The sequence below is a fragment of the Callorhinus ursinus genome, unplaced genomic scaffold (assembly GCF_003265705.2).
Source record: "Callorhinus ursinus isolate GAN/ISIS: 27379988/994484 unplaced genomic scaffold, GSC_fseal_2.0 scaffold51, whole genome shotgun sequence".
Classification (NCBI taxonomy): Eukaryota; Metazoa; Chordata; class Mammalia; order Carnivora; family Otariidae; genus Callorhinus; species Callorhinus ursinus.
The window spans coordinates 7,317,902-7,388,158 of NW_027397113.1; the positions used below are offsets into that span (position 1 = coordinate 7,317,902).

Genomic DNA, 70,257 nt, shown 5'->3' on the forward strand with positions numbered 1-70,257 from the left:
AAAATCTAAAGGTCAGCGTCTTCCCCCATTAAGCTTACCCCAATGTCAGCTAGTTCCCCCAATGCGCTTACAGTGTGCAAACAGGTCTACTGTGGAGTAACAAGGGAGGGAGAAGTGTTCAAAGCAAAATGAATTCAAGATGGGAGAGGAGCAAGATGGCAGAGGAGTAGGAGACCTAAATTTCGTCTGGTCCCAGGAATTCAGCTAGATAGGGATCAAACCATTCTGAACACCTACAAACTCAACAGGAGATCAAAGAAAAGAATAGCAGCAACTCTCTGAACAGAAAAACAACCACTTTCTGGAAGGTAGGACGTGAGGAGAAGTGAATCCCAGGCGATATATGGGAAGATAGACCAAGGTGGGGAGGGAGCCTCCATCAGCCACTACCGGCAAGTGATAGAGCAACGGAGTACAAAATTGGAACTTTTAGAAGTCTGTCCACTGAGGGATGTCACTCCAGTGGCTAAGTGGGGGGTGGAATCCTCACTGGGACAAAAATCTACTGTGTGGCTCTTTCTCCACAGAAATACTGGGGGTGCCTCAGGGCGGCAGAGCTCCCAGGTATCAGAGCGGGGAAGCTGGCTGCAGAGACGGAGCCAAGGAATGGGCTCTTAGCTCAGGGTGGCCATAAACCATGATCCATGGCACAGTTGGGCCACTGGTCTTCCAGCAGGGACCCCAAAAGTGGCAGATCCGGACAGACTCCCCTTCCTCCCCTGGGAGGAGTGGTGCAGGAGCGCACCGCAGGGATGTGCTGGGTTTGGAGACTCCACATGGGGTCATGTGCCAGAGACAGAAACGCTCAGTCACAGGCCGGGTGAGCACGGAGTGCGGCCAGAGACCAGGGAGACGGGAGTGATTGACTGCTTTTCTCTGGGGGTGCACTGAGGAATGGGGCCCCGAGTTTTTGGATCCTGAGGGGCAGAGATTGGGAGGCCACCATTTCACTCTCATCCTCCAAAGCTGTAAGGAAAGCTTTCAGGGAACAAAAGTTCCCTAGAGCAAACCTGAGCAGATGACTTAGGCCGGCCCAGCCAGGGCGGGGCAATTCCACCTCCAGCAAAGACATTTGAGAACCACTGTGACAGGCCCCTCCCCCAGAAGATCAGCAAGAACAGCCAGCCAAGACCAAGTTTATTGACTGATCAATGAGAACGGCAGAACTCCAGCACTAGGGGAATACAGCACATAGAATTCATGCCTTTTTCCCCATGATCCTTTAGTCTTTCAAATTTAATTTTTTAAAATTTTCTTTATTTTTTCTTTTTCTGTTTCTTTTTTAAAAAATTTTCTTCTTTTTCCTTTTTCAACCAACATCTTATCAATTCCTTTTTAAAAATATTTTTAATTTTCATTTTTGTAGTCATATTCTATCCCTTCATCATATTTACCCTTATTTTTGTATATATATAAGTTTTTCTATCTTTAAAATTTTGGGAGGCAGTTTCTTCTAACAGACCAAAATACACCCAAAATCTACCGTGTGGCTCTGTTCTATTCACCAGCCTGATCATATTCTTTTTTTTTTTCTTTTCCCCTGTTTTTGGGTCTCTCCTGATTTGTTTAGTGTATATTTTTCTGTGGTTGTTTTTACCCTGGTGGATTTTGTTTTCTCATTTATCTATTCTTCTCAAACAGAAACAGAAAACAAAACAGAAAAACTCACCTTAAAAAAAAGAACAAAAGGCAGTACCGACTGCCAGGGACCTAATCAATACAGATAATTAGTAAGATATTGGAACTAGAGTTCACAATGATGATTATAAAGATACTAGCCGGGCTTGAACAAAGCATAGAAGATACTAGAGAATCCCCCTTTCTGGAGAAATAAAATCTAACCAAGTTGAAATAAAAAAGACTATTATTGAGGTGCAATAAAAAATGGAGGCTCTATTTCTCAAGAAACAAGAAAGGTCTCAAATACACAACCTAACCCTATACTTAAAGGAGCTGGAGAAAGAACAACAAATAAAGCCAAAACCCAACAAGAGAAGAGAAATAATAAAGATCAGAGCAGAAATCAATGAAATAGAAACCAAAAGAACAGTAAAACAGATCAAAGAAACTAGGAGCTGGTTCTTTGAAAGAATTAATACCAATAAACCCCTGGCCACACGTATCAAAAAAAAAAAAAAGAGAGAAAGGACACAAATAAATAAAATCATGAATGAAAGAGGAGAGATCACAACCAACACCAGAAAAATACAAACAATTATAAGAACATATTATGAACAATTATATGCGAGCAAATTAGACAACCTGGAAGAAATGGATGCATTCCTAGAGACGTATAAACTATCAGAACTGAACCAGGAAGAGATAGAAAACCTGAACAGACCCATAAACCAGCAAGGAAATTGAAGCAGTCATCAAAAATCTCCCAACAAATAAGAGTCCAGGGCCAGATGGCTTCCCAGGGGAATTCTACCAAACATTTAAAGAAGAATTAATACCTATTCTTCTGAAACTGTTCCAAAAAATAGAAATGGAAGGAAAACGTCCAAGCTCATTTTATGAGGCCAGCATTACCTGGATCCCAAAACCAGACAAAGACCCCATCAAAAAGGAGAATTACAGACCAATATCCCTGATGAACAAGGATGCAAAAATTCTCACCAAAATCCGAGCCAATAGGATCCAACAGTACATTGAAAGGATAATTCACCATGACCAAGTGGGATTTATTCCTGGGCTGCAAGGATGGTTCAACATCCACAAATCAATCAATGTGATACACCACGTTAATAAAAGAAAGGACAAGAACCATATGATCCTCTCAATAGTTGCAGAAAAAGCATTTGACAATGAACAGCATCCTTTCTTGATTAAAACTCTTCACAGTGTAGGGATAGAGGATACATACCTCAATATCATAAAAGCCATCTATGAAAAACCCACAGCAAATATCATTCTCGATCCCCTAAGGTCAGGAACATGGCAGGGATGTCCACATCACCACTGCTTTTCAACATAGTACTAGAAGTCCTAACTTCAGCAATCAGACAACAAAAAGAAATAAAAGGCATCCAAATTGGCAAAGAAGTCAAACTCTCACTCTTTGCAGATGATATGATATTTATGTGGAAAACCCAAAAGACTCCATCCCAAAACTGCTAAAACTCATACAGGAATTCAGTCAAGTGGCAGGATATAAAATCAATGCACAGAAATCAGTTGCATTTCTATACACCAACAACAAGACAGAAGAGAGAGAAATTAAGGAGTCTATCCCGTTTACAATTGCACCGAAAACCATAAAACACCTAGGAATAAATCTAACCAAAGAGGGAAAGAATCTGTACTCAGAAAACTATAAAATACTCATGAAACAAATTGAGGAAGACACAAAGAAATGGAAATACGTTCCATGTTCATGGATTGGAAGAACAAATATTGTGAAAATGTCTATGCTACCTAGAGCAATCTACACATTTAATGCAATCCCTATCAAAATGCCATCAACTTTTTTCACAGAACTGGAACAAATAATCCTAAAATTTGTATGGAACCAGAAAAGATCCCGAATAGCCAGAGGAATGTTGAAAAAGAAAAGCAAAGCTGGCGGCATCACAATTCCAGACTTCATGCTCATTACAAAGCTGTAATCATCAAGACAGTATGGCACTGGCACAAAAACAGACACCATAGATCAATGGAACAGAATAGAGAGCCCAGAAATGGACCTTCAACTCTATGGTCAACTAATCTTCGACAAAGCAGGAAAGAACAGCCAATGGAAAAAACACAGTCTCTTCAACAAATGGTGTTGGGAAAATTGGACAGCCACATGCAGAAGAATGAAACTGGACCATTTCCTGACACCACACACAAAAATAGACTCAAAATGGATGAAAGACCTCAACGTGAGACATGAATCCATCAAAATCCTTGAGGAGAACACAGGCAGCAACCTTTTCAACCTCAGCCACAGCAACTTCTTCCTAGAAACATCGCCAAAGGCAAAAGAAGCAAGGGCAAAAATGAACTTCATCAAGATAAAAAACTTTTGCACAGCAAAGGAAACAGTCGACAAAACCAAAAGACAACCGACAGAATGGGAGAAAATATTTGCAAATATTGTAGGGCTAGTATCCAAAATCTATAAAGAACTTATCAAACTCAACACCCAAAGAACAAATAATCCAATCAAGAAATGGGCAGAAGACATGAACAGACATTTCTGCAAAGACATCCAAATGGCCAACAGACACATGAAAAAGTGCTCAACACCAGTCTGCATCAGGGAAATACAAATCAAAACCAAAATGAGATATCACCTCACACCAGTCAGAATGGCTAAAATTAACAACTCAGGAAACGACAGATGTTGGTGGGGTTGTGGAGAAAGTGGAACCCTCCTACACTGTTGGTGGGAATGCAAGCTGGTGCAGCCACTCTGGAAAACTGTATGGAGTTTCCTCAAAAAGTTGAAAATAGAGCTACCCTATGACTCAGCAATTGCACTACTGGGTATTTACTCCAAAGATACAAATGTAGTGATCCGAAGGGGCACGTGCACCCCAATGTTTATAGTAGCAATGTCCATAGTAGCCAAACTATGGAAAGAGCTAAGGTGTCCATCAATGGATAAAGAAGATGTGGTATATATAATGGAATATTATGCAGCCATCAAAAAGTGAAATCTTGACATTTGCAACAACATGGATGGAACTGGAGGGTATTATGCTAAGCGAAATAAGTCAATCAGAGAAGACAGAGAAGAGATCATATGATCTCACTGATAGGATGAATTTGAGAAACAAGACAAAAGGATCATCGGGGAAGGGAGGGAAAAATGAAACAAGACGAAACCAGAGAGGGAGACAAACCATAAGAGACTCTTAATCTCAGGAAACAAACTAAGGGTTGCTGGAGTGGTGGGGGGTGGGAAGGATGGGGTGGCTGGGTGATGGATATTGGGGAGGGTATGTGCTATGGTGAACGTTGTGAAGTGTAAGACTGATGAATCACGGACCTGTACCCCTAAAACAAATAATACATTATATGTTAATTTAAAAAAATGAATTTAAGATGGAGTTAGTCCTGCTACAGTTTCAAAGCCCCTGGAGGCCATCCCCCTTGGTCTGCTGTGGCTGCAACCAGCTCGAGGGCCGCATTTTCACCTGGCAATGTCCAAAAGCAGTGAAGGATGATGCTTCTCATCACTTGTGTCTCTCACTCTTTTTTTTTTAAAGATTTATTTATTATTTGATTGAGAGAGAGTGCATGCCTGTGAGTGAGCATCGGGGGGAGGGGCAGAAGAAGAGGAAGACAGAGTCCCAAGGCGACTCTGTGCTGAGCTTGGAGCCTGTCTTGGGGCTCGATATCATGACCCTGAGATCAGGACCTGAGCCGAAACCAAGAGTCGGAGGCCCAACCAATTGCACCACCTATTACTTGTCTCTTGGTTTCTGGGAATTAAAGCTTTCCTATCATCCCCTGACTGTCTCACTCCCACCCTTCACTGCCTGGAACTGGGTCACCTTTCTTCTCCTAAACCAATCAAGGGCTTCCTGTCAGGCTCAGACCACTCCTAGTACATCACCTGGATCTGTGGAGGGGGTCCTGCCACCCCTTGAACAGCAGGGCTCTGTGAGCCTGGGAGAAGGCCAGCGACCATGTGTGGTGGGGGTGGGGATGGGGAGATGGCCATTGGCTAGGCCACCAACAGATAAGATGCACTTACCTACTTCTTATCCGCTGTCACAACAGCTTTATTATAAGGCTACAAAGAGGCTGGAGTTGGTTTTCAGACAATCAGACTGGTTCCCTACTGGGTCTGGCAGGAAAAGCAGGGGCAATTGACTCAGTGGCTGGCAGAGAATGCAGCAGGCTTGCCTCTGTGAGCAGAGCCCCTATCAGAATGAGCCTATGCTTGGGGGGCTCAGGAAGGGCATCAACTCTACCAACATCATCCCCTGGCTCCAACTTCTTTGGACCAGAGCACAGTCCAAGGTCTATTGGCTCCTTTGACCTTGGCCCCAGGCCAGCACTACCCACCTGCTTCCAAGTGAGTTTTATTACTAAAAGGAGCCTAAGAGTCTGGAGGGGACAAAGGATGTCCTAAGATGGGCCACCTTAGCATGAAGATTATTTTTCAGTTAAAGGCAATCAGATTCAGCAGTAGATTCAAGAAGAGCTCTTTACCTCTCCCACAAATGCCTAAAAGAATTTATTAGGAGTTCTGCTCCAGGAAGAGAGCTATCACCATAGATAAGTACATTATACTATGAAATAGGTATGGAAAACAGGGAGGAACCTAGCAAGGCCTGTTTGATCAATGTCCTCTATGTCCCATCGTCTCTGCGTGGTCTAGTAAATAATTTGTTTACCAAACATTTACTTTTTCATCTTCCGATGAAGTGCATGTCTTCTTTCAGTCCCAGACCCCTCCCCCTTAGTTCAGACTGACATATATACCTCATTTTGCCTGTCTTTGGAATTTCCATGTCTGTGTGGATTCCCCATATGTACAAAGTTAAATTTGATTTTCTCCTGTTAATCTGTCTCATCTCAATTTAATTCTTTTTTTTTAGTATAAAAGGGGGGCCAAATTATATTATTATTTTAAAATTTGATTAAAACCAATTTTGTTGGCATTAAAATTAGAGGTATTATAAATTTGAATGGATAAACCAAAAACCAGAAATTAAGTTTGGTAAAAATGGGAATAGGAGTTTTCCAGTAATTACAGATTAGAAGGCAGAAATCAATTTAGAGAAACACAGACAAACCCCATGTTTACAATGATTGTGCCACAGATTTAAACTTCAGTAGTGCATTAGTAAACTGTTCACATTTAGATCTTCACCTTGAGATTAGATAGCTGTTTAAAAAAATCCCAGTACCTTGTGCAAATAAATTGGTCTTCCATGTGCCTTAGCACACTTAAAATTTCTCCATTGTATATATACAAAACACCTACCATTTGGTAGGGCAAAATACATAACTTTCATAACAAAACTATAATGTACCTCTCAAGTATGAACAATATACACATAATACATGGTATACAGTATTTACAAAATAAAAAATATAATACAAGTTGTTTATAATTTTTTAAACTCACTTTTGCACTTGTATGTTACAAGGCAAATTTCCATTTCTGTACCAATTTTTTTTTCAAGATTCCAGGGATTTTGGAAAAACTTACAGACATACTGCAATCTGAGATCTAAGTTTGAACTTTTAGGAGCGTTTTTAAGTGTACTGCCATCAGCTCCCTATTTTGGTTGGAATTTTCAATAGTGCTTCCCATCCAGTGACTAGGAGGCTTTGGAAGAACACTAGGAGAAGGTGGATCACTAAACTATGCCCCAGCGTAATTTTCCTTTTGGTTCATTTCAGTTAGAAATGCTGATTTCTTCAAATGCATATTTTTAGTGTTCTCAGTATTTTTAAAAGGCTTTTTTTCCTGCTTCTGGATTAAATCAGATGAAACAGAATCCTGCCAAAAGTTATTTTCATTTCTTTTTGCTGAGGTGATCTTGGTTAGTGGTAAGTTATATTTGCTTTTCTGTCTGTTTATCTTTGGTTGTTCACACAAGTGTATACCATGAACAAGCTGGCCGTGGGGAATGGCAATTTTCTCCGATTTTCCCATCTTTGATTTTTTTTTTTTTTTAAGATTTTATTTATTTTTCAACAGAGAGAGAGAGAGACAGCGAGAGAGGGAACACAAGCAGGGGGCGCGGGAGAGGGAGAAGCAGGCTTCCCGCTGAGCAGGGAGCCCGATGCGGGACTCGATCCCAGGAGCTTGGGATCAGGACCTGGGCCGAAGGCAGACGCTTAACGACTGAGCCACCCAGGCGCCCCCCATCTTTGATTTTAAAACCTCTCTTCTGAACTAGGGTTGGCCCGGGGCCGCTGGCGGCCGCTAGCCAGAGAAAGGGCTCGCTTCCTCAGTTTGGGTTGCGGCCGCAGGACCCGGGGCCAAATTGGCCGCCTGGTCCGGGACTTCCTGCGCTCCCCTCGGGCCCGTCGCGGGGCTCTGCCCGCCCTCGAGGCTCGGCCGGTGCTGCTGGTACTGATGGAAGCGGCTGGGGAGCTGCCCTGCCGGGCTGGCCCGCACCCTCTTCTTTCGCCGCTTCTTTGGCGCTGCCCGAGGGGTGCCTCCCGCCGTAGCTAGACTACGGTTGGACAGAGGTGCAGAGGCGCGAGGCTGTGGGGTCAGACAGGGACCGTCTCCCCCTAGGAAGTGAGGGAGGAAAAGGGTGGGGGGGCAGTGCCTGGGGATCCGGGATTCGGGGTAAAGGCGGAGGGGCCGTGGTCACCATCGGGAGGGCCCCGAAGTAACGGCGGGCGGAAAAGCCCAGGGGCGCAAGGCGGCCACCCAGGACAAGGGGCTCCCGCTGCGGGACGGAGACGACGGTCATAGCTCTAGGAGGAAAGTGGCTCAGCAAGAAGAAAAGGAGGAAGTGAAGCCAGCGATCACAGGGCGGTGGCTGCTGCTGCTAAGAGAGCCCGAGTGGAGCGCGGACCACGGTTCCGGCGGTGGCGGCGCAGCAACCTTAATTCTTTTTTTTTTAAAGGTGTATTTACTTATTTGGGGGGGGCAAGGGGTGAGACAGATGGAGTAGGAGAGAGAGTCTTAAGCAGATTCCAAGATGAGCAGGGAGCCCCACAGGGCTCGAGATCACGACCTGAGCTGAAATGAAGAGTCGGACACTTAACCCACTGAACCCCTCACGTGTCCCTCAATTTAATTCTTAGTCCAGCTAGAAGGACCTTGGAAGGGTAGAGGACATTCTTCCTTCCTGACAAGTCATGACCATTCACCTCCCTGCATTGAGGTCATATTCAAATCGGAAAAAGAAAAAAAAAGATAAGTGGCAAGCAAGGTCTTCTCTCTTTCAGGAAGTGTCACTTTGGGCAACTGCCTCCCTTGGCTAGTCTCAGTTACCTCCCCTTTAAGACTGAGGACTTCACTGTGGTCAGGCTAGAGGCGTGAGTCTGTGGACCTGGAGCCTCAGAAGGATGGTGACTCTGGTCATGGCTGGCCCAGCTGGAGTCCCCTCTGCCATCGGACTTCTGTTTCTGAGGCCTGTCTTCAGGTGCAAAGTGGTTAGGTGGATTCTGCAGCCAAGATCTGACCCCCTCAGCTGTTCATCTTGTGGCTCCCCATCTGGGGCGGGACTCTGGGACTCTGGCCCAAGATATGTGTCACTTAAAAAACACGTGAGTGGCTCTTCTTTGCAAGCAAGCAATATAGGTAGGAGGTGTGTCCCTGGAAACAGACCCCTGCTTTCAATATGGGTGATGTGATCCCACAGTGGCAAATGGAAACCAGTAGCATTTAAACACTGGAGGTAAGGTAGTTGAGGTTCCCTGAGGCACAAAAAGGCTGGACTGTAAATAAAAATTGTTTGCCCATAGGCATCTTTGGTGGCAGGGAGGTGGTCAGTCAGTCCCTAGAACAGAAAACAGATGAGGAGCCAACTCATTCTTACTGGAGTTACATAGCTGAGAATTCTTTATGTTGATGTTCAGAAGCCTGATGAGGACTTACAGCTTCTTACTCAATAGCCAGACCTGAGTCAGATCACAGCCCAGATCTCCTTGAGTAAAGCAGACACCAACTTACTTTGAAGAAAAGCCCTATGAAAACATCACAAGTATGTCCTGTAAATCTTCCTCCCAATTTTACCCCCAGGGGATCTGTGGCAGGTATCAGGAAACTGTGACTGGAGAGGAAAATGTCTAGAATTTTCAGAGATTCAAAACAATATTGGCTTAAAGCTAACGAAATGCCTGGATTATTAGATCTAGCAGACTACCAGGTTTATAAGTGGAATTTTCCATCGTAGAATGCACTTGGTGGGGGCTGCAAACCCATCCTGTGTATCTTATGTTTTTTTCACTTATTCGTCAAGACGTAGTTGGGAGGAATGTACCCAACACTTGGCAGAACCCCTTATGTTGTCTCTGATCCTTTGATCCTTTCTTATGCAGAAAGAGCCAAAGGAAAGCAAATGGAATTTCCTGAATAAGAAAGGAAGCCAAAAGCAATATTGCACCCGGGAAACAAATGCTAGGTGCCTGGCTGTTTCCCCAGTATGATTCACTACACAGCAAGCTCCCCCCCCCCCCCCCGTGGATACATGTGCTAACAGAATCTAAATCCCTGCTTGCACCCAGGGAGGAATGTCAGTTTTTAGACTCTAAGTTGGGAATTTCGGGGAGTACCAGGTTCGAGTAGCTCCTCTGCTATAAACAGCTATGAAATGACACTTTCCAGACCTCACTTTGGGGCGGGGGATCCAAAAGAGAGCTTGAAAAATCCACATTGGGGTCCTCTGGGGTCTTTGGCTGAATAACGAGCTGTACCTGCGCAAAGCAAGACTTCACGAGAACCAGCAAAGAACAGATACAAGGGAAGAAGAGCCCCTTGGGAGGAGCCAACTGAGCAGTTCCCATAGCTCACAGGGCTGGGCCATATTCAGACTTGCTTGGCCTCAATTCCAGAAGGAGTCCATCTGATTGGTTCTAATGTAGCTCCTGACTGTAGGTACTTTTCCGCTGAACACTTTTTTTGTCCAGAGCCCTGGCCGACACCATTGTTTTCTCAAATAGTCACCTACTTGTACTTCCTAGTTTTCTTACTGCTAGAATCCAGATTTGGTCTGGGCAACCAAAATGGTCCCTTCCCTCAGATAGTGATGATGACTATCAATAGCCAGCTGCCTGAAAGTTTTCTGGGAAAGATTTTACTCCCTGATAAGAAGAAAGACCCATGATAAATAACCTTCTGTTCTGCCTTTGGACATGGTCATGTGAGAATGTGACATATGGAGCTGCTGCAGCCATTTTGCCCCCATGAGGGCTGATACCACACTGGGTGTGGGGTAGTGGGGACAGGAGGCCAGGGAGGCTGATCAAGAGGCTGTGGGGGTCATGGAGGCAGGGACGGGGGCTGCCCTGAACCAAGTCGGAGGGTGGGAAATGGATGAGGAGGAAAATTCAGGGGAAACTTCAAGAGTTAGCATTGACTGGACTTTGTGGCTGAACACAGATGGCAGGGGTGGAGGTAGAGGTGGGTTCGAGGGAAGGGGCGTGTGAGGGAGATGGTGGATTTAGGATGGCCCTCTTTTGGGATTGGGTAGCCTGGAATGAGGGGTTGGAGTGCGGGATGTCATTCTCCAGATCAGGAACACGGAAGAGGAACAGAAAAGGCATTGATCCTTGCAGCTGGGCTGTTTTCGGTCGAACAGACAACCAGGAACGGGGTGTGGAAGGCAGGGCCATGGGGCTACTAGTGGGAGATGTGGGCAGAGGAAAGACCCAGCTCAGCTTTTTCACACAAGTGACGTTGAGCAAATCACCACTGTCCCGGAGCCCAGATTCCTGCCTCTGAATAAGGCAGGATAATGCTTCTTCCTTGAGATCTTGCTCCCTGGCCAAGCTGGCTGCCAGGACATCAGCCAAGACAGAAAGGCATCCTGAGGCCAGGAGAGGATCTAAGGAGGGGCCTCGACATGGTCATGGACACCATGAGCAGGGGGTGCTGGCTTGTGGTCAGTCTGCAAGGAGGGAAGGGGCTCAGCATGGACTTCCCAATATTGTCTTGGCCAGCCATGGTGCTGGGACATGTTGGAAAGATGCTGGGACATATGGTGTCATGACAACATGCGTGCAGAAACATGACCACACAGGAACATGAGTGTGACCACACATCTGAATGAACGTGTACTTCCGGGACACCCCCTCCTTTTCCACGACTCGGGGGTGGGAGAGCGCGTTGTTTTTCCCAGACTCCAGTGTCTGACATCTGCACAAAGGGAGCCCTCTGAGAGGGACAGAGGGGCCGGGCATCCCTCATGCGACAAGCGCTAACACCTCACTGCTCTCCCCATGCACCGATGGAGCAGACCAAATGCCAGACCCGGAGACCTCCTTGAGACTTTTCGGAGTGACTATGAGCACGGGGCCATCCACATGGGAGATGGGAACGTGGGCCCTGCAAGCGGGGAAATATCTTCTGTTTAAACATCAGCCCTTGGGTTTAGACATATGAGCGTGGGCCTACTGACTCATAATGCAGTGTTCTTGCCTATTGAGCACCTTGGATTCTTTGGAAATAAAAGACTCTGGACCTTTATTCTTTATAGGATGGCAGGCATTTGTTGTACATCAATTGAACTGCATTTTTTTTTTTTTTTTGGCAGCCCTCGCATGGGTCCCAAACAGAACTTGTTTGCAAAACGGTCCGCACAGTGTCAGCCTGGCTCCACAGAGAGAGTGGGCCCTTCAGAATTTGTGAGTCCTGCTTCTGACTCCTGGCACCACAGAGACTCCCCCCGGAGTCGAGAGTGTGTCTATCTGTGATTCCCAGTAAGTTCTTCACATCCTAAAGCAACCGGGTAGACAACGCCCCCCCTCCCCACTACCACACAGGCCCGGTGTGTGGATGGGGTTATCAGTTCTGTGAAGGAGAAGATCGTTGAACGGAGGGCGTCCACCCATCTGGAAAGCGATGGTGAGTACTTCATCACCCATCTGAGATACGGGCCCCACAGGTGAGATGCTTTGGGTGTGAGACTGCAACTCCTTGCTCGTGCTGGGGAAGGGGGCGCTGGCAACATGGGGGTGCAGCATAGTATCTCTCACATTTCCAGCAAGAGCCACCATTCATTGAGTTCCAACTCAGTACGAGGCATTTTAAGTAATTTTGACTCATAAACTCACCACCATCCCGCTGGGTTGATGTAACTGCCCATAACTTTCCACGAGAACATGCTGAATTGGCCCAAAGCCGTGACGTCTAAGCTCATGGAGCAGTGGGATTTGACCTCAGGCTGTATGCTTCAGGAGCCATGTTCAGGGGGATAGTCAGCGGAGAGCCCCGAGAGCCTGCACTGACCAGGAGACAGGGAGAGCTGGTTCTGACTTTGGCAACCCCAGCTCAGCTCTGCGACCTCTGATAAGTTCCTGGGCCAGTCTGCCTGGCTTTCTCCCTATCTTGTCTACATCACAGGGTTTTTACAGGAATGAAATGTGTGGGAAAGTGATGGAAAATGGACAGGGCTTCTCACATATGAGCCTCACAGCCCTGTGGGGTGATCAGAGCAATGACCTACCATCCTTCTTCTACACCGGAGAGAGCTGAAGCTCAGAGAGGTCCCGGGGTCTACCTGAGGCTCATGAGCATAGGTCCTATCACCTCGAGTCTGGCACTTTCTCCCCTCTTCCTCCTGCTCTTGGTTTTTGTTTTTTTTTTTTCCTGCTCTTGGTTTGTACTAGGGTCTTGCCTCCCTAATTTGGGGTGTCCCCACCTTCTCTGGCATTGCTACTTTATTGTCCCCTCTACCCCACCCTCCCATAGCCTGGGTCCCATCCCTTAAGCCTGGCTCTCAGCGGTCTGGTCACTAGTCCCTATCAAGGGCTGTGCTGGCCCTGCCTGAGGCGTCTTCTTTCCTGGAGCAATTTCGTATGTCAAAGGGTATGGAAATTTCCAGACTCTTCAAGGCCTGAAATAGTTATTCTCAATCCTGGCTGCATGTCAGAATCTCCTGGGAGCTCTTAAAATATTCTGATGCACAGGCCCCACACTCAGACATTCTGATTTCATGGCTCTGGGGTGGGGACCAGGAATGAGCATGTTTTAAGAACTCCCCAGAAATCTGGAATGTGCAGTCAGAGAGTGGTTGCAGGTAGAAGTAGGTGATCTTACTTTGAAAGTGTTTGTGTCCAGGAGATTGCTTTCGAATGTATTTCAACTTCAACTTCACTTTTAATAGAGTGTCTTTAATATATAAGTAATGAAAACAAGGTTCTTTCTCTAATCATTTCATACACTAATTAATTGAACTAGTTCTGAATGGCTATCATGTTCTTACTTTCCACAGACTAATCTTTTTTTTAAAGTTTTTATTTATTTAAGTAATCTCTACACCCAATGTGGGGCTCAAACTCATGACCCCAAGATCAAGAGTTGTATGCTCTTCTGAGTGAGCCAGCTAGGCGCCCCTCCGGACTAGTCTTTTTTTATAAGTTGAGTTTATTGAGGTTGCTAAAAAAGGACCACAGTGGTGTCACTTAGAGTTCCCAAACTGGGGCTTAATACCCAATTTAATTGCAGTTTCTTTCTTCCTTCCTTCCTTTTTCTTTCTCTCTTTTTTTCTAAGATTTTATTTATTTATTTGAGAGAGAGAGAGAGAGAGCATGAATGGGGGGAGGGGCAAAGGGAGAAACAGGCTCCCCACCGAGCAGGGAGCCCAACTCGGGACTTGATCTCAGGACCCCGGGATCATGACCTGAGTCGAAGGCAGATGTTTAACCAACTGAGCCACCCAAACGCCCCTAAATTTTTTTAAAGGATAATGCAGAATGAAAGAATCCAGATTAAATAGGTCAGATACTATATGTTCCATTTATATAACATTTTCTAAAAGACAAAATGTAGAAATGGAAAACAGATCCTCTGGTTGCTGGGGTTAGGGACGGGGTGGAAGAGGTATATTACAGAGCAGTGACACAAGAGTTTTTTGGAGTGATGGGGCTGTTATATGTCCTGATGGTGGTGGTAGTGGTTACACAAATCCACATATATATTAAAACTCAGAATTTCACTCATTCCTAAAAGTCAATTTTATTAATATTATTATTAATAATAATGTTATTATTAATAATAAACTCACTAGAAGTATAAAATGCAGTTTAAAACTTCCAAACCACTATAACAGGAAAAAAAAGGTGGGGAGGGTAATAAAGATTTCATCAGTCACTAGCAAGCAAGAAAGCTGAAAATATAGGGGGAAAAACTAGCCCTGGAAGTGGAAAACACAAAGTAAGATGGTATAAATAGATCCACACGTACTAGGAATCACAGCGGATGAACCATGGCCAGGCATGTGGCCATCCTGCTGGAGCACAATTCCAGCCTTCCCTGCACCCAGCGTGGCCCCGTGACCCACTGCTTGTGGAGGAGATGGGCATGTACACAGGGTATGCCAAGCCCAGGCTGGGGCTTCTGAAAGCAGGTGGGCCTTAACCACATTCTCTAGTTACTTCCTCAGTGACCGAAACCTAGGGATGGTAGCGCCAAGACTCAGCCACGCAGATGATGCCGATGCCCTGGGAATGTGGGCGCTGTGGCTGGGACCCTTCTGAAGGTCCACGGGGAGCAGAGCTGCACCACTGACCGGGGACCATTTTCTCCAGAACTGTTAGATGAGAAGGAAATGCATGTCTCAATTCTTTTTTTTTTTTTTTTAAGATTTTATTTATTTATTTGACAGAGAAAGACACAGCGAAAGAGGGAACACAAGCAGGGGGAGCAGGAGAGGGAGAAGCAGGCTTCCCGCAGAGCAGCGAGCCCGATGCGGGGCTGGATCCCAGGACCCTGGGATCATGACCCGAGCCGAAGGCAGACGCCCAATGACTAAGCCACCCAGGCGCCCCCCCCCTTTTTTTTTTGCGTGTCTCAATTCTTTAAGCCACTGTATTCTTTTTTTTTTTAAGATTTGTTTTTATTTATTTAAGAGAGAGCATGGGGGGGGCAGAGGGAGAGGAAGAGAGAATCTCAAGCAGACTCCCTGCTGAGCACAGAGCCTGACACGGGGCTCCATTTCATGACCTTGAGATTCTGACCTGAGCTGAAATCAGGAGTCGCATGCTTAACCAACAGAGCCCCCCAGGCGCCCCTCAGCCATTGGACCTTTGAGTGTCCTTGTTAGGCTGCTCTACCTGCCCCCTGTCTGGGTCCTGCCGGAGGATGGAGCAAAGTCCCAGGCTCCTGGTGGAGGGAGCCACGGAGTTTGGGGAGCCTTCTCGCTCTGGTGCCTTCCCTCTGCTGTGGGGCCCAAAGTCCCTGCAGACTCAGGTGATGGTGACAGGCACGCGGTTCAAGGCAGGGAGGAGAGTGGAGCCACACCGAGGGCCACCGGCCATGGGCGGGCCCTTCCCTTCCCCTGCGGGGTCCCTGGCTCACTCCTCAGTAGTGGACACAGTAGAGCTGGACGCTGCCACTGATCCGGAGCTCCCGCAGCCGCTCCAGGGCCTGCTGGTGCAGGCTGGTGGCTCCCAGGCCCAGGCCGTTGAGCGCCAGCTTCAGCCCGCCCTCCTGGCACAGGAGCAGCACCTGGGAAAGGACGGGCCGGGCCTGCAGGCTTCCGGACAAACAGATCCTCCACCGCCCGCCTGACGTCCCCACCCAGCGAGCCCTCCACTCAGAGGTCACAAAGACCGGAACCATGGGGCACCCAGTGGTGGGAAAGAACAGGACTGGGTGCCCAGCTTGTCACCAGACCGCTGTGACCTTCCATAAGGGTCATCCCAGCCCTGGGCCTCAGTTTCACCATCTGTGCCATTGCATTCCCCCAAGCACTGGTTCTCAACCCTGGCTGCACTTTGGAGTCACGGGGAGGGGAGAGGGGTGTTTGTTTGTTTGTTTGTTTGTTTTTTAAATAACCAGGGTCTGCTCTGATTAATTAAATCTGTGTTTTGGGAATGGGCTCGCTGGCAGCCACCCGGAGGTTTGAGAGCCGTGGTGTGGATGTCTGCTCCTGCTGGTAGGCCCTGGCTTCCCAGCCCCACATCCTCTGCCTCCCCACCCTCAGGACGCACATGTCTCCCCATGGGAGTGCAGCTCTGTGCCCCGCCCCGGAGGGACCAGGCCACGTGGCTCTGACTGACCTCGAAGAATCGTTGAGGGTAGAAGAGGAAGGGGGCGGAGATCAGCTTCTTGCGCCCCCAGGGCGAGATCCAGGACAGAGTTCTGTCTGCAAAGGAAGCCCTGAGCGTCACAAGCACGTGGGCGGCCTCATCCCGCAGGCTCAGTGTGAAGCTGCGAGAAGGGGCGGGAGAAGGGGCTCCCTGACTCCTCTGAGCCACGGCTGCTGGACCCTGCACACAGGGATGGATGTGGGAGAGCAGCTGGAAGATTCGGCAGCTCAGAGGGGTGGGAACACCTGAGCGAGTCTCAGGCACACCTGAGACTAATCCCCGCGTTGCCACCCGCAGGCTGGAGGACCCTGGGGGAGCAAATGACCTTGCCAGAGACTTGAGAAGAGGAGAATTACATTAGTAGTGGCTAACATTTATTGGGGGCTATATGCTAGGTATTGTCTTCAGTGTTTTGCAAATCACGTGCGGGTTAGAGACAGGCTGCCCGGCTTCAACCCTGCTCTGCTGCTTTCTAGTCCTGTGAGTTTGGGGAGGTCACTTCATGTCTCTGTGCCTCAGTTTCCTGATCTGTAGTGTGGGGAGAAGAGTACTGTACCTGCCTCACGAGTTGTCATGTGTAAAGTGCTAGAACAGCACTGGGCATGTAATTAGCACTCAGATCACACCTACTGTTTGACAAATATCACTCCATAATACAATACCTCCTATTGACAGCAACAAAGAAGATGATGTATGTGAAATCTAGCGAGTGGCTGGCACCCAGTAGGTGTTTTACGGAGTCCTCACAGAAACCCTGTGCCTTGACGTTCAGCAGCCCATATACGTGACGAGGACAAGATGTCACATGGCTGGCTCTGCTCTAGGAGGATGCCCCAGATATTTCCAGCTTTGGGAAGGAGCCAGCAAGGGCTCACCACTAGGAAGACGCTTGGAAGGCAGGGGCCCTGGAGAGTGCACCGCACAGAGCCTCTAGCCCCAACCCCAAGCCCTTTCCCCATGCCCTTCCCATTGGCCTGAGAACTCCTGAAGTTCTGGGTGCTGCCCCCCAAATCCCTGTCCTGCACAGCCCTGGGCCAGGTAACGGACTCCCTCCAGATGCCTAGTGAAGCTCTGTAGCACCTGCAGCCGCATCCGCACCTCCTCAGTGCTTACAGAGAGGGATGGAGAGGGAAGAACAAATTTTTAATGCAGACCAATTCCGTGCCCTCCAACTCCGACTCCCTCTGTCCAGTTCAAGCCACAGTCGCTTCCAGAAAACAACAGGAACAGCATTTATGTTGGCGGCCCATGGCGGAAGTGGCCTGTAGAAATGTCCTGGCTGGCCCACAGTGTTCTTCAACTTTAAAGTAATGCCATGTGCCCAGACTGGGAAAATTTATATGAAAGATGGCTTCCAGCTTCTTTTTTAAAAATAATCAGAAGGTCTGGCCTGAGTGCTTCTATGGAAATACTTTTTCCAATTTACCTTTCCAACCCAGGGCTTCACTATTTATGTCACTTGTCCGGCCTCGGGGCATGTGAATTCATGGCCCCTGAGAAACAGCAGTTCAATGACTTGCTGCATCACTAATAATAACCGTTTGACTGAGCTAGGACACGAAGCTGGTATCGTGTCTCCAAGTTTTTTGTTTTTTTTGGGGGGGGGTTGTTCTTTCTACCCCTGGGAACTTTTCCATTTTCCCTCTAGGATTGAGATGACCTTTCTCCCTTTATCCTGATGGGGAAACTCAGGACTCCAGCCTCAGAGAGGTATCGTGACTTCCCCAAGACCACAGAGTTTATAAAAGGCACAAGCAGGACTCCAGCCCCGTTGTGCCTGGCTTTGAGGTTTGTGCTGTCTGGGGCTGTGCTGCATACCTGCTCCAGAATTCACAGGCCTGCTCAAGAGCATGAAGGGCAAGAGGTTAGGGAGGTCAGGGACTCCAGAAAACCAAACCGAAACAGACAGGGAGAACAGGGCACTTCCCTTCCCTCCCGCCCCTCCACGGAGATCCTTTTGATGACCACCACATTTGTAGAGCGCTCTCTACGCGCTTGACCCAATTCAAAGCATGCATACCACCCGTGAAGCTGACACTATTACTACCTCTTTTTACACACGAGGAAACAGGCACAGAAAGGAAAAAAGTAACTGCCTTGAAGGGGCACACAGGTCGTAAGTGTCCTCAGCAGAAGTCAAACCCAGGCGATGTGGCCCAGAAAAGTCATGAAATCCAATGCAATTCCAGCAGGAAGGAAAGGAGGTGGGAAAGAAGGAAGGCAGGGGAAGAGAGGAAAAAAGGAAAAAGAAAGCGAAAGTGGCTTGGAGCCCGCAGGTTTGGGGAGTGGAGCAGGAGAGCCCCCTGTGGGAGAGGCTAGGCAGCATCCGTGTAGTTGGTGTGCGGCTCCGAGCTCCCACTGCCCAGCACTGGGCCTCCTCTTTGGGGCAGTGGTTTAGGCACTGCCCTCTGTCACCCTGGGAGGTCGAATTCTCTCTCTGGATCTCAGCCTGAGCCCTTAAAGGACCTTTCTGGAGGGCCCAGCAGCACCTGTGATGAGAGGCTAGTTGGCCTGACCAGGTGGACAGGCAGGGAAGGTACTCCCAGAATTGGGGCTGTCGGGGCCGCAAGGGGAGCCTGAGCACTGAGCACCGTGCAGTGCTCAGTGGTTGGGACTGAGCCCTGAGCACCCTCCCAACCACAAGCTCCACGATGGGGCAGTGATGTTGGAGATGAAAGAGGGGGTACTTGTAGAACTCATGCTCGACTCTGAGATGCTTCTCCCTCCCTTCCATCTGGACACTTACTCCTTTGGCTCGGGCAAGACCAGCCCCCGCAGTACGATGACCTGGCCGGGCCAGAGACCCTGGGGAAGGGCACGCGAGCAGGGCACCTCCTGTAGGAAGATGGGAAATGACTAAGAAGGGGAGCCCTGAGGGCAGGTGAGTCTGCCTCTAGGCCTGCAGCCAGGAGGACACTCAGCTCTGCTCATTTATTAAACATCTACTGCAGGCCTCGGTTCTCCTTGGCCTTTCAGGGCTGAGCTCAGTGGCCACCTGCCCTTCCCGGGGCCGTGAGCACCAGATATGTCCCCCATTGCTGCATCCTGAACTGTAATGGCCTGTTCATTGGTTTGTCTCCCCACCAGCCTGTGAGCAACTGGGGGGCCGGGACTGGCTGGTCCCTCTATCCTAGAGCCGGCACTGGGCCTGCCACAGAAGAGTTATCAAATAATCGTTTGCGGAATAAATGGAGGAAAGGTAAAACGAAACTGGAGGCTTCTATAAGGGAAGGGGGAAGCTTGATGCTGAGGGCATTTCCCACCAGGTGGGGTTGCCCCCCGGGGACGACACCTCCACCAGGTGACCCAGGAGGGAGGCCACTCACCAGGCTGGGGCTCTTCAGCAGGAAAGGCTGTCGAGGGGAGAAAAAAAGAGAAAGGAGACATGGAAACCGTGCGGGGTTCACTCAGCGAAAGAGCTTCTCAGTATTATTATGAAGAATTGGGGGTATCTGGGGTTTGTCTCTCTCAAAGACAACACAGGTGAGCGATTAGAGCCCCGGGGGGGGGCTCTCTTGGATTCAGAGGGACACTAGGTCTGGAAGAATGGAGAAGAACTGGACAGAGGGTCCGTCATTCACTTATTGTGTGGCCTTGGGCCTCATCTCCCTCTCTGCCCTGCAGGCCGACCCCAGCTGCCTCGCCCGGCTGCTGAGGACAGAAAGCTCCAACTTAGCGGGATCTTCTGATAGGAGTCCTGGGGCTCTGCCCACCCTGGGCAGCCAGCCCACCCCGTCCGTCTTCCCGAGCGGGCCCCCGCTGGGGATGGGAGAGGTGAATCCAGGCTTGCTAGCCATGGCGGGGGGCGGGGGGTGGGGTGGTGGCGGGGTGCCAGTATCCATGGCAACTGCACAGTGAGGGCAGCTGGCTTTTGTCAACTTGGACAGCAGCCCGGCGAGTGGCAGGTCAAGCTGAGGGAGCTGGGAGCACCGGTGGCTCAGCTAGGGTGGCCGGAACCACCAGGGCCAAGCTTGCTCCCCAGAGACTCACGTATCCAGCCGGATACTCGCTGCTGCCCTCCGCAAATGGCTGTCAGGAAAGAGAAAAGGCAACACGGGGGATTCAGGCCCCCTGCAGGCTCTGCGAGTCATTTGCTGGGCTCCTGCCTACCCTGCCTGGGCCCAGGAGTAGGCAGAGGTTGGCTTTGGTAGCTCCTCATTCTCCCTGTAGGCCTTGTGGGTGGTTCTCAAACCCGGCATTTGAACATGCTGATTCCTAGGCCCCACCTCAGACTTACTGAGTCAGAATGTCTGGCGGCAGGTCCTAGAAATCTGCATTTTTCATAAGCCCCTCAGGGGCGATGGACAGAGCTAGCTGCTCCTTGGGCCCCATGGCTCCAAGGGTCCAAGTGGATCACCTCCTGGCCATTGCTCTTGGGTCCCCTTCTGGGGGCACCTTCTCAACCCCACTCGTATCTCACACCTGATGGATCCCCTCCACCTTGGTTATGACAGGTGTGACAGGGCCTGCCTGGGGCAGCGGGGGCAGGGGCGGGGGGGGGGGGTCCTGGGCCCGTCCAGACACCAGGGGAAGTCAGGGGCCATTGTCACTCAGGGAACTCACGTTGATGTTCAGGAATCCAACGGCCTCCACCAGGATGTCACCAAATATGCCCAGGGTGTCCACACGGGACAGTGGGAGCCGGTAGCGGTAATGGAGAAAGTGTTGTCCGTTCACACTCACCTGGAGAGACAGACAGACGGACAGCTCAGCAGCACCTGATGCGCACTGAGTCCGCACTAGCGTGCCTGGCCTCACTGGGCGCTCTTACCCAGAATGTCCCTCGTTTACCTTCACGCCCACTCTGAGAGACGGGCACATTTGACAGACGACGTGCCCACGGCGCGGGGAGCTTCCGTGACCTTCCCAAGGTTGCACAGCTGGCCTGGGAACCAAGGCCCCCTTCACTGGCCCTCCGCCCCTGACATAGCACTTCCCTTCGTCATCCCTCAGCAGCCCCAGCCCCAGGTGAGGAAATGGGGTTTCAGGAGGCCGGACGACTCCTCCACCACAGGGCCCTCCCTCCACTGCTGGTTCCCATTGGCTCCCCTTCCCCCCGCAGAGCTCAGAGTCCTGGCATCTTTCTGGCAGGAGTTCCCATCTGTGGAGAAAGCCTTGAAGTGGAGTTCGGGGTCCCTGCGCCCTCCACCACCCTGAGATGGGGTGGATATGAGTACCCACCTCACGAGGATCTAACGAACGGGCACTTAGGGGCTAGAAAAGAGCCCATCGTACTGCAGGCACTCTTGAAGAGCTTGCTAGCAATGTGGCAGTGGTACCCGCCCCAGGGCCAGGCACAAGGGAGCTTTCTTGTTGTCATGGGTCCCAGGCCACGTGGGCCCAAGGCAGCTTGGAACAGGGCTCGGCAGCTGCTCGGTCCTCTCGGGTCTCAAGTCCTCCCAGTGATGCCCCTCCTCACGGTGACGTGGGGAACTCGGCAGAAGGAAGGAAGAGGGGAAGGATGCAGGTTCTAGACACTGCTGCCCATCCCTTCCCTTCACCTTCATTTCCTCGTTTCCAAAGAGAAAGAGGATGAGGAAGCAGGCTCCTCTCTGCAGGGGCAGGTGGGGCCACCGGGCCTCGGCTTGCCAGCGCTCCAAGTGCAGGGTGTTGCAGATGACGTGGGGCTTGGTGGTGTGGAAGCGAGGGTTGAAGTGGATGGCGATATCTGGCCGGGGATGCAGGCTGCAGCCGCACTGAAAGTCCACCTGGAACCTGGTGAGAGGTGCTCTCGAAGGGGCACCCCTGGTCGGAAACCCCGAGACCCCGAGGGCAGAGAGGAGCCTCCAGCTCGATGCCTCTGGGGTTGAGCCCCAGCAGCCCTGTGGAGCACCCCCTTACCTGCGTGCCTCTAGAGGGACCACTCCCTGTAGCATGACCATCTTGCCTGCACGCAGGCCCCCGAAAATTGTCGTGACATAAGGAATCACCTGAACAAGGGGAGAAAGCTAGCCACATGGAGCTGGAGAATGGGTCTTACGAGGGAGCCCCGTGTCAGGTGGGTGGGGAGAGAAGAAGAAGAAAACTCCACTCTCCCGCTCCAAACAGAAAACGTCCTTATGGGGGAAAAATTAGTGTTCTCTTCCACCTTCTCCCCTTTCCTGGACCCTCACATGTCAAAGCCACGTTGCCCTGGGGAAGCCAAGTTCAGCTCCATCCCCCCCTTGCAGCACCAGCCCTGCCCCTCTCCCCAGCTCCTTGAGCACAAGAGTGTCCTCAGTGAGACTTTGCCCTGGCCTCCGGAAGCCAGGTGTCGAGGTCCTGAGGACTGTTTACTGGCTCAAGCCCAGGAACTGGGGGGCGGGCAGAAAGGCTGGACAAGTTGGGACCCTATATGGATGCCCAGAGAGATACCCAACAATGGCCCAGCCTACCTGCCCAGGCTCACCTTTCCCCACTTAGAAGCTGTGTGGAATTCCTAACACACAACACACACGTTTACAACTCCTTGCCTTTTCAGGGCCGCTTCCTCTGCTCTCCCTTGGCCCTGTGAGATCCAACTTGACTTTCAAGGTTCTCTGACACCTTCTCCAAGCACTGTCCACTATGGTGACTGAGTTTTTCCTTCCCTCCCTTGTGTTCCCAGAACACTTCCCTCATATGGCTAGCTTGGCCGTTGGTGGGCTTACAGGGAGACCACGGGGCTGGCTACTTCTGCTGGAGGCTCAGGCCACTCAGAGCTGAAGCCCTGTCTTTCCCTTCTGTGCTCCGTGCCTGGCCTGGCACAGCGTGGGCTCTGGATAGGTGTTTGCAGAACGAATGTGAACACCTCCCAGGTACACGTCAGCATAACACAAGACTGGCTTTCACATATTCTCCGAACCATCTAGAAGGAGCTGAGCCCCAACAGTGCTGCCCTCCAGGTAGGAGCTCGGCAGCCTGCAAAGCAAGGAGGGGTTGTAACCTGGGCAGCAGCTTCACCCCGTTACTCAGGCCCCCGGGAAGGTGCTGGAGCTCCCGGCTGTCAGAGGGCCCACAGCTTAGCCAGACTCAGCACCTCAGTCCCTCCCACTTCCCAGGCTCCAAGCCTGGCCTGTAATAATTACTGAGCTGATGCACCTCTCCCAGGGGGAGGGGGCCAAATCAAGAGAAAGTGATAATTAGCATTCATTAATGGGAGGGCAGAGTGTCCTGGGCATTCAGCCTTCTGTAAAGCCCAAGGCCAGACTTCAGAAAATCTGCGTGAGCAATGAGCAGGAGGGGACGGGGGACACCCAGTCCCGAGTTTGAGGTACAACCTGACTCTTCCAGGCTGGGGATGGGTCTACCCTAGGTACTCAGTGCCCCCACAACAATACTACTCAGTAGCCCCAGATCCTCCTAGCCTAGCCCCCCATCACACAGTAGGAGCACAGCACTGACTTCAGGTTCTATTACTTTTAAAATGTAAGGACCCTGTGAACCCCATCATTCTCACCCAAGTGGGAATTAGCTGGTCAGCCACTTTGCTAAGCTCAGGAGGGCCTTCCAGAGTTCATGAGCAGGTGCTGGGGGAACAGGGCCCAAGACCGAAGGCCTCTCCACCCACTACCTGGGAGCCTGGGTCCAGCTGGAGTCTGGGGGGTGGGAGGGACCAAGACCTGGAGATTCCAGACCAGAGTGGCTGCTCACCGGGTGGAAGATTGGCGGCTGCAGGATGAAGGGGTCAGGAAGTGGGTCCAGTTTTTCTCCAGGTGACATGGGGGTGGAGCGCCTCCAATTCAGCCTGCAGATCCAGATTCCAGGAGCCCTGGCCCTGCCCCCACTGGCCGGACTTGCCTTTCCCAGCCAGGAACTGAGGTGCGAGGGCAGCTCTCCCAGCTGTTAGCCTCACCTGCGCCCAGCAGGGTCCCAAGTGCCCCTTGCAGCAGGCCCGAGAGGGCAGGTCTGGGCAGCGGTCCAACCCTGGTCCACACCCCAGATCCAGTCCCACCAGCTGGATTGGGGCTGTCAGCAGAAATCCTAGTCCAGGAGCAAGAAGCTTGAACTAAGCACCTAGCTAACCAGCGCCCTGCCCCCACCTGCACTGGGATCCGAAGCACCGAGCTGTTACAGAGAGAGGGCAGAGGGTTTGTGGTTTCCCTGGCTCCCATTGGAGCCCTCCCCAGTCAGAGGCTGGAGTGGTGGCACATGTGGGCAGGTCCCAGGAAAAGCCCCGCCCCAGCTTCTTGGCCATCACTGAGTGGCTTCTCATGCGGACTCCCCCCCCCCCCCCCCCCAGAGGTTTTCATCTCTTCCCCTCGTTTCCCTGCCCGTTCCCCCACTTTTCTCCCTTTTGCATGATTTATAGTTCCCTGGGGCTCCATTTCAGCTTTAGCTACAAATGCCAGGGCCCAGCTGCGGTCACCAGAAAGAAGGTGGAGGCTGGTGAGAAAGGGGCAGGAGGAGAGGAGCGCCCCCTGGAGGCTCAGAAGAAGCAGCGAGGTGCAGCGAGCGGGGCAGTGCACTCCACACCAAAGGAGGCCTGGGTTCTTGCTCAGCTTCTGCACTAACGTGCTGTGTGCCCTGGGCCAAGTCACTTGACCTCTCGGTGACTCCCTTTGCTCATCTCTGTATTGAGAGGGTGACTCCAGAAGAGTGTCTCCACGGGATGTCTGTGTCTGGGGGTGGGCCCAGGTATCTGCCTTTTAATCACGATCCCCCAGGATTCTTTGGACTAGAGTTGCTCCCGTCCTGGTTCGAATTCCAATAAAGCCTTCCCTTTAAAAGGCAGCACAACCCCTCAACTTTATCCTGATTTGGGAGGTCCCAGGATCCAAGCACCCTGTCGGACTTGGCGGCAGGGAGTTCCTGGCAGCACGCCAGGCTGGGCAAAGGCTCCAGGGCCTGGGGAGCTGAGGGAAGAGTAAGGCTGCTCTGACGGTGGGGCAGGTGCAGGGGTGGCTCTGGGGAAAGGCAGCTGAGCCGGAGCATCTCTAGTATGGCATCAGCGCGGTCTGGCAGCTTGTTAGAAATGCGTCCTTCTGCCGCCCCCACCCACTCCCCCCTCCTACGGAAGAGGAATCTCTCTGGTGGCAGGGTCCAGGAATCTGCATTTTTGCATACTCCCCAGGTGATTCTGATGCATGTGGATGTTTGAGAAGCACTCACTGACTAGGCCTTAACTGGCAGGGCTTGGGGTGTGGAGCCAGGAAATTCGCTCAGATCTTCCTGGGTAGGAGGAGCTGGGCTGTGGCAGGTTCTTTGTGTGGGGAAATTTGATCAGATGTGTGTTCATACAGAGTAATCTAGATACACAATGTGGAGGAGAAACCAAGGTGGAGAATTCCTTTGGGCAAGGAAGGGGGCCCTGCCCCTGGGAGGCAGGCCTGGGTCCTGGTCGCAGCCTCACAGCGCCCATCTTTTGGCCTGAGGCAAATGTGCTCTCCCTCACTCCCCAACCCGGCCTCAGTCCCCCCTCTGAACCGGGGAAGGAGGGTGGCATAGCAAAATAGCACAGACTGGGCTGCTTAAACACAGATGTTCATTTTCTCATGGTTATGGAAGCTAGAAGCCCAAGATCAAGGTGTCCGCAAGGATTTTTTTTTTCCCCTGAGGCTTGCAGAGCTTTGCCCCTTGATCTGTGTGTTTGTGTCCTAATCTCTTATAAGTAGACCAGTCATCAGGAATTCAACCCTTAGGAACTCATTTTACCTAAATTACCCTTTTAAAAAAGGCCTTATGTCCAAATACAGTCTCAGTCTAGTTACTGGGGGTGAGGATTTCCACATCTGATTTTGGGGGCAGAGCACAATTCAGAGGAATAGCTATAACTGGTCTCACCCTGGAACCCCAAGACCGTTGCAGGGGTCAGGAGTGGGGGCTGCCGAGGGCCCACAGTGGAGGCAGCAGAAGGAATAAGGTGGTGCGTTTCATTTCTCCTTTCCCTGGGTTTTGACAGCTGGGAGGGACCTGGCTGGGCTTAAAGCACCTCCAGAGCTTGTAGAATATGGGAGGCTACAGAATAAGAGAGGGCCTTGGTGTCTGTGGGTCCATCCAGGGGTGGGAGAGGGCAAATCCCTCTTCTTGAGCCAGAGGGAGGGGAACGTGTGGGAAAGGGGAAAGGGCTGGTGATGACCCTGATACTGACAGGAGGGGGGCATCCCCCTGCCCCAGGATGGTGCCCCCACCCCACCCCAGCTCCCTAGACCTGGGCTTGTCCCTCTGAGCACTAATCATAATTGGTCATTATATATTGAGGAATTGTCTGATGTTGTCTCCCCCTCCCCCTACTTCCTGAATATAAATTCCAGGCAGGCAAATTTATACTTACACCCTCAGCACCAAGCAATGCCTGATACCGAGCAAGTGCTCAAAATGTATTTAAAGAATGAATGACTGTAAGGAGCTGTGGTTTCTGGCTCCCATCGGGCCACCAGCTCCTTCTGTCTCCCCCAGCAGGCGTGGAGTCCTGGCCCAAGCTCACACTAAGCCCATGCTCTTCCCACTGGCCGAAGATCATCACTGAGGCAAATGTAGCTATTTATCAATGAGTAACCAATTAGTAGCTGGGAATCATAAACTGTGGTCAGGGATGTCAGGGTGCCCCACTCTCCCCCATTCTTTGATCCAGAAACTTCTTTCCCTGCCCCTGCTCCTGAATGGGTGTAACTCTGGGCCTAGGGAGAGACTAATGCCCAGATTCACCTACTTTGGTCTACATCTCACCCCCTTCTTCTCTCTGGTTCCCTTCTAGGTCACTGGAGAGTCTCATGGATCCTCTTTCTCTTGGAACCAGTTTTGCACCATCTTGGAACAGAGGGTAGGATAATGAGCAGAAATCTTGGACAGGAAGGACTGACAGAACTGGACATCTGGCTGGATAAGAAAGATGAGGAAAAGGGGCCAAAAAAAGAAAAAAAAAAAACCCTCCAGCATCTTGAACCGAAGGATTGGGAAGAGTCTGGGGCACTAAGGGAAAAACAGAGAAGCCGTGGGTATAATCTGGAGGAGAGGGGAGCTAATTCCAGTCAGGACCGTTTTGGAGGAGGGGGAGGGTGCAGGAATTGGCATGGACAGGGGATGTTCAGTCAGCATTTGTTAGTTTGTATGTTTCTAGAAATTTATCACTGTCTTCCAGATTGCCCAATTTGTTGGCATATAATTGTTAATAATCTTCTCTTATAATTGTCTTTCAATCAGCATCTGTTGAAGGAATGAAGGTGTTGTTGCCTGAAAGCATGTTAATACACTCTGGAGAAGACAGTTTCAACTTATTTGGGTGCTCTTCTGCCCTGTGAGGGAGTTTTTGTGCGCTGTGGTCATTACGGGGAGGGGCAATCACTCTTGCTCTCAAGGAGCTCCCAGTTTCATTGGAGAGAGACGACATATATTTGGAGGGGAAAACCCACAGGACAAAGCCAGCAGCTTTTTATTTATCTTCCACCCCGCCCCACAGAGATCAAACCATCTGGACGGAAATATTGTAAAATGGGGGAAGAGCAGGCATCACCCATAACCTCAGGAGGCTAACACAACACTTCTCATTCCTTTGATGTTTATCCTAGGGACCTTCTTCCCTCCCCCATGGAACAGAAGTTTATGGAAAAATCTCAACCAAAAACTTGACGTAGCTTGATTTTTTTTCCCCCGCCCACAGCTCGTGACCATGTAGGTTGACTCTCTCTTTCCTGCTGGGTTCCTGGCACTTTCCAATCATTTTCGGTCACCGAAACTCCGTAACAGTTTAGCCCTGGTCATCAATGTTGGCGACACCGCAGAAAGAAACAGAAATGGACATATTTACTTCCTGATAGAAGAACACATCACCACTAATGAAATCCTCCTGAAGAAAAAGCCGCCCAATCTGATTTGATTGAGTCTCTGTACTTGGGTACCCGTGTGTAGGACTATAGGGCGTGAATGATCATATTGAACAACAGCAGCAAAATTCAGCCCGTCGGGAGACTTTACAAGACCAATAGCCCTGGTTCTTTTTTTTTTTTCCTTTAAATATGGACCGCTTCACAAATTTGCATGTCATTCTTGTGCAGAGGCCATGCTAATTGTTTCTGTATCATTCCAACTTTGGTATGTGTGCTGCCCGAGCCAGTGCCCCTGTTTCTTCAATTAAAAAGTTATGAGGAAGAAAAGAGGTGGAGGAGAAACCTATAGGATTAGAGGTTGGCAAACATGTTCTGTAAAGAGCCAGTGGGTAAATATGTTAAGCTTGGATGGCTATAAAGGTTCAGATGCCACAGCGACTACGCAACCCTGCCCTTGTAGGGGAAAGTTGCCATACATAACCTGAAAATAAAACATATGGTTATTTATTTATTTTTATTCTTTGAGAGAGAGAGCAGGGGAGGGGCAGAGGGAGAGGGAGAGAGAGAATCTTAAGGAGACTCTGAACTGGGTGTGGGGCTCCATCTCACAACCCTGAGATCATGACCTGAGCCGAAATCAAGAGTCGGACACTCAACTAACTGAGCCAGCCAGGTGCCCTGGGTATGGTTATGTTTAAATCAAACATGGGGAGCACCTGGGTGGCTCAGTTTTGGTTAAGCTACTGCTTTCGGCTCAGGTCATGCTTCCAGGATCCCAGGGTCCTGGGATCAAGCCCTGTGTTTGGCTCCCTGCTCAGCTGGGAGCCTGCTTCTCCCTCTGCCACTCCCTCTGTTTATACTCTCTGGCTCTCTCTCTCTGTCAAATAAATAAATAAAACCCTAAAAAAATAAATAAAAATAAATCAAACATCAATGCTGAAAGCTGAATATCATATAATTTTCACATGACACAAATAATCTTATTTTTGAAACCACTGAACAATGTATAAAACCAGTCTTAGCTCTCAGGCCACACACAAACAGGCAATGGGTGGTAGTTAGTGGGTAGGTGCTGACTCCTACTTCAATGGATCTTTCAAGTAAATTAAGAGGCACATCAACTGGTTGTAACTTGTGGACTTCGTTTGGATTTCGGTCCAAGCAAAAACCACTTAGGAGACATATAAGCAAAATCAGGGAGATGTAGACATTGATTGGCTATTTGATGACATTATGGAACTGCTAAAATGTTTTTAAATGTGCTAAAGGTATCATGGTCATCTTCATTTTGAAAAGTCGCCTTATCTTTTAGAGATATTTACTGAAATATTTACTGATGAAATAATCCGCCATCTGGCATGTGCTCCAAAATATTCCAAGTGTAGAGGAAGTGGGTGGGATTCTAGATGAAGCAAGATTGGCCATGTACTGAAGCCTGGAGAGATTGGGTGAAAGGTAAATGGGGATCCATTATTATCTTTCCTCTACTTTTATTTGTGTGTGAATATTTCCATAATAAAAACAAAACCAAACAACCCCCCCAAATAAGTAAATAAATAAATACCCACCAAGAAAATCAACCAAATCAAAACCACAACTCAGTGCTCAGCTTTGATCTTATCTCTAATTTACCTGGGATGAGATGCATGGCCTAAGGGCCTGGGAGCGTGGAGGAGCACACTCCGCACGACTGCAGCTGGGGGCAAGGAGGAAGACCAGAGTTGACAGACCCTGGGTAAGCCATGGGCAGTTAATGGACTCTCTCCAGCTCTATGCCATTCTAGTCCTAGTGCTGGGGCCTCTGCTCATGTGGTCTTGGTAGAGAGGGTGTGCAGGCAAAGTTCTTTTACTCAAGTACTCTCTGTCACTCTCTGAGGATCCCTTCAGAGAGGCCCCCGGGTCTCCCTTTGGGCCCTTCCACAGGTAGGAGTCCTTCCTCTCCCAGTCTCCAGCCCAGCCTGGTTGTCCGAACAGCCCCCCAGCTCTTGTTCCTCCACCTTAGCTCCTTCACATGATGCCACAAGAGTGTCTAGGGTCCTCATCTGCGGACCACGAGAGCCAGGAGTGAATCACCAAAGATCTTCGAGATAGGAGCTCCAAAGGGCTATGTTTTAGGAAGAAGAAAGATGACCTCAGAGGGAAGGTCTGCAATGCAAGGAGTGAGGAGCAAAGGTAGTGGCCAGCAGGCAAAATAAAACATATGTCTGTGTAATATATGAATGGTAATAATGTGAATTCAGGCTTTGAAAAAGGGCAACACTAAAATAATATGGGAGAGGAAGACAGGGGTGAGTGTTCTTATGTCCTCGCATTGCTGCAGAGGGGTGTTTAAGATATTACTTTTAGACTTTGGGCATGCATGTTAAAATTTCAAGGGCAATAAATAAAAGAATAGAGTATAAACTTCCAAATGAGTAGAGGGAGAAATGTAATATACCAAAGATCAGATCTTTATGAAGAATAATATAAAACTTCACTGAAAGTTGTTAAAGAAGACCTCACAAACAGAGATAATATGTAATCAATGGGAAGACTCCATTTTGTAAAGATGTCAAAATTGCCAAATTGAAATCTTGACTCAATGTAATTTCAAACAAGATGTCTACAGAGTATTTTGAGCAATTTAGCAAGCTAATATTTATGGCAGGGCAAAAGCCCAAGAATAGCCAAGAAACTCCTGTGGAAGAATAAAGGGGGGAAGTCTCAAGAATTCCATATATCAAGATTTACCATCAAGATATAGTAATTAAGATCACATGATAGTAACACAAAGACAGACATATTTACCAGTGGAGTAGAAGACAGCCAACGATATTCTTGCTCATTCACTAGAGTCTGACACATAACACAGATGGTCTTGCTTATTCCTGGGGGAAGAAGAAACAGTGAATAAACAAGACTGAGAGAAATCATATGGGGATTATTCATATGGGGAAAAATCAATTCCAAGTAGATTAAATGAAAAAGACAAAATTTTAAAACTTTTACAAGAAAATATACGAGAATATTTTTCTGACTTCGGAGCAAGAAAGAACTTCATGGCAAGACACAGAGTGCTAATCACAAAAGAGAGGACTGATAAACTCTACTTCATTAAAGTTAATAACTTCTCTTTATCTGAAGACCTCAAAAAGTGAAAAGACAAGCCATTAACTGGAAGAAAATACGTGTAAACAAATAGAACCGACAAAGATGAGCATCAAGAATACATACACGGCTTCTACATGTTAATAAGAAGACAACTCCAAAGAAAATTGGGCAAAAGACATGAATAGGCACTTTTTACAAGAGGAAATCTAAATGGCTGATACATATATGTAAAGATTTCAATCTTAGTAATCAGTGAAATATAAATTAAAACTTCCAGTAAGACTTCTTAGTAAAATACTATTTTATATCCATTTACCTGGAAAAAACAAGTATGACAGTACTAAGTGTTGGTGAAGACATAAATCCACAAGAATTCTTACACATTGCTGGTAGAAGTGAAATGGGCACCATCACTTGGGAAAATGTTTTAGTATTCTGTTGTAAGGTTGAATATTTGCACACCTTCCCAGGTACTAAATTCTGTAGAATCTTTTGTGTACATCCATCAGGGCACAATTTGGGTTCTCTTCAATAGCTTCTAATTCCAAATTAGGAAAAAACCATGTGGCTTTATCACCAGGTTGATAAATTGTAGTATATTCACAGAATGGAATATTTTCCAGCAGGGGAAATGAATTACAGATTTATACAGTAATATGTATGTATGATGGAAACAGCTTTGAAAGAAGCAAGTTGCAGAAGATAACATACAGCATCCCGTTTTTATAAAGCTTCAAATCTGCAAAAACAATGTATGAGGAGTACAAAGAAGGGACTTTAAAAAGCTATCTTAAAAAGCAAGGGCATGGGAGCACCTGGGTGGCTCAGTCAGTTTAAGCATCTGCCTTCAGCTCAGGTCATGATCCCAGGATCCTAGGATAAGCCCGGGGAAGGTCTCTCCACTCAGCACGGAGTCTGCTTCTCCCTCTCCCTTTGCCCCTGCCTCTGCTTATGCTCTCTCTCTCTCTCTCTCTCAAATAAATAAAAATCTTAAAAAAAAAAAGCAGCGAGGGCATAATAGACACAAGAGTGGGAAAGGTTACCTCCGGCAGAGGGCAGCAGGAGGATGGGATAAGGGAGGAAAACACAGGTAGGAGCATCTGTGCTAGGTATGTTCCCGTTCTTAAGTAGACTGGTGTATTCATGGGCAGTAATTTTACTATGTTTCGCAATACATGTATTCTATGTGTTTTTGTTTTTTTAAGGAGCCTCAGTACCCAGCGTGGAGCCATCCCTGGGCTAGAACTCACGACCCTGATATCAAGACCTGAGCTGTTATCAAGAGTCCCACGCCTAACCGACTGAGCCACCCAGGCGCCCCTCCATGTGTTCTTTTGCATATATTACATATCATATATAATTAGTTACAAAATATATAATTTAGGTCATAAATAATTCAAATAAAAACTTTGAATCCCTCAAGATCTTAACTCCTGAGCGTGTCTCCCCAGGCCCTCCTAATCTGGCATCAATGCGTTTGTCGCTCCTCGATCGGCTCCGTCTGGCTTCTGCAGCCACGTCGGACCGCGCCTCCGGCCTCCGTGCCTACTGTTCAGCGTTGCCTTCCACTCCCGGGATGACCTCGGCCGCCGCCTTTCCTGGGCCTCTAAGCGCCGCCCTGAGCGCCTTCTCGGTTCCCTCCGCCGTGCGCACAGCGCCCGCGCGCCCCCGCCGTTTGCTGCGCGCCCCGGGTTCCCTCGCTTGGCGGCCCTCCGCCCTCTGCAGGGCCTCACCGCGCTGCGCCAGCGCCCTCCACCCCCGCCCCGGGCTCCCCCAGCCGCAGAAACGGGATGGGCCTGAGCCCCGCCGCCCACGAAGAGAGCAGGCACCACCTCTCTCGCTTCCCCAGGCCGCGCCCCAAACCCGCCCCGCGAGCCACAGGTACGCGGCTTGGGGACCGGTCAGCAGCCCCCGGCAGGTCAGCTGTGCCGCGTCCGCCCGGCCGCAGGAACCGGGCTCCTCTGCACCGAGCCCGGAGGCCCTACTAGGGGAGTTCTCAGGTCCCAGCGGGCCGTCGGACCCCCAGAGAAGGCACCAGAGATACCTTCAAGGCTCCTCGTAGCTCTGTGTTGGTCGAGCAAAATGCCCGTTAACCGGAGTGAGCGCATACTTGGGAATGATCTTTTGTTGGTAATTCAATCAAAGCGAGCCAGGCGTCCAGTGCCTCTCTCGGGTATCTACCCTCCGACCCTATTTCGGGTGGAAATGGAAGCGTAGGTGGCAGCTCCCCAACAGAGTTGACAATGGCTCTAGGACTCTAGGTCCTCAGAAGCTTCTGTTGTCAGGTTTAGCCCCCGGATTTCTGGATTTCTGGGATCTCACTTCATCCTCTCGATTTTATCCCTGGGAATTCCTGAGTCTCTCCTTCCCAGGGGAACTGGGGCCTCTCCAGCATCTAGTCCCACAATCCCCTTCATTTACCCAAAAACTGATTGAGGGCCGACCAGGCCAGGCACGGTTCTCGACTGGAGCTCTGAGCCCACCTTCACATAGATGTCAAGGTGTTTGCTCCAACTCTCCCTTCACAGATTTCATTCCCTGTAGGAGGCAGTTGTGGTTTAAATAGCATCCTCCTCCCCACCCCCCACTAGAAAAATCATCTCAAGCGTTGGTCCAGCTCTCTGCCAAGGAGCGGCAGCAGGGAACTTCAGAGCTGAGCAGAAGAGTCCAGGAGGGGTAAGAGTCTTTGTATGGAAGGACTGGGTCTTAGGGTGGGGAAGCCTTTGAAGAACCGACTTTGATGGCAGTTCTGTAAAGCAAATCCAGAGGTGGTTTCCATAGGAACCAGCCTACCCCCCCCCCCAACCAGTGAAGGGAAGGCTGGTGTGCTGCCGATAATAGATTACCACCAGGCCTGGGGCCGCTAACTGGGCCTGCCCGGCATCAGTTTCTAGCCACAAGAACCTCCAGAACCCTGAGAACTGGCGCTTACCACATGACTACTTGGTCTCACTAATGAATGATGTGATCTTGCAAATTTCCTCAATTCACTTTCATTAAAAACACAGTTTGCTTCTTTTTTTTTTATTTTAAAGATTTTATTTATTTATTTGACAGAGAGACACAGCGAGAGAGGGAACCCAAGCAGGGGGAGGGAGAGGGAGAAGCAGGCTTCCCGTGGAGCAGGGAGCCCGACGCGGGGCTCGATCCTAGGACCCTGGGATCATGACCTGAGCCTAAGGCAGACACTTAATGACTGAGGCACCCAGGCGCCCCCAGTTTGCTTCTTTTTAAAATTTTGAGGGTCTGAACGTTCCCCAAAGAGCTATACTCCAGCCCCATACACTATACTTTGGAGAAGAGGTAAAACATGGAGGAAAGGCAAAGAAAATGCCATTTTTTTTGGTTGGTAATGTACCAGGTGTGTATGTATGCTTTCTCCTTTAACCCTCCTGACAACTCTGCGAGACAAATACTCTCATGTCTATTTTATAGATAATCAAACTGATGTTCAGACACATTCATTTACTAGCTCAAGGTTGGACAGGAAAGATCAGAGCCAGGACTCAAACCCAGGTCTTTTTTTTTTTTAAGATTTTATTTTTTTGAAAGTAATCTCCACATCCAACGTGAGGCTTGAACTCATAACCCCGAGATCAAGAGTCTCACACTCCACCACTCTACTGACTAAGCCAGCCAGGCGCCCCAAACCCAGGCCTTTTTGACCCCAATATATTTCACTATACTATCCCAAGGCATATTCCTGCCTTTGGTTTCAGCCCTCTCTTAACAACGTTTTGGTTCAAGGGACAAAATATACTGATTTCTTTCATGATACTTGCAGTTACAGTATTGAGGCTTAATGAGATTTCCCAGAAATATGGAGCTAGCTGTTGGAAGAAACAGCTCAAGAGTTCAAGGGGCTTGCTTCTCCCAGGAGGGTGGGCAGAGAGAAGGGAGGGAGTAGAGGCCTGTTGCATTTCATTAGAAGCCATTATGTACCGTTACCATTTTTTTAAAGTTATATGCAAGTGTCATTTTGATAAACATGTAAGAAAGCTGATCAGCAATAAAAAAAAAAAATCCTGAAAGCTACTCATTGCTATCATTAGCAGTTTAACAGTCATTTTAACGGCAGTTATTTTGCATGGCAGCTAACAGCATGATCACAGAAACAAGCTTTGGGGAGGATGTTTCCTAGGGTCTCAAAATTGAAAGAGGTCTGAAAATCACAAATCTGAAGTAATACAGAATTTCCAATAATCGTGGAATCGTGTTATTTGTTAACTCTGTGTTCACAAAATTCATTTAGGGAGAAGCCCATAGTTAACTTGGAGACCACACCCAACCAGAAAAGAGCAGAGTCGAATTCAACCCCAAAGCCTGAGAGCGCAGGGAAATTAACAAAGCAGGCCACTGAGGTGGGTATCACAAGAGTTCTTAGCGCATATCTTTGTGGCGCCTGCGACTTTTCTACAGACTGTGTTTTACTTAATTTAGACTGTGTGGCAGGTTGAAGTGCATCCTGATTTGCGATGTTGTGCCTTAAAAAAATTTTTAGAACAGCTTTGTTGAACTCTCCTGAGCTTTACTGAGGTATAACTACATAGCTTTAACTGACATACGATAAAGTGCGCATATTTAGAATATACAGTTGGATATATTTGGTATGCTATGTGTGCACCCACAAGACCATCACCACAATCAAGATAATGAACATCTCCGTAACTCCCAAAACGTTGTTTCCCTTTGTAAAGCTCGCCTCTCCTCACCCACATCCCCAGGAAGCATCTGATCTGATTCTTGTCACTATATGTTAATTTGCATTTTCTAGAGATTTATGTCAATGGAATCATATTGTATGTGCTCTTTTTGTCTGTCTCCTTTCACATAATTTCATGTAATTATTTAAAGTTATATCAATATTGTTGCATGTGATTAATAGTTCATTCCTTTTTGTTACTAGGTAGTATTCCACTGTATGGATACACCATTGTTTATCCATTCACCTGCTGATGGGCATTTGGGCTGTTCCCAGTCTTTGGCTATTACAAATAAAACTGCTGTGAACATTTGTGTGCAAGTGTTTGTGTGGACATATGTTGTCTTTTCTTTTGGGTGAATACCTAGGAATGAAATGGCTGGATCATATGGTAGATGTATTTTTTTTTTAAGATTTTATTTATTTATTTGAGGGGGGAAGGGGCTGAGGGAGAGAGAGGATCTCAAGCAGTCTCCCCTGCTGAGCACAGAGTCCAGCGCACAGAGCTCAGTCTCAGGACCCTGAGATCATGACCTGAACCAAAGGCAGATACTTAACTGACGGAGCCACCCAGGCGCCCCCATATGGTAGTTGTATTTTTAAACCCGCCTCTCCTGACCTCCATCCCCAGGCAGCACCTGATCTGCTTCTTGTCACTATACGTTAATTTGCATTTCATAAAACTCTTACATAGTTTAAAGAGTTACATAAGACATAAAGATAATGTTTTCCAAACTGGTTGTGCCATTTTACATTCCCAACATTGGTGTGTGAAAGTTCCAGTTTCTCCACATCCTCATCAGCATTTGGTATGGTTAGTCTCTTAAATTGTAGATATCCTCATAGGTCGGTAGGGATCTCATTGTGGTTTTAATTTGCATTTCCCTAATGACTAACAATGCTGAACATCTTCCATATATATCTTCCTTGGTGAAGTGTCCAAATCTTTTTGCGCATTTTTCCCCTTGGTTTCTTCAGAAATTCTGTGTGCAAGCCCTTCATCAGATATATGCTTTGCAGTATTATCTCTCAGTCTGTGGCTTTTGTTTTCATTCTCTTAACATCTTTTGAAGAACAAAATTTTTAAATTTTGATGAAGTCCAATGGATGGTGGTGATGGTTAAACAAATTTTGTAAATTGTATCTCAGAAAAGAAACAGGTTAAAAGCCCCTTTTACTTCTGTGAAATTTATTTTATTTTATTTTGTTATGTTAATCACCATACATTACATCATTAGTTTTTGATGTAGTGTTCCATGATTCATTGTTTGTGTATAACACCCAGTGCTCCGTGCAGAAAGTGCCCTCCTTAATACCCATCACCAGGCTAACCCATCCCCCCACCCCCCTCCCCTCTAGAACCCTCAGTTTGTTTCTCAGAGTCCATAGTCTCTCATGGTTCTTCTATGAATTTTTGCCAGGCAAATTGCTGTCCTCCGCAAGGGAAATAGAGCTGGGCACTGAGAGGTGAGATGCAGCCTTGAGGAAATTAGACTAAAACTGGCAAATTGTTGCATAAGTGACAACGCCGTCGTAAAGCTGATGGGTGACTAGGGCGGTGTGATCGACTCCATGGCCCCCTCGGTCTCCCCAGGCTCTGATGGCCCAGCTCTAGGTTTTCTTTTCTTACTTTCTTTTGTTTTTTATTGTGGTAAGAGCACCTAATATGAGATCTACCCTCTTAATAAATTTTTAAGTTATTGTGCACATACGGGCATACATACACCCACACAGTCTCTTCCCCAGGCCTCTTTGAAGAGAGAGAGTATCAGCATCCTGGGTCTAATCCAAAGATAGAAACTACCCAGTAGATTAAACAGGGGGAAGTTTACTATAAAGAATTGTTAAACTATGTAAGAGTAACTATAAGAAATGAAAAACCTCAATTTGGCCTCCTAGGGCTGAGGGAGAATACTCAGGGAAGGACAGACTTGGAAGGGGTTCAGACCTCGTTAGAGAGGAGAGCAGAGAAATTTGGTTTGGCCAGGCTGGGGTGGCACTGTAACTCCTGGCAAGTACAACCTTTTGGAGCGTAGGGGGTGGGGGGCTGGCTGTCAGCAGGTGGTTTGAGCATGCAAAGGAGGGGGGCACCCTCTGGACCACAGGTGGTCCATGTGGGAGACGTGCAGAGGGAATCGAGACATCAGCAGGTACGGGCGATGTTTGGGCACTGATTTCTCTGCCAAAGGGCTCAGAAAGGTTATTGTTGGAGGGTTCTGGCTCAGGCAGAGCTCCACCAGAAGTCCTCACACCCACACTAGACCCGCCCCACCCCCTGTCCCAAGCCAGAAACTGCGGGAGAACCCTTTCCTCTTGCAATGCTTAACAATGTGCTCATTTTCAAGGAGAAAAGCTTAAAAGAGTTCCCGCACCTATCACAGAGCTCATCTGTGATAAGCATTTGGAGCCCAGTGGCAACACGTTGATAGTTAGCTCAGTTAGCCTCTGTGGCTTTAATAACGATTGACAGCAGGAGTGGGGGGCGGGTCCTTTGGTCTTGTATGGGAAGGGAGCTTCTGGTAGCCTGGATTTCTACAAAGTGATGAAACCCAGTGTCTTTAGGCCGAGCTGTAGCTAATCCCCCCCACCGTGTCTCCGGAGTTCCTTGGGCATGTGCCGTTTCTTTATTTTATCTTATTTCTCCCATTACAGGGCAAACCAAGACCCAGACCCGGAGACCTGATTGAGATTTTTCGAATCGGCTATGAGCACTGGGCCATCTATGTGGAAGATGATTGCGTGGTGCATCTGGCTGCCCCGAGTAAGGGTGGATACTCTTTGACATATCGATATTGATACTGAAGTTAGCAGAGTAAGAAGAAGTGCATTTAGTTATTGTGTTCCTCGGCTGCTGCCCTTCATTAGCAATAAAACACTCGACGCATTCCGGGCCCTTAGTGGACTAGGTGATGGAGCTTGATCTCTGTCTACCAAACACCACCGAGTGTCCAGCCCTAAGGGAGATGCAATGCACAAGGGGTCCCCCGTGTTCGCTGAGCCTCGGTATCCTTCCTCATATTTCTGAGGCTTCCCCAGGAGGGATGCAGATGCCTGCATGTTCTGATGGCCCCCAAATGCTGCTTCTGGCTTCCTGTTGGCTTGGGCACGTCCACCCTGGCTCGTCTCCCTGCTCTTTCTACCTGTCCCAGGCTGCTCCCGCCTCAGCGTGGACACGCAGCCTTCCTTTCTCAAGTGTCTCAAGGTTGCCTAACACAAGGCGGAGATTCAACTGGTGACTAATTAAAATTTTTTTTAAGTTTTATTTATTTATTTATTTGACAGAGAGAGACACAGCGAGAGAGGGAACACAAGCAGGGGTAGTGGGAGAGGGAGAAGCAAGCTTCCCGCTGAGCAGGGAGCCCGATGTGGGGCTTGATCCCAGGCCCCTGGGATCATGACCTGAGCCGAAGGCAGACGCTTAATGACTGAGCCACCCAGGCACCCCGGTGACTAATTAAAATTTAGTCTCCACTAAAATTAGTGGAGATTTGATGACAGGACGTGGTGATGGTAGAAGATAGAATGGGAGACACACTCAGTCACAGTGGTCCTCTTGGGCAAAGGGACCCGGAGGTGCTGGGAGAAGGGGAGACTGGGGGACACCATTGCACATGCCCTGATGCCTTTTGAATTTTGTATCCAGTGTGAGTTCTGCCCACTCAGGATGAAACTGCAGAAAGGCGCTGGGACCAAAGGCCTGTGACCACACCGTGTTCACGGCCCTCACCCCCGCCCCCTCCGTCTCATCCTTGGGCCCCGCCTCTCACCTGCAGCAGAGCCCCTCTCCCTGCCCCATTTACACACGGAGAAGGTAAAAGGCACTCCACATCACCTCCACATCCCCTTTCCAGACTAAGTCCAGGAGCCTCCCTCTCATACAACCAAAGCGGTCGCTAACTGATATGTCCCCACCTTCCCCATCAGATCTTCCTCTAAAAACGAATTCTGTTCCTGAAAGCTGAATGGCCCGCTCCCAGCTTTTGTAACATTAGGAGATATTCCTCAAATACGTATGAAGAGGACAAGGGACACTTCTTGTTCTCGGTCAACTTTCGGAGGGGGAGAGCACACACATCTGCCTATCCTTATGGTCGGAGCAGGAAAATGGCCTTGATTTTAAATTACCACCGGGCCGCCCTGGCGTTGGGCGGTTCTTGACTGTCTCTGAGCAGCTGTCTCCTCTAGGGACTGAATATGATAATATAGCACCTTTCAAATGGTTCTTCTTTCAGATCTATGGAACCCTGTTTTCAAATCTCAAATATTTGAGTAGAGAGAAAGGCAGAGTGTCTCTGGGCGGAAGCTGGGTGGGAGGCACCCAGAGCCCAGTCTGCTTGGCCTCCCCTGTGCCCAGCTGAGACTGCAGAGGGAGGCAGGTCACAGAACCCCATGCCAGCCCCACAGCCAGGAGCGGACGCTCACACCTAAGGGTGCTTAGCACACGTTTGTGAAGATTACTGAAGTCTGGTTAGGAAAGCAAGACTCAAATCCTAGTACTTGGTCAGGTCACTACAGTACAGAATGGAGTCTGGGGCTGCGCTGTAAGGCAGTTCTAGAGTTTTATGAGGAAGAGACTGCTGACAGTGGGGAGTGCGGTGCAGGGCAGAAATCTTCCTGGGAAAGTTGGTCCCAAGCAGCCACACTCACTTGGGTGGCTCGGATAGTTAAAGCATCTGCCTTCAGCTTGGGTCATGAATGATCTCAGGGTCCTGGGATCAAGCCCCGCATCGGGTTCCCTGTGCTCAGCAGGCAGTCTGCTCCCTCTCTTGCTGCCCCTCCTCCCTGCTTGTGTTCTCTCTCTCAAATAAAAAAATAAAATCTTAAAAAGAAAAAAAAATAAAGTGAAAAGACAAGTTGCATAATGCACAAAGTATTTGCAAACATATATCTGACCTGGTTCTATTACCCAGAATATGTAAAGAATTCTTACAATTCAATAATACAGAGACAAATAACCCAATTTTTAAAATGGGCAAAGGATTTGAATAGACTTTTCTCCGTGGCCAATAAGCACATGAAAAGATGCTCAACATCATCTGTCATTTAAAAAAAAAAAAAAAGGAAAGAAAAAAGGTTGATAGGCAGGCTGATATTCAGGCGACAGGTGTCTCACTGGGGGGCAGCTCATTTCATCCAACTCCTGGTCCTTGGCCTTGGATTTGACAGATGCCAAAGCTGAGGCCTCGGAGGGAAGCACCTTGACCCACAGCTTAGAATGAGCCAGTGCTCCGTCCCTTGCTGTCCCTCGCAGCTTTCCAGCTTCTGTTCATCTTGGTCTCTAGGTGAGGAATTTGAGGTGGGCAGCATCACTTCCGTCTTCAGCAACCGCGCCGTCGTGAAGTATAGCCGCCTGGAGGACGTGCTGCATGGCTGCTCCTGGAAGATCAACAACAAGCTGGATGGGACGTACCTGCCCCTGCCCGTGGACCAGATCATCCGGCGGACAAAAAAGATGATCAACAAGATAGTGCAGTACAGCCTGATCGAAAGGAACTGTGAGCACTTTGTCAATGACCTCAGATACGGTGTGCCCCGGAGCCAGCAGGTATGACGTCTTTTGCTCGGACGGTGGCTTCTTGCTGGGGCTTGTCGTCTCATCAGTGATCAGAACGGTGGTCAGTGGTTTCGTGCTCTTTGTTGTACTGGTGGGCTCTACTTCTACAGGACTTTACGGTTCAGGAGGTGGTTTCCCCTCTGTTAACCCGGGGAGGAGCGCAAAGGCTCTGGGCTGTAGAGCTAGGACACTGGGGGGTCTCCTTGGCCAGACCGTTTTATTTCTGAGACTGTTTGTTCTTCTACAAAACAGGGATGAAGTGAGGTTTTCAGCTACATCTGGCCCACAGACATGTTTTGCTTGGATGAGTAGTGGTTTGTTTTTTCTTTTTTTAATTTGTACTATTTGCCAACATTTAAAAACAGAAGTTTTATATAAAAAGATCTGAAATCACAACCTTTCTAGAACAACTAATTGATCAGGCCTTCAGGCCCGCGTTCCTGCTTGCTGACACCTTGTAGGGCCGAGTAGTGACTGCCTCTTTAGATGGGACTTGTGGGGGTCGACGTGCCACCTACCAGCTTTGCCCACCTTACCGGCCTGGCCCGGGCATGTCGCCTTTGGGTTTGTGACCACCCCCACCCCCGCCGCCACACAGGGCAGGGATAAAGCCAGTGAGGCACAGTCCGTGTGTTCAAGAGCTTTGACAAATAGCTCGAAATATCTGGACAAATTGAGCAGCCCTCATTCCTATTTGCTCCTTACTAAAACCCCATGAGAGGAGCAGAGGATGTATTTATTATCCCCTTTTTAATAGACTGAGAAATGAGGAATTAAAGGAGGAACATCCTTTTTCTGCCTTTTTTTCTGTGGTTCCTATGTTCCCTCAGGGCACTGGGCTCAAACCCCGACGCTGGTCTCTCTACTGTTGCGGAGCGAGCGTGAGCAGGTCACCCACACCCTGTCCCCCTCCACTTTCTGCACCTTCCTCCTTTGTGTTCTGCCCTCCCCCAGCCTGCACTCCATTCTCTGGAGGCCTCTCTCCAGTGCGGGGGGGGCGGGGGGGGAGCTTGGGGGCTCCAGTGTAAGGGATCTCCTATCCCAAGAGCATTTGTGCATGACAAGAAGACCCCAGGGACCAAATGGATGATAAGGGGCCTTCTATGGAGCGTGAGCCACGCTCAGACACTAATTCCCACCGTGACTTTGTCCAAGTGAGTTCCCGTCCCTGGTTCTCAGGTTCCCTGATTGCAGGATGAGGGCCTCGGTGGCTGAGCCACTCCGAGACCCCTTGCCTCTGAGCCCTACCCTAGAGGCAGACCCTGGGCTGCATGGCTCTGAGGGAAGAAGGCCAGGAACCGTGGATGCCCCCGGGGGGGACAGGGAGTGCGTCTGCCTCTGACTGTCATCTCGAGCCATCCTGAGTTCTCTAGGTCTCTTGCAACCCTAGGATCTTTGGAAATAGAGGCTAGCGCAGGTGGCTTCCTCCTCCAGGCAGGCCGGGTGCTGAAAGGGAGTGGGGCAGTAGGGGCAGGGCAGGGCACAAGCCTGGGATGGCCCCTGAGTGTCCTGTGAACTGGTCTGCTTTGCAGGTAGAGCACGCCCTGAGGGAAGGGGCAAAGGCTGCGGGAGCGGTCCTCTCAGCCATGGTGGAGAGCATAAGGCCCAAGCCCGTAACTGCCTGAAGGCGCTCGGGACTCCAAGCAGAGGAAGTACTCCTGCCATCCGCAAGGACACGTGCCTCGTTGCCCCCCTTGCCTTCTCTCTCCATAACCCCGCTCGAGAAAACTGTGTTCTTCTGGAAGAATCTAGAATGTATCCAATCACCCCTCCAGAAATACATCCAATATATGTGATCCTAGATCCGTGGACTCGCGGGGTGAGACGAACCTAATATTTATTATTATGCATCCATTAGGCGCCGGGCAACGTGCTGGGCGTTTCATAGGCTTGTCTCATCTCCCTCCCTGCGGGAAGGGCCTTGCTTGTTTCTCAGGCTGACTCGGGTCTGCGATGTTTGGATACCACCTACACCAGCCAGGAAACCCCTGCTTGAACATTCCCAGGAACCGGGAGCTCTTTTTCAGAAGTCCTTGTTCTTGAACTAGAAAGTCTCCAGCTTTTTGCATTCACGAGAATCCTGCTCTTCCTGACCTGCAGCGCTGTGTGGGGTTGAGCGGGGTAGGGGGGGGGCGTGGAGTGGAAGGAAGCTCAGTGGCTTGCTATTCGGGGCCATCTGTGCTTAATCCAAAATCATACACCAGCCTTATTCTTTGTTGTTTAACACCCCCTTGCTTTAAAGTATAATCAACATTTACTTTGCTTTTCTACTTTAGAATTACCAGGAAATCTGAAACTGTTATTTTCACTGATTGCAGATGAATATTTAAAATAATTTCCTCGGTGGACTTCTGTGTGCATGAGGGAGAGGAAGGAGCGATTTTTTGTGTGTTGACCGCTGTTGGCATGACAGCAGATCCAGAATTATGACCAGGGACTGCTGGTGCCCACTGAGAGCTGAAGCCATCTGGGAAGGCTAGAGAGGGACTCTCAGAATGGCTAGGAACTGTGATCGATGTGGACGAGAGCAAGATGGAGCCCCCAGAATATTTCACATGAGATCTGTTAGGATCGCCCAGGAGCCTTTCTCCTGTTTGAACAAAGTAGACCCTCAGTGAAACTCTTCCATTCCCTAACCCCCTCCCTTCCGTTCTTTTCTTAGCAATCCAAACTTGACTACATTCTCCTGTTCCCTAGACGCTGGCGTCTGGGTGTATGTCTCTGTCTTCCATCTGCCCTTCCCAATGGCCTCTCTCTCTCTGCTTTGCTTGGCAGATCTGGGTGTTGGTAGGTAGAGCGTATGCCCTCATTTCTGCGAATCATGATGAGGGTAAAGCCGTTATTACCCTGAGTCCCTCCAATCACCTCCCCCCACCCCCCAGAATCTGCTGAGTTCCCGATACCGCTCCCTTCTGCTCCTTCTTCATTATTGTCTAGGTTGAGACTTCCTTTGAAGTAGAACCCAACCACCAGGAATGTATCTTTTATAAAGTATATTCCTTTTAGTTTTGAATTAAGTCGCTCAGGGATTAGTGAACCTTTTGATTCTGAAGAATGACTGACCTCCCAGACCATAGTAATCATTAATCCAGTAAACCGGATGTTGTTTGATTTACAGACAACTCCCCCACGCCAGAGAGTGTTTAGTAACTTCTAAACTAAAGGCTCATCCATCTCTTGCTTAGGTTTGGGACAGAAAGACACTTCTGTGGCTTCTTTGGGTTTGCACCCAGTGGGGCCGAGGGCCTCAGGCACGTAATCAGGGTTTATGTTCATTCATTCATCCAACAAACATTTTTGAGCATCTACCACGTGCCACACCTTAGCTCTCCCCACCTTGGCCTGAACCCACGAGCAGTGCTCAGGGACAGCAGTGAGAAGTTGAGTTGGTTAGAAGGACGCAAGTCACAGTGGAGCATGGGGTGGAGACCACCTGCTGGACAGCTGTCTTCTCTTACCTCCCAGCTGCCCATAAAGCCGCGAGCTCTGGAACGCACACCCTACACTTTGCAGGGGTGGGGTGGTGTGGGGGGAGGAGGGTTTCTTAAAGCACTGTTTACAAACCTGGAGCAGTTTCTGCCTTCTAGGGTCAAAACTGAAATCTCTGCTTTGGGTGGAACCATTCGGGTGAACCTTTTCAGTCTTGTAACTATAAGGCACATACCTGCTGTTCCAGGAAACCCTAAGGGAAAGTCATGTGAATGCAAATGTTTCTGAGATGTTACACACGGATTTCTTGTTTGTGTGCTTTTTTTTTTTTTTTTTAGTGTTTTTATTCCTTTTCCCTTTGGGGGGTTGGGCGAGTGGGGTCAGTGGTGGTGTTGGTTCACTGGGCATGTCACAGGGAAAGTCAGAGAACTTGACCGTGCCGGGTTCCTTCAGGGTAGGGGCCCAGTAGTCCTGACACAGAGCCAGCAGGGGCTGTGCACAATCCGGGTGTTTTGCTTACTGATTGAAAGGCCAACTTCAGGAAACACTGGATTAGCTCTGCAGAGAGTATTGTGATGGTAAAGGGATCTGGTTTTGCTGGCTGGGAGTGGGAGATAAGGAGTGGAAAACATGTCAGTCAGGGATGCCAACTGAGTGAAACAATGAAGCCCTCCTCTATGGCAGCAGGCGAGAGGCTGAGGGGAGACCGGCAGAGAGGGGAGTCCCCTGAGACACCAGGAGTAGAGATAAACTGCTCCCCAGTGTCTGCCTAATGCTCACAATCACCTTTTGTTATTCTCGAGCCTTGTCTTGAGACGGGGGATGAAGGAGCCAGAGCACAAGACTGTAGTACCCAAGAGAGAGACTGCTGCAGAGACAAGAGGCTCAGGGACCGCTGGAGGGGGTCCGTCAGAAGCGAGCAGCCTGGGGCGGGGGGGTCCAGGTCCATGTCTCTGGAAAACCTTGGGAGGGAACTGGGTCTCCTGCAGCCATGCAGGAGGGGAGCTTGGTCAAAAAAATGAGATTTTATTTTATTATTTTTTTATGGAAATTGTGTATTTTTAATTAAAAAAATTTTTTAGTTCAAGTATAATTAACATACAGTATTATAGTGGTTTCAGGTGTACAATATAATGATTTAGCAATTCTCTGCATGACTCTGTGCTCATTATGGTAAATGTGCTCTTAACCCCCACCACCTATGTCACCCATCCCACACCCTCCTCCCCTCTGGCAACCCCCAGTTTGTTCTCTGTATTTAAGAGTCTGGCTTTTGTTTGTCTTTTTTTTTTTTCTTTGTTTGTTTCTTAAATTCCACATATGAGTGAGATCCTGTGGTATTTATCTTTCTCTGTCTGACTTATTTCACTTAGCCTGATACTCTCTAGATCCATCCATGTTGTTGCAAATGGCAGGATTTCATCCTTTTTTATGGATAATTAGTATTCCTTTATATATATATATATAATTATATATATATAATTATATATATCTGTTCATCTATGGGTGGACACTTGGGCTGCTTCCATAATTTGGCTATTGCAAATAATGCTGCAATAAACATAGGGGTGCATGTATTCCCTTTTTTTTGAGAGAGAGAGAAAGAGTGCAATTGTAGGAGAAGGGGCAGGGGGAGAGAGGGAATTTTAAGCAGGCTCCACACTGAGTGCAGGGCTCCAACTCACGACAGTGAGATCATGTCCTGATCCAAAATCAAGAGTCAGACACGGGTTGCCCAGGTGGCTCAGTTAAGCATCTGCCTTTGGCTCAGGTCATGACCCCAGGGTCCTGGGATTGAGCCCTGGATAGGGGAGCCTGCTTCTCCCTCTCCTTCTGCCCCTCCCCCCACTCATGCTCACTCTTGCTCTGCACTCTCTCCCTCTCAAATTAAAAAAAAAAAAAAAGAAGAGTCGGACACTTAACTGACTGAGCCACCCAGGTGACCCACATGTATCCCTTTGAATTAGTGTTTTTGGGTTTTGGGGGGGTAAATACCCAGTAGTTGAATTACTGGATGATATGGCAATTCTATTTTTAATTTTTTAATGAAGTTTTAAAATTTTAATTCCAGTATAGACAACATCCAGTGTTATATTAGTTTTGGGTGTACAATATAGTGAGTCAACAGTTCTATACATGACTCAGAGCTCACAATGATAAGGGCACCCCTTCAACCCCATCCCCTGTTTCACATCCTCCACCCACCTCCCCTCTGGTATCTACCGGTCTGTTCTCTACAGTCAAGAGTCTCTTTCTTGGTTTCTCTCTCTCTCTCCTTTGCTCATTTGTTTTGTTTCTTAAATTCCACATACGAGTGAAATCCTATGGTATTTGTCTTTCTCTGATGGACTGACTTCACTTACTATAATACTCTCTAGCTCCATCCCTGTCATGGCAAATGGTAAGATTTCATTCTTTTTTATGGCTTATTTTTTATTTTTTTTTTTTGAGGAAACTCCATCTCTTTTCCATGATGGCCTCACCAGCTTGCATTCCCACCAACAGGGCACAAGGGCTCCAAAAAAGCAAGATCTTAGAGGGAAGGCTGGTTTCTGTATCTGTGGGACTTGGATGCTTGTGCCACACATGGTCCGGCCCAACGTTAGGGCAGTGGGAACAGAATGCACTGCCTTCTGACGCATAGACCATTCTGACCCGCATGCTTTTCCTACCGAAACTTCTTTTGTCACTTGAGCAAAACAATAAATGGCCGTACAAACTCGGGGGAAGCTCTGTGAGCCATGTAAGGTTTTGTTCTCTTGAACTGTGTCTTCCCAGTGCGGTTGAAGCCATCTGTCAGTTAGGCAGAGCCTGTGATTAGAAGACAACTGTTCGTGGACCTCACGGCTGCTTCCTGGCACAGAGGAAGTGGTTTGGGTTTTGTTTTGTTTTGCTGGATTATGGTGGGTATTTTTTTTTTAATATTTTGCTCACTCAAATTATTCTGTTTGCTAGGTTAAATATAAGAGATTAATTTTTATGTTTGCTTTCAGACATATTGCTTAAAGTTCAACCCCAAAGTTAAGGCATATCTGAGTCTGTAGCCATGTGGGGGATGCTTTGTGAGTGAATACATTCGGGTACTTGCGCTTCTGCTTCAAAAGAAAGGCTTTCGAGAAAATCAGCGGAGGAGGCCACAACAGGCTTCCTTCACCTTTGCCCAAACCCACGAGCAGGGGTCAGGGTGGCAGTGAGGAGTTCTGAGTCAAAAAGACAAGGCTACTGCGGCCCCCATGTCATAGCAGCAGAACTCTCTCCAGGCGTGATGTCATCGAGCTGCCTGTGTCTGCATGGGATAAACCTGGAGCAGCTCTGGGTGAGGCGAGGCCCAGGGGGCAGCAGGGGGCTGGGGCTGGAGGGCGGCGTCTGCTGGATGGGAAGCCTCTCAGACGAGCTCTGCCAACCGTTGATAAGAATGCAATACTAAAGACTAACGACAAAAGTAATAGTGACATTCACGGAGCGTGCACGCCGCTCTAGGCGCTGTTTTAAATGCTTTAGGACCTCCCTTGACCCCGTGCTTCATGTGTTTCTTACCTTCACCACAGACTCTGTGGCCCCTGAAACAGCTGCTCCCGCTCGACACGCTTGATCCAGGGCTTTAAGTGGGTAAATGTTTATAGCAGTAATATCTCCACTTGGCGAAACAAGAACTTTGAGATCAAGAGCTGCTTTATTTTATTTTTTTTTTAAGAGCTGCTTGATAATGAACCCCTAGTTAGGGGAAGAGAGTTCTTAAGGCTCAAAGATGCATAATGATGACAATGTGCAGGGCCAAAGACCGCATCATCCGTGGGGCCCACCAAGCAGAGGCAGCGTCTCATATAATCCTGACAGCGGCCCACGGCTGGTAGGTGAGTAGGAGTAGAGATTCGGGGGGAGGATGAATTTTTGAAGCTGATCTGTGCCACCTTTGGGATGGAGGTGCTCTGCAGGATCTCGACACTGAGCTGTGTTTATCCACATGCAGTAACGACTCATAGAACTGAAGCAATAAGGTGTGTTGTCTTTACAGGAGGTGGAGAAAAACTCAGTCTGGGGAGGGACAAGGGAGTCACAGGACATCAGAATCTCTTTGGTAGGAATCAGCCTTTCAGGATTGATGTGGCAGAGCATCAACTCGTCTACTACTCTGCAAGGCTGGGCTCAGGAGGGGTGGGGTGGGGGAGGCTCACTCAGCCTTGTCCGTCAAGAACATATACCCACACTCCAAGCATGAGGACCCTGGCAGATACATAATATTAAGAAAAGTGTAGAAAGATGCATATGTATCGTGATCTGTCATCCTCCAAATATGGGGAAATAATCTGGGAGAAACTTCTTGAAGGCTTTCTCTCTAGATATTCCCAGAGCTGCAAGTAGACCTGTCTTAGGGCTCTCTTAGTTGCAAAGGATGGAAAACTCAACAAAATAACATAAGCAAAGTGAGGAATTTGCTGGTAAATCCTGGAGTAAATGAGGACAGCTGGATTTAGGGCTTCATGACATTGGCTTTAAAGTAGCGTGATGGGCCGTTTCTCTAGAACCATGTGATCATTGTGGATTAGGAAGTGAAGGAATTGGATAGCCAGAAAAAGCAAATGACCGCAGTAGATCCTTGCTTGTTTTCTTCTGGTGGGACCCAGAACATGCTCTGATGCCCAAAAGCTGATCGGTTGGTCCAGACTCATGGCTGGTCTTCCTTAGAAAAGCTTCATATGTAGTGAGACACATAGGTAGTGCCTGTTAACAGATTTGCCCCTTAGGTTATTCCATTAAAAATGTGTGTTTGGGGTTTACAGTTTTTGCGGCTTCAGTTTAATGCCGCACTGTAGAGAATCTACTGTTGCAAATCAGGCTCCCTGGGATGCAGACTCTGAGGCAGAGGTTTGCCCACCGCGGGAGGATGAGGCAGCAAGACCAGACAGAGAGTCCAGGCGTGATGCAGCCACAGCAAAGGCCTGAGCCAGCCTCCGGGGAGCTGGGGAGCTGCAACGGCCCTGCAGGGTTGCCCTTTAATATAGGATCTCTTTATTTATTCGCTGGTGGCCACAGGCTGTCAAGGACGAGGGGAGAGGGTCTCAGTTGGGAGCTGCCAACCGTCAACAGTCCTAGCAGTGGGAAAGTGGGAAATTCATCCTTCAGTCCTGAAGACCCTGGCAAGTGGACAGGACACCACAGATGTAGGCCACCCACTGCAGTTTCTACCACACTTAACATTTTCTGGGCACCCTGATGGTTTCTGGGGAGTCAACGATAAAAAGGCCCCCCGAGAAGTTCGGCGAGTGGAGGATTGCCTGCCCCTCGCATTTGCTATCAATGCGATTCTGCTGGCAAATAGGAAAACAATTTCTGTTTTGGGGGTGTTTGGATTTTACTCAACACCGGTGTCAGAGTTGCAGATGAGATCTCCTCTAAAGCCAAGTAACTAGGCTCTGCGAAAATGTAACTTCGAAAAAATAATAACTTTCCGTCTGTTTAGATTCCCAGTTCTGCCTGTTGGCACGCAGCATCGGTACTCAGTCATTTCGGGTTTGAACCAAGCCATTTCCCTGTATTTTCCTTCCTTTGCCCACGGATGATACCTAAGTGACACGGAAGAGGGTGGAGTCCGGTCTATTTCCTCTCCCGCATTGCTTGCACCTGCTGCGGGTGAACTCTTCCAGCGGCGGTGCAATTATCGCGGGCACCTTGCGGAGCAACCTGTGGGTCCTTCATTTCCCATAGGTGCAGTTCACACCACTGTCCACAGGGAAGCACCCTCCTCAAGACTCTGAAACTCCTTCCAGCCATCACTTAGCTCCAGCTGTTCTCTTGGCCTATTTGCCGCCGCCGCAGGCCGGAGGAAACTTGGGTCTGTCATCACACCCTTCCTGGCGTGCAGCCATCCATACTCTGCTGCTTCCTTACCTTTGTGGCAGGGGAACATCTAGAGTGTTGTCAAGTGACAAGAGTTTCTGCTGGGAATCGTGCACGAGTTCTTCTATTCTCAGTTGCCCTATTTTGGGGAGGGGGAGGGGGGCGCAGAACCTAGCGTATTTGTCGCCCGGAATAGGTCATATTTTAAGCCCTTCATCCTCTATATGGCAAAATAATTTTCAGTAATAATCAGGAAATAAGCGAATAATATTCATAGCCAGAATAGACAGGGGAAAATTTTTTTTAATTGAATTTCGAATATATAACCAAGCAAGTTAAACAACTGAATAAAATAGAACAACTAATACAAAGTACCACCAATACAATGCACCTCCTTATACCTTTGCTCAATAGTTTTTATTCTACCTTGTATTTTGAACTTGATCCTTTGGTTATTGCCTGATATGGTATTTTATGTAAATAATTGTCCAGTAAGTAAATTAAAATAAAACCCACACACAACAAAATAGAAACATCAGCAAAAGGTACAATAGAAGCAACCTCTATTGTACCGCTTAAAAAACATTTTGTTTTCTTAATTTGTTCTTTAGTTTTAAAAGAGGTAAGCACTTAAAAAAATGTGAGTTCCAACTGGAAAATATTATTCAAATTCAGTAAAATATTTCATTACATAAAATGAAATGTTCACTTGCCAAACAAAAATGTGACATCTCACAGTTGGTGTTGTTTTACTGGTGTAAATTTTAAACACAGATAAGACTCCAGGTGGTCACAGAAAATGACATAATTTAAGTAATTCAAGTTGAAGTTCATTATCTTTCCAATCACTATGCTTTCATCATTTATTTGAACCCACTATGGAAAGGCAGGAATACATCATGCCACAGGGATTGAAGATATGCTGGTGCCCAAAGTGAGCTGGTATGATTCTGAATCCTCAAGAACTTCTTGAAAGGAATGAGTGTGGCTGAGTCCACAGATACCTGGAATCAACTGTAGAGCGGGCAGTGCCCCAAATCAATGTCCATGTGGATACAGTATCTGTTAAGTGATAAGTAACAAAACTCTGCTAACTTTAAGCATACATATATATTATTAAAACTTAGCAGTAATCACATCAATTATTTAGAACTTGGATTGGCAAAGTATTTTTTGGGTGGGTAGGAAGAGTTTATCACTTATATTATTTAAAATTGTTGATGCCTGTGATAATAAGACAGAGATTGACTTAGTAAGTTTTACTGACTGTTTTCAAATTCTCTCCATGAATGCACCTCCTTATACCCTCGACTTCCTGCTAAGTGAGAGAGTTCATTCTATTTTGGTTGGTGGGACAAGTACTCTGACCAGAATTCTTGATGAGCTCCTACTCTCCTGTTGCTTCCTCTTAGACAGTCCTCCCCCAGCTCAGAAGGTCTTTAGCTAGTCTTTGGGTTGAGGGGATGGTATGGAGGACAGAACTAGCTAAATAAGTTGTCTCCCTAACTCTTTCTTACACTTGGACAAAGATTTCTGAACCCAAAGTAAATAATTTGCTGGTTTATCTTAACACGTTCCCTCCCATGACATGATAACTCATGTCTAGTTTAATGACCCATTTCTAGCTGCTTGACCTGAAAAGAAAGGCCTTAGGTAGGATGATCATAAAAGCAAAACTTAGGTACTTTTGGTGGTAAAAGGGGATGCTGAATAATTATGCCAAAATAACAGGTGTGAGCTGGACAAACCAGGATGCACGATCACGCTAGTGCATGCGTGAAGATGTTAATGGAAGAGTGGTGTGTGTGTGTGTGTGTGTGTGTGTGTGTATGTAGAAAAAATAAAACATGAGTTGTTACTTAAAAATATTATCTTGTTTTGCATAAAAATATAACATATAACACTGCTAAATACTCCAGGCCTTTTAAATACATTTTTGGTGACATAGTTCTAGCATTCCGTGTATTATTATTTTTTATTTTTAAAAAGATTTATTTATTGGGCGCCTGGGTGGCTCAGTTGGTTAAGTGACTGCCTTCAGCTCAGGTCATGATCCTGGAGTCCCAGGATCGAGTCCCGCATCGGGCTCCCTGCTCGGCGGGGAGTCTGCTTCTCCCTCTGACCCTCCCCTGTCTCATGTGCTCTCTCTTTCAAATAAATAAATAAATAAATCTTAAAAAAAAAGATTTCTTTATTTTAGAGAGAGAGTACAGGGGGGAGGGACAGAGGGAGAGGGAGATAGAATCTCAAGCAGACTCCCTATTGAGCGTGGAGCCTGATGTAGGGCTCAATCCCACCCCTGAGATCATGACCTAAGCTAAAATAAGGAGTTGGTTGTTCAACTGACTACACTACCCAGATGCCCTTTAAAGTCTTTATCTAGTAAGTTCATCCTTTGGGCTTCCTTAGGGATGGTTTTTGTTGGTTTATATTATTCCTTTGAATGGGTCATACTTTCCTGTTTCTTTGTGTTTCTTGTGATTTTTTTGCTGCAAACTTAACATTTAAATTTAACATGGTAACATCGGAAGTCAGATTTTCTGCCTTTTCCAGGGGTCAGTGGTTAAAAAAAAACCCAAAAAACTGTTACAGGGTGTTTCCATGATAGAGATTAGCTCAAGATGAAATCTTAAGGTCTTTTGGTTCTTTTCTGAGCCTGAGCATGAGTGGTGATGTCTAGATTTCCCTGTATATGTGATTGCTTTTCTTAAAATAAGATTTAAAACAATTTTTTAAAGTAATCTCTACAGCCAACATGGGGCTTGAACTCACAACCCCAAGATCAAGAGTCGCACACTCTACTGACTAAGCCAGCTGGGAACCCCTATGCAGTTGCTTTCGATTGTCCTAGTTCTTAAGTGTATAGCTCCCAAAAGGGAAAAAGGGGTGGAAAAAAGAAAAATGGAATAAGAGGTGCTCTCTCTATAATATCTCTTGGGAGCTGCTTCAGGCCGTGGGGTCTGTGGTGATGGCAGCCTGCCGCTATGTATGCACCTCTGTGATCAGACGTAGCAATTGAACACAGATCCTTGATGTCTGAAGGACAAGGTCCTTTTTGCCCACCCTGGCTCCCCATAGCCTGTTCTAGGAGTGTGGGCAAGGCTACCTACCAGGATGGGTGTTCCGGATGGTAGCCAATGCTGTACTAGTGGATGAAACTGACTAAAATGAAAGACAAGTTATCAGCCAAGACTTCATTTGGAAGCTATAAGCTTTGAATAGACTCTCTATTTTTTTTATAGATTTTATTTATTTATTTGAGAGAGAGAGAGAGAATGAGTGGTGGGGAGGGGCAGAGGGAAGGAGAGAGAGAAAGAAGCAGACTCCCCGCTGAGCAGGAAGCGGGATGTGGGGCTACATTCCTGGACCAGGAGATCATGACCTGAGCCAGTACTTTTGTTGTCCAGATGAAAAGATGGATTCCAGGTGTTTTCTACTCTCCCATCTTCCATGATGTCACTTCCTACCTAATTCTTTTTCAATCTTCATACCACTGACAAATGCCCATGAGGAACTGTGGGACACTCTCCTCTGGAAACCTCAGAATCCGTGGACTGGCCACCATCCTTCAAGGTGAACAACCATAGGTTCTGCCTGTTCCTTCTCACGATAGGACCTCAAACATTTCATTAGGAGGAGGGATGTGGTTGGATAAGCCAATAATATTAGGGATGATTTCTTTGCAATTTCCTTTGTGTCTTCCCCCAGATTCTTAGGGTTTATCCTATCTGTGCTTTTTTTGTTTTGTTTTGTCTCTTGGAAGACATTTTGCAGATGAAAAATAGAAGAAGCTTGTTAAGACCAGTTGACTTTGCTTTCAAAACCTAAAGTACCCAAGTAAAACTAGAAGTTCTCTGGAAGACATAATGAGAGAGAGGAAAGTTGAGTGTTTGGGGAGGGTGGAAAGTGGGGCAGGGTCTGCAGGTTGTGGGGGGCAAGGATTCAGTCCTGAGATCTGGTAGCACCCCAGGGAAGCAGCAGGCCCATAACAGAGCAACTGCTTAGGAAGGGGGGGCAGCCAGACCGGAAGCCCCCATTTCCAGCGCCTCATGTGGTGGTGAATGTCAATGTTGTAGCAACCAAGTTTGTCCAGGGCCAGTAGCAACCTGGTGGTCTTTTTGAATAGATAACTAATAATCCCTGACTTTTTCATACCCCATCACTGTAGTACCACACCTGTCCATGGGATAAAAAATAGTTCTGGTAGGGATGGGTCGTAAAAACAATCCACAAAACTAACTGACCTGTGATTTACTGCCAACTTGGAGGAAATGGGGACTTAAATTAAAATTATGTTGCCCCATAGAAAATAAAACTACAAGACTACACCTGTATTTGTGCATTGAGCTGTATACCATTCAAATCTCTGTGTAGGCCTATATTTTTATTGCATCTTCATCTGGGGAGTGCTTACCCCACTGCTTGGTAGTTACCACGTGATCCACAAATGGCTGCCGAATTAATGAAGACTCATTTAAAAGTTCTCGATAATGACACCAAATTGTGTTTTTAAGCAGCCTTCTAGCAGGAACTATTTTATAATTCTGCTATTGATTCATGAATTTCTGTTTAACTGCACTCTTACCAACCTTGACAAGGAGCACCCTTTAATTTTTGGTCTTTTGGAGATAAAAGTTGATATTCCATTTTAGTTTGTGTGTCTTTAATTTCCAGCGGGTTTTATATGGTTTTCCATAAATGTATTGGCCATGTGGGCTTTTTGCTTTTGAAAATTTAATGTTCCGCCTTTTACCCATTTCTATTGAGTTACTTATAGTCTTTTGGGGGGTAGATATTAAAGGTGTATTTTGAAAATTGTTTATTTTGTCATCTGCTCTTTTATGTTTGGCATGATATTTTGAAATTTTACATACTGCTTGTTTAAACTTTGAATACAGAAAATTACAAAGAAGAAAGTAACAATCAAAAGTCCAGCAATAAAAGTTAATTGTCTTGGGCGCCTGGGTGGCTTAGATAGTTAAGCGTCTGCCTTCGGCTCAGGTCATGATCCCAGGGTCCTGGGATCAAGTCCCGCATTGGGCTCCCTGCTCAGCTGGAAGCCTGCTTCTCCCACTCCCTCTGCCTCTCTCCCTGCTCATCCTCTCTCTCTCTGTATCTCTGTGTCTCAAATGAATAAATAAAATCTTTTAAAAAAAGTTAATTGTCTTTTTATCATTTTGGTGAATATTTTCTGGTTTTCTCTGATAAGTTGTTAAGGTTTTGTCCAAAAAAAACTTTAAATGTGTATTATTCAAATTGACCTTTCTTTAAATTTCTGGCATTTGCTTTACTATTCAGAACATTTTTTATTCCAGGGGCACCTGGGTGGCTCAATCGTTAAGCGTCTGCCTTCCGCTCAGGTCATGATCCCAGGGTCCTGGGATCGAGCCCCACATCAAGCTCCCTGCTCGGCGGGAAGCCTGCTTCTCCCTCTCCCACTCCCCCTGCTTGTGTTCCCTCTCTCGCTGTGTCTTTCTCTGTCAAATAAATAAAATCCTAAAAAAAAAAAAGAACATTTTTTATTCCAAGATTTTGTAGCCAAGTTTTTTTTTAAAGATTTATTTATTTATTTGAGAGAGAGAGAGAGAGAGAGAGCAGGGGGTAGGGGCGGAGGGAGAAAGAGAGAGAGTCCCAAGCAGACCTGGAGCTAAGCAGGTAGCCCGACGCTGTGTCGATCTCGTGACCCTGAGATCATGACCTGAGCCGAAGGCAGATGCTTGACCAACTAAGCCACCCTCAAATTCTTCTAAAAGTATGTGGTTTTTCATTGTAATTACTATTAATTGGGAGAAGAATTGTTATTTTTAGTCCTAGTCAACCTTCCCACCCAGAAGCACGCTAGTTATCTACAATTATACAAATATTGTAAGTCTTTTTAAAATATTTTGGTTTTCTTCACCTTTCTTATTGTGATTAATTATAGGTATTTTATACTTAGTAATTTAGTACCATAAATGTAAAAAAATCATTTTTTCCATTTTTATTTATTTTACAAATTTTTCCAGTATTTGGGAGTTATCTGTTTTCTCCTTTATTTTTTTCTTGAATCAGCTCCTAGAATTCTTTAAAACTATGTCACTTTAATGGAAATATCTTTCTGCTTTGCTTTTCTTGGGCCTCTTTCCTGGTAAAAATCCAATGAGACCAACAAACAAGCACAAAAATGAGAGGACATCAAATCAGCATATATGTCCTGCGTTCTTTAGAACAAGCTGATTCTTGACCCACCAGGTTCAATAAAAACCATGACCCCTGCCCCAGGGGTTTGAGCAAATTTTGTGAAGAAAAAGACCAGGCTCCCAGGACAGGATCTGTGAAGGCAGCTTCCATAGTTTCATCTCTCACCTTTGGACGCCAAGGGATCTGGAGGAGGCAGAGGCAGTATACAAAAGTTTAAAAATCCTTTCCAATTCTTGATCATTTAAAAATGCCTTAAAAAGGGGGGGGCGGAGCAAGATGGCAGAGGAGTAGGAGTCCTGGATTTCGTCTGGTTTCAGGAATTCAGCTGAATAGGGATCAAACCATTCTGAACACCTACGAACTCAACAGGAGACCGAAGAGGAGAGTAGCAACAACTCTCTGAACAGAGAAGCGACCACTTTCTGGAAGGTAGGACCTGCGGAGAAGTGAATCCGAGGCGATATTCGGGAGGATAGGCGGTGGGGGAGGGGCCTCCGTCGGCCGCTTCTGGCAAGTGCTAGAGCCGCGGAGCACAAAATCGGACCTTTTAGAAGCCAGCTCCGCTGAGGGACGTCGCTCCAGTGGCTAAGCGGGGGTGGAACCCTCACGGGACAGTGTGGTCTCAGGACCCTCGGGGTCACAGAAAGACCGGGGGAGCCTGAGTGTGCCAGAGCTCCCAGGTATCGGAGCGGGGAAGCCGGCTGCAGAGATGGAGCTGAGGCGCGGGCTCTCGGCTCAGGGTGGCCATAGACTGTGATCCGCGGCCCAGTCGGGCCACTGCTCCTCCAGCAGGGACCCAACAAGCGGCAGATCTGGGGAGACTCCCCTCCCTCCTCTGGGAGGAGCGGCGCGGGAGCGCACCGCAGGGAACTGCTGGGTTTGGAGACTCCACAGGGGGTCGGGTGCCAGAGATAGCAATGCTCGGTCACAGGCCGGGTGAGCACGGAGTGTGGCCAGAGACTGGGGACATGGGAGTGACTGGCTGCTTTTCTCTGGGGGCGCACTGAGGAGCAGGGCCCCAAGTTCTTGCCTCCTGTGGGGCGGAGATTGGGAGGCCGCCATTTTCACTGTCGTCCTCCAAAGCCGTACAGAAAGCTTGCAGGGAACAAAAGCTCCTGAGAGCAAACCCGAGCAGCTTGCTTAGCCCGGACCGACAAGGGCGGGGCAATTCCTCCTCCGGCAAAGACATTTGGGAACCACGGCAACAGGCCCCTCCCCCAGAAGATCAGCAGGAACAGCCAGCAAGCCAAGACCAAGTTTATCGATCAAGGAGAATGGGAGAACTCCAGCGCTAGGGGAATACTGCACATAGAATTCATGGCTTTTTTTACCATGATTCATTAGTTTTTCAAAGTTAATTTTTTAACTGTTTTTTTAATTTCTCTTTTTCCCTTTATCAACCAACATCTTATCAATCCCTTTTTTTAAAAAAAACATTTTTTATTTTTCATTTTTAGAGTCATATTTTATCCCTTCATAGTAGTTACCCTTATTTTTGGCATATATATATAAGTTGTTCCCTCTTTAAATTTTGAGATACAGTTTCTTCTAACAGATCAAAATATACCCTAAATCACTAGTGTATGGCTTTGTTCTAGTCTCCTGCCTGATCACATTCTCTCCCCCTTTTTTTTAAATCTTCTTTCTTTTTTCAAACAACTTCTTATCGTATCAATTCCTTTTATAAAATCTTTTATAATTTTCATCTTTACAGTCATCTTCCATCCCTTCATTGTATCAACCCTTATTTTGTACATATATAAGTCTTTCTTCCTTTAAAATTTTAGGAGGTACTTTTTTCTAACAGACCAAAATACGCCCAAAATCTAGTGTGTGGCACTGATCTATGCACTAGCCTGATCATATTTGATCATATTCGGGTTTTTTTGTATTGTCCTGTTTTTGTTTTTAATCTTTTTCTTTTTGTTTTTTTTTGTTTTTTTTTCTTTCTTTCTTTTCTCTTTCTTTTTTCTTTCTTTGCCTTTCTTTTCCCCTGGTTTCAGGTCTTTTCTGATTTGTATAGAGTATATTTGCTGGGGACGTTGTTAACCTGTTAGCATTTTGTTCTCTCATTCATCTATTCTCCTCTGGACAAAATGACAAGACGAAAAATATCACCTAAGCAAAAAGAACAAGAGATAGTACCATCAGCCAGGGACCTACTCAATACGGACATTAGTACGATGTCGGACCTAGAGTTCAGAATCACGACTTTAAAGATACTAGCTGGGCTTGAAAAAAGCGTAGAAGTTATTAGAGAAACGCTTTCTGGAGAAATAAAAGAACGAAAATCTAACCAAGTCGAAATCAAAAAGGCTATTAATGAGGTGCAATCAAAAATGGGGGCACTAACTGCTAGGATAAATGAGGCAGAAGAGAGAATCAGTGATATAGAAGACCAAATAATGGAAAATAAAGAGGCTGAGAAAAAGAGGGAGAAACAACTACAGGATCACGAGGGCAGAATTTGAGAGATAAGCGATACGATAAGACGAAACAACATTAGAATAATTGGGATCCCAGAAGAAGAAGAAAGAGAGAGAGGGGCAGAAGGTAGATTGGAGCAAATAATGGCAGAGAACTTCCCTAATGTGAGGAAGGAAACAGGCATCAAAATCCAGGAGGCACAGAGAACACCTCTCAAAATCAATAAAAATAGGTCAACACCCCGACATCTAATAGTAAAACTTACGAGTCTCACAGACATAGAGAAAATCCTGAAAGCAGCTCGGGAGAAGAGATATGTAACCTACAATGGTAGAAATATTAGATTGGCAACAGATCTATCCACAGAGACCTGGCAGGCCAGAAAGGACTGGCATGATATCTTCAGAGCACTAAACGAGAAAAATATGCAGCCAAGAATACTATATCCAGCTAGGCTGTCATTGAAAATAGAAGGAGAGATAAAAAGCGTCCAGGACAAACAAAAACTAAAGGAATTTGCAAACACGAAACCAGCCCTCCAAGAAATATTGAAAGGGGTCCTCTAAGCAAAGAGAGAACCTAAAAGCAACAAAGATCAGAAAGGAACACAGACAACATACAGTAACAGTCACCTTACAGGCAATACAATGGCACTAAATTCATACCTTTCAATAGTTACCCTGAATGTAAATGGGCTCAATGCCCCAATCAAAAGACACAGGCTATCAGATTGGATTAAAAAACAAGACCCATCCATATGCTGTCTGCAAGAGACTCATTTTAGACCCAAAGACACCCCCAGATTGAAAGTGAGGGGGTGGAAAACCATTTACCATGCTAATGGACACGAAAAGAAAGCTGGGGTGGCAATCCTTATATCAGACAAACTAGATTTTAAAACAAAGACTGTAATAAGAGATGAGGAAGGACACTATATCCTACCTAAAGGGTCTATCCAACAAGAAGATCTAACAATTGTAAATATCTCTGCCCCGAACATGGGAGCAGCCAATTATATAAGGCAATTAATAGCAAAAGTGAAGAAACACATTGACAGCAATACAATAATAGTGGGGGACTTTAACACCCCCCTGACTGAAATGGACAGATCATCTAAGCAAAAGATCAACAAGGAAATAAAGACTTTAAATGACACACTGGACCAAATGGACTTCACAGACATATTCAGAACATTCCATCCCAAAGCAACGGAATACACATTCTTCTCTAGTGCCCATGGAACATTCTCCAGAATTGATCACATCCTAGGTCACAAATCAGGTCTCAACCGGTACCAAAAGATTGGGATCATTCCCTGCATATTTTCAGACCACAATGCTTTGAAACTAGAACTCAATCACAAGAGGAAAGTCAGAAAGGACTCAAATACATGGAGGCTAAAGAGCATCCTACTAAAGAATGAATGGGTCAACCAGGAAATTAAAGAAGAATTTAAAAAATTCATGGAAACCAATGAAAATGAAAACACAACTGTCCAAAATCTTTGGGATACAGCAAAGGCAGTCCTGAGAGGAAAGTATATAGCAATACAAGCCTTTCTCAAGAAACAAGAAAGCTCTCAAATACACAACCTAACCCTACACCTAAAGGAGCTGGAGAAAGAACAGCAAATGAAGCCTAAACCCAGCAGGAGAAGAGAAATAATAAAGATCAGAGCAGAAATCAATGAACTAGAAACCAAAAGAACAGTAGAACAGATCAACAAAACTAGGAGCTGGTTCTTTGAAAGAATTAACAAGATTGATAAACCCCTGGCCAGACTGATCAAAAAGAAAAGAGAAATGACCCAAATCCACAAAATCATGAATGAAAGAGGAGCGATCACAACCAACACCAAAGAAATACAAACAATTATAAGAACATATTATGAGCAACTCTATGCCAGCAAATTAGATAACCTGGAAGAAATGGGTGCATTCCTAGAGATGTATCAACTACCAAAATTGAACCAGGAAGAAAGAGAAAACCTGAACAGACCTATAACCACTAAGGAAATTGAAGCAGTCATCAAAAATCTCCCAAGAAACAAAAGCCCAGGGCCAGATGGCTTCCCAGGGGAATTCTATCAGACATTTAAAGAAGAATTAATACCTATTCTCCTGAAACTGTTCCAAAAAATAGAAATGGAAGGAAAACTTCCAAACTCATTTTATGAGGCCACCATTACCTTGATCCCAAAACCAGACAAAGACCCCATCAAAAAGGAGAACTACAGACCAATATCCTTGATGAACACGGACGCAAAAATTCTCACCAAAATACTAGCCAATAGGGTCCAACAGTACATTAAAAGGATTATTCACCATGACCAAGTGGGATTTATCCCTGGGCTGCAAGGCTGGTTCAACATCCGCAAATCAATCAACATGATACAATACATTAACAAAAGAAAGAACAAGAATCATATGATCCTCTCAATAGATGCAGAAAAAGCATTTGACAAAGTACAGCATCCTTTCTTGATCAAAACTCTTCAGAGTATAGGGATAGAGGGTACATACCTCAACATCATAAAAGCCATCTATGAAAAACCTACAGCGAATATCATTCTCAATGGGGAAAAGCTGAGAGCTTTTCCCCTAAGGTCAGGAACGCGGCAGGGATGTCCACTCTCACCACTGCTATTCAACACAGTATTAGAAGTCCTAGCCACAGCAATCAGACAACAAAAAGAAATCAAAGGCATCCAAATCGGCAAAGAGGAAGTCAAACTCTCACTCTTTGCAGATGATATGATACTGTATGTGGAAAACCCAAAAGACTCCACCCCAAAACTGCTAGAACTCATACAGGAATTCAGTCAAGTAGCAGGCTATAAAATCAATGCACAGAAATCAGTGGCATTCCTATACACCAACAACAAGACAGAAGAGAGAGAAATTAAGGAGTCGATCCCATTTACAACTGCACCCAAAACCATAAGATACCTAGGAATAAATTTGACCAAAGAGGCAAAGAATCTGTACTCAGAAAACTATAAAATACTCATGAAAGAAATTGAAGAAGACACAAAGAAATGGAAAAACGTTCCATGCTCATGGATTGGAAGAACCAACATTGTGAAAATGTCTATGCTACCTAGAGCAATCTACACATTCAATGCAATCCCCATCAAAATACCATCCACTTTTTTCAAAGAAATGGAACAAATAATCCTAAAATTTGTATGGAACCAGAAGAGACCCCAAATAGGCAGAGGAATATTGAAAAAGCAAAGCAAAGCTGGCGGCATCACAATTCCGGACTTCCAGCTCTATTACAAAGCTGTCATCATCAAGACAGTATGGTACTGGCACAAAAACAGACACATAGATCAATGGAACAGAATCGAGAGCCCAGAAATGGACCCTCAACTCTATGGTCAACTCATCTTTGACAAAGCAGGAAAGAATGTCCAATGGCAAAAAGACAGTCTCTTCAACAAATGGTGTTGGGAAAATTGGACAGCCACATGCAGAAGAATGAAACTGGACCATTTCCTTACACCACACACAAAAATAGACTCCAAATGGTTGAAAGACCTAAACGTGAGACAGGAGTCCATCAAAATCCTAAAGGAGAACACAGGCAGCAACCTCTTCGACCTCAGCCGCAGCAACTTCTTCCTAGACACATCGCCTAAGGCACGGGAAGCCAGGGCAAAAATGAACTATTGGGATTTCATCAAGATAAAAAGCTTTTGCACAGCAAAAGAAACAGTCCACAAAACCAAAAGACAACCGACAGAATGGGAGAAAATATTTGCAAATGACATATCAGATAAAGGGCTAGTATCCAAAATCTATAAAGAACTTATCAAACTCAACACCCAAAGAACAAATAATCCAATCAAGAAATGGGCAGAAGACATGAACAGACATTTTTCCAAAGAAGACATCCAAATGGCCAACAGGCACATGAAAAAGTGCTCAACATCGCTCGGCACCAGGGAAATCCAAATTAAAACCTCCATGAGATACCACCTCACACCAGTCAGAATGGCTAAAATTAACAAGTCAGGAAACGACAGATGCTGGTGGGGATGTGGAGAAAGGGGAACCCTCCTACACTGTTGGTGGGAATGCAAGCTGGTGCAGCCACTCTGGAAAACAGTATGGAGGTTCCTCAAACAGTTGAAAATAGAGCTACCATACGATCCAGCAATTGCACTACTGGGTATTTACCACAAAGATACAAATGTAGGGATCCGAAGGGGTACGTGCACCCCAATGTTTATAGCAGCAATGTCCACAATAGCCAAACTGTGGAAAGAGCCAAGATGTCCATCGACAGATGAATGGATAAAGCAGATGTGGTATATACACACAATAGAATATTATGCAGCCATCAAAAGGAATGAGACCTTGCCATTTGCAATGACGTGGATGGAACTGGAGGGTGTTATGCTGAGTGAAATAAGTCAATCAGAGAAAGACATGTATCATATGACCTCACTGATATGAGGAATTCTTAATCTCAGGAAACAAACTGAGTGTTGCTGAGTGGTGGAGGGTGGGAGGGATGGGTTGGCTGGGTGATAGACATTGGGGAGGGTATGTGCTATGGTGAGCGCTGTGAATTGTGCAAGGCTGTTGAATCACAGATCTGTACTTCTGAAACAAATAACGCAAGATATGTTAAGAAAAAAGAAAAAGAAGAAGATAGCAGGAGGGGAAGAGTGAAGGGGAGTAAGTCGGAGGGGGAGATGAAACATGGGAGATGATGGACTCTGAAAAACAAACTGAGGGTTCTAGAGGGGAGTGGGGTGGGGGGATGGGTTAGCCTGGTGATGGGTATTAAAGAGGGCACGTTCTGCGTGGAGCACTGGGTGTTATGCACAAACAATGAATCATGGAACACTACATCAAGAACTAATGATGTAATGTATGGTGATTAACATAACAATAACAAATAAAAAAAACTAAAACGGAAAAAAAAGAGCCTACATTTACTACTCTTTACCCTCTTTTCTCATCAGTTACATTCCCAGAGGAAACCAGCCAGTCTGGATCTCATGCGCAGCCCAACTGGACTCTTCCTTTGAGATGCACGGTCATCTGTGGGAGGGGTTCCTGTCCTCTCCCTGATTCCACTCAGATTCTTCAGTGACCAGGGCAGTCCTCAGACCTCGTGGTGTTTGATTTTATATGTCAACCTGGCTAGGCTGTGGTGTTCAGATGTTTGATCAAACACCAATCTAGATGTTTCTGTGAAGGTCGTTTTTAGATATTATTAATAAATAAATCAGTAGATTTTGGGTAAAGCACATTACCTTCCATAACCTGTGTGGGGGAGGTGGAGGTGGGGGTGGGGAGCTCATCCGGTCTGTTGAAGGCCTTAAAGGAAAGAGACGGGTCCCCCCCAGAGGAAGAAGGAACTTGGCCTCCAGATTGCCTTCAGCCCGAGAAACTCGTCTCTTCCTTAAAATCCTCCCTGGGTCTCCATGCTGCTGTCCGTTCACAGATTTCAAATGTGCCAGCCTCCACAATCTCATGAGCCAATTCCTTAAAATAAATGTCTCTCTGTATATGTACATATCCTACTGGGTCTGTTTCCTGGAAAATCAGAATCAGATTAATACAGGCCCACAGGAATCAGCAGTCGCAGAGAACTGACTGCACTCCCGGGGCTGGAGGCTGCTGGGGTCGGAGGGATGAGAGCCCGGTGTTTGGATCTGTGTGTTTGTGAAATACCTTCAAGGTGTGTTTGTCACCCCAAGGCACCCAATTTTGGCCTCTTCACCACTAAACCTATGGTGCAGGCTGGGAAGAGGTAGTCTGCGTGACCTAGGGAGCTGTGGGGGAGTCCGAGGACAGTGTAAGGAGGGATGAGGCTGTAACTAAACCAAAGGCATCAGCCACATGGAATAGTCTGGGTCTGAGACTGGGGGCAGCGGGCTCAACTCATGTTTTGTCTTCCTCATCACAGATCTAGAGCACACAGCTCTCCTAAGGGGCAGCCAGAGGGTTTACTCACTCCTTTTCCACATCCTGGATGGAGTTGAGCAGAGGCTGAATCCTGGTTTCAGCAAGGAGTTGGACAACAAGACCAGCGAGGATGGGGAAGGCTCCATACACAATCCCGGGCAGGTGTATTCTGTATCCAGAATACACTGTTAGGATCCCCTCTTGAGAGGGGAGCCAGGGCTGCTCCAATATTAGCAGCAATTCCCCGGATTCCTGTGGCTGTTGCTCTTGGGGTACAAACAATAATACAAAATATATAGTGAATATCCACACATATAATTTGTGGTTTATTATTTTGCTTTGGTTATGGGAGATGGCACACCAGTGTGTTTAGACACATAGGAGTCTGATGACATCCTCTTGCTTTGAAAATCTCTCTTATTTGCTGACAAGTTTTTTCATTTAATTGTGCATTAAGACACAATTTGCTCATTAAGAAAATACTGTTAACCATAACATCTACCCTTTGTGTGATCCAGGAGATCACATGAGATGTTACATTAAATGATTTAATCCAGTGCCTGGCAAAAACTCAGCTTTCAATAAAATTTAGGCATAATTTTTGTTATTATCATTACTATTATAATTGATGTTTTTGACAACCAAATTGTCTTGATTCTCTTCTCTCCAGTAAGTGTCAATTCACTGGGCAATGTCTGTTTTGATCCTGAAAGAGCATCATGAGATTTATACCTGATTATGGCGGGCATGAGTTCACTTCCATGAGTGGAAACAGTGGTGACAGTGGCAGGATAAACTCCTCCTACCCAAAGCTTCCAAAACCCCTCGCAGAGTCTGCATTTCTGGAGAGAAGAAGACCAGTGAGACCCAAAACATCTGAGCTGAAAATCAGAATCCATCAAATTACAAGCAAAAAAGGCCTTTTTTGGAGATGCTTTTGTGCTTTTAAAATACACTGTTGAGAAAGTGCACAGAGGTAGAGCATGTGTGGTGGCTAGTCTGCTGAGAAGTGTGACTGACCTACATAATCTGCCTTGCAGTGAATAAAACGGTCTGAGTTATTTCATCCACTCTTCCTGTGTATCTGAGATTCGCCAGAAAAGGAGGGAGGGGAAGCTGAGTCCAGCAGGAGCTGCTTTCATTTATTTTGTCCAGTGTCTCCTCTGTCCTTCGTGTAGAATGTAGGACTGCCATGTGAGCAGTGACTGAGGGTGAAAGACTCCTTTGTGTCTTCTAGAGTTTAAAACCTAGGAGCTTACACAATGTTGACATGGGACTAGTATTGCAGAAGAGAATAATAAAATAGCAACTCCTGGGAGCTTGGGTGGCTCAGTTGTTTGAGCATCTGACTCTCTTGATTTTGGCTCAGGTCATGATCTCAGGGTCTTGAGATCGAGTCCCACAATGGGCTCTGTGCTGGGCGTGGAGCCTGGCTAAGATTCTCTCTCTCACTCTCCTTCTGTCTCCCCCCTACCCCTGGCCCCGCCGCTCTCTCTCACTCTCTAAAAAAATAAAAAAGAGTGTTATAACATTGGAGTGGGCTCTGTTATAAGACAGCAAACTTGCACCATTGCTGACATTCCATATGAGATGTGGAGCCACTGATCTGGGATCTTATAAAATACACAACTGTGCTGGGAGTTAGGTGGAGCCTGGGGACCACCTTGGTTGCCCCATTCATTACATATAATCATTCCATTTAGTAAAAGAGATCTAAGAGAGCCTCTTAATGACTTAATGCCTTGTTCCTACTGTTTACTCCTCTCCTTGAAGACAAAGAATTTTTATTTTCTTACTGTCAGGATGACATTCCTAAACCAGAGCTGCAGTTATGGTGACCTGATAGAAGACATGTGAGTGGTTACGTACGTACCAGAGAGTAAATGTTGGCTGAAGCTATAGTAATAAAAAAAGAGGCCAGACAGAGGAAGTGACAGTATTATGTTCTCATGTAGAATACAATGACAAGGTCCAGATCCTCCACGCTTACTATATAAAGTGTTAACCAGCCAAAATTCAAGTGATCAACTGATGTCCTAGAGAACCTGCCAGCAAGAGGTGGCACCAGTTTCCAGATGCCTCCAGGACATGATGAAGGCAATCATATATCTGAGCTGACCTTTGCTCACCTCTGGTTCTCTTCCCAGCAACATAATGGCAGAAACTGTGCTCACCCCCAGACCGGTTTCAGGAAATCCTTGGAACACCATCCTCCCTTTCCTTCTGGCTTCAGATCAGTGATCCATACAATCTCTTTTCTCGCCTCGGGGCACATATGTGTTGGCTAGAATGGAGATTCCCAGCAGGAACATAAAAATCTCTGGCTCACTTGGCCCAGGTGATTCATTGCCAAAAATCCAGTACAGTTGCCTGGAAGGTTGGCAAAGCCAAAGAGAATCTGGAACAGGAAAATAATTTCCCCCCACATGCTAGAGGTGGAGAGTCAGGCCGTAAGCGAGTATGAGAGTTGTGAGTCTGTGGTGAACAAAAGAGGAAAGACAGATGTCATAAGGTTTAGATTCTCTGTCCTAAAAATGATTATTTGAGCTAGGAAGCCAGGGTTGGTGTTAAAATACAAAGGCATGGTCTGATTTGTAGAATATTTGTGTTGACTATATCTTATTTTCTGTATTTTGGAAACTCTGGCATTTTGGGCCTTGATCCTGGAGAGACTGCCTCCCCCAGGGGTAGCTAATTCATAGTGAGAGCAAATGACTCCCCTGTAAGTCCATCTTTGATACACAAACCACCAACCCAGAGGCCATGCTCCAACCATCTCCTTTATCAAGCTCACACATCACACCAATATTCCCTCTCCCCTAAACCACCCCAGGGCCAGGTTCTGGACAACTAGGGGCCACCACTATGGCCCAGAGCCCACCAGAATTATTCAAACCATCCAATCCTAACCTTACTGGGGGACCTACCCTTTCCTGTTCCCACCAAAACTGCAATAAAGGTGCTAGACCATGCTTTCTCCTCTCTGCCTCCTGAATGACCCTGGTGCTCTCCACATGGCCCTGTCTGTCATGTCATGCCTTCTCTTTCTAGGGATCTGTGAGCATAAGCTTCCTTCATGATAATCATTTCCAAGTGTGCATGTCTTGCCATACCCGATTAAAACATAATCTCTGGGTACATTTTAAAGTTTCTTCTCAAGGTAATGATTTAAAAGTTATCATAAAATAATGGTATGATCATGGAGGCTATAATTGTTGTTAAGTTTATTGGGGGGGTGGGGAGTTTTGTTGTGGAGGTTACATAGTGGGACATTCTAGAGTTTTAGAGTTTTTTCCTAAACTTTATCTGGGTGATGGTTATATATTCACATATGGAAATATTAATTGAGCCACACTTTACTGTTTATAATTTTACCTCAGTTGAAATGAAAACAAATAAGTGAAGGAACTTAAAGCAAGTTCTGTCCATGATTGAAGATCTCATCATCATCTCCAGGGATGAGCCTTGTAGGGCCATATGATAAAACTCCTCATTGTACAATTTGTTTTGTGTTGGTCTTTTCATAACTTGTTTGCTACCTCCCAACAGCAATTATCTTTGTGGCTTCCTCAGATTTTATTTCAAATCTGTCTCTAGAGCGTGTTGTATCCTCTGAAATAACAAACAGAAAAATATCTCCAATATTTTAACATTCCTCATGTACTGTGCGAAGCCTACCTCACAAAGGACAGGGCACAGATCCTTTTAGGCAGGTTGGATATGTGGACCGAGTCACACACAGAAGGTTTTATCTGTGTTGCCTCCAGCTCCTCTTTCATCTCACAACCTTCAACAACAACAGCAAGAAATCACTCAGTTTTCACAAAATGTAGGCATCGTGAGGTCCATAATGGAGGACAAGATAGATGGCTTATTTTTCTGTATACTGGAAAATACAGCCATTAAAGATGCATTGATAATGTAAAAGTGCTATGGAAGGTGAATTGGAGGGTTAGAGGGGACTGAGGGTAATTATGTAGTGACAATGACATTTTAACGCAAGACTTGATTGGGCTGCAGGGCCTCAGAAGGGGTGTATTGGTTAGAGATTTAGATTAGGATGGGAACTAAATGAAGAGTAACTAGGATTATAGTCCAATGCTTCATTTATATCAGATGGGCATGACAGTTCTGGCAATTGAGCTTGGTCCTCAGTCCGCTGTTCTTAGTTAAAAAAAAAAAAGTTTATTTCAGGAAGGAGGATAATTTCCTGAGAGTCTATATTTTGGTTCTTGGGTTTACCTCTTTCAGAGAAATCTTGGCATGCTGTGCTCCACGAATGAGATGGCTAGAATTAAATCTGAGAATGAGATCAGGGGAGAGCTTGGTGTAGTATGATTTACACCCAGATTTTATAACCTGGCCTTGTACGACGGTTCTGCAACATGCTAGGTATATACCTTGAGGAAAGTAACAGGACAGCTCTAAGCCTCAACTTCCTCATCACTAAAAAGATGAATAAGAAGGGATGCAAGAATGGTTTCATATCCCCAAATCAATCAGCATGATACATCACTTTAACAAAGTGAAGGATAAAAACTATGTGATCATCTCAGTAGATGCAGAAAAAGCATTTGACAAAATTCAACATTCATTCATGATAAAAACTCTCAGCAAACAAATCCACAGCTAACATCTGTTGCATTTCTCTATACTAATAATGAGGTAGCAGAAAGAGACATTTAAAAAACAATCCATTTACAATTGCACAAAAAGAATAAA

General features: G+C 46.9%; 2 protein-coding genes, 1 long non-coding RNA gene, 1 other non-coding gene and 1 pseudogene across 13 annotated transcripts; 1 reads left to right on the top strand and 4 right to left on the bottom strand.

Moving 5' to 3' along the window:
• Positions 1-6,559: 6,559 nt before the first annotated feature.
• Positions 6,560-8,484, bottom strand: LOC112829629 (proline-rich nuclear receptor coactivator 1 pseudogene; annotated as a pseudogene).
• A 6,670-nt stretch (positions 8,485-15,154) lies between these two features.
• LGALS12 (galectin 12) lies at positions 15,155-24,729 on the bottom strand. Of its 9 annotated transcripts, none has more exons than XM_073883303.1 (9): positions 24,277-24,729; positions 22,507-22,595; positions 22,167-22,380; positions 21,229-21,348; positions 20,656-20,694; positions 19,992-20,018; positions 19,412-19,500; positions 16,636-16,721; positions 15,155-16,081 (listed from the first exon to the last, which is right to left on the bottom strand). In XM_073883303.1, the coding sequence occupies exons 1-9, from the start codon at positions 24,343-24,345 to the stop codon at positions 15,846-15,848; spliced, it is 969 nt and encodes a 322-aa protein (XP_073739404.1). In that variant the 5' UTR covers positions 24,346-24,729; the 3' UTR covers positions 15,155-15,845. The 9 variants fall into 9 exon arrangements, with proteins under 9 accessions (XP_073739404.1, XP_025735054.1, XP_073739407.1 ...); XM_025879269.2 differs by having other exon boundaries at positions 16,636-16,786; XM_073883306.1 differs by having other exon boundaries at positions 22,167-22,361; positions 22,507-23,544.
• Positions 24,730-28,571: 3,842 nt separating this feature from the next.
• LOC112829844 (U6 spliceosomal RNA) lies at positions 28,572-28,678 on the bottom strand. Its single transcript, XR_003209761.1, has one exon. It is a non-coding gene; the product is annotated as a U6 spliceosomal RNA (small nuclear RNA).
• A 740-nt stretch (positions 28,679-29,418) lies between these two features.
• LOC141370958 (uncharacterized) lies at positions 29,419-33,099 on the bottom strand. Its single transcript, XR_012375488.1, has 3 exons — positions 32,910-33,099; positions 31,176-31,255; positions 29,419-29,823 (listed from the first exon to the last, which is right to left on the bottom strand). It is a non-coding gene; the product is annotated as an uncharacterized lncRNA (long non-coding RNA).
• Positions 33,100-33,172: 73 nt separating this feature from the next.
• PLAAT5 (phospholipase A and acyltransferase 5) lies at positions 33,173-43,545 on the top strand. 2 transcript variants are annotated; one of them, XM_025879473.2, is made up of 6 exons: positions 33,173-33,359; positions 34,070-34,154; positions 35,731-35,839; positions 38,833-38,947; positions 41,463-41,725; positions 43,267-43,545. In XM_025879473.2, the coding sequence occupies exons 1-6, from the start codon at positions 33,269-33,271 to the stop codon at positions 43,357-43,359; spliced, it is 756 nt and encodes a 251-aa protein (XP_025735258.1). In that variant the 5' UTR covers positions 33,173-33,268; the 3' UTR covers positions 43,360-43,545. The 2 variants fall into 2 exon arrangements, with proteins under 2 accessions (XP_025735258.1, XP_025735259.1); XM_025879474.2 differs by having other exon boundaries at positions 38,833-38,941.
• Positions 43,546-70,257: the final 26,712 nt, after the last annotated feature.

Coding starts and splice junctions, on each gene's coding strand:
- LGALS12 (XM_073883303.1), bottom strand. CDS start 24,345: ATGTCACCTGGAGAAAAACTGGACCCACTTCCTGACCCCTTCATCCTG. Junction 20,019..20,655: donor GCGAGTATCCGGCTGGATAC/GTGAGTCTCTGG, acceptor TCCCCTCGACAG/CCTTTCCTGCTGAAGAGCCC. Junction 16,082..16,635: donor ACCCTCAACGATTCTTCGAG/GTCAGTCAGAGC, acceptor GTCCTTTCCCAG/GTGCTGCTCCTGTGCCAGGA.
- PLAAT5 (XM_025879473.2), top strand. CDS start 33,269: ATGGGCCTGAGCCCCGCCGCCCACGAAGAGAGCAGGCACCACCTCTCT. Junction 33,360..34,069: donor ACCCGCCCCGCGAGCCACAG/GTACGCGGCTTG, acceptor ACCCCCCACTAG/AAAAATCATCTCAAGCGTTG. Junction 41,726..43,266: donor GTGTGCCCCGGAGCCAGCAG/GTATGACGTCTT, acceptor TCTGCTTTGCAG/GTAGAGCACGCCCTGAGGGA.